Source organism: Anolis carolinensis, unplaced genomic scaffold, assembly GCF_035594765.1.
Source record: "Anolis carolinensis isolate JA03-04 unplaced genomic scaffold, rAnoCar3.1.pri scaffold_9, whole genome shotgun sequence".
Classification (NCBI taxonomy): Eukaryota; Metazoa; Chordata; class Lepidosauria; order Squamata; family Dactyloidae; genus Anolis; species Anolis carolinensis.
In genome coordinates this window covers 3,423,961-3,496,049 of record NW_026943820.1, presented here as the reverse complement: position 1 = coordinate 3,496,049, position 72,089 = coordinate 3,423,961, and the positions used below count along the sequence as shown (strand labels likewise).

The window sequence follows — 72,089 nt, the reverse complement described above, 5'->3', positions numbered from 1 at the left end:
GTGTAGGCTCATGTAATCCAGTTCAATCTGCTTTGATGATAATCTGGATTTTATATGGCAGTGCATAAGGGGCCGTAGTTGCATTTGTGTGCGTTTCCATCAATGTAGTCAAAGCAGCTGATACAACAATCCCACTTTCTGAATTATTTAATATTTGCTCCTCACTATAACAACAACAACAACAACTTTATTCTTGTACTCCATCTCCTCAAAGGGTTTACATAAGAAAAACAGTCCATACATTTAAAACAGAATATTATCAAACAACATAACATGACAATTATTAAAACCAAGATATAAATTGCTACCTTACAACAGGCTGAGGCTGGATCCACACTGCTATATAACCCAGTTTATCTAAGCAGATAATCCACATTATTTACTTTGAACTGGGTTATATGAATCTTCACGGCCATATGATCCATTTCAAAGCAGATAATCTGGATTTTATACGGTGGTGTAGGGGGCCTTAGGGTGCATCTACACTAGAATTAATGCAGTTTGACACCACTTTAACTGCACCGGCTCAGTGCTATGGAGTTTGGTATAGAGACATGAGCAATCTTTGGGCAGAGAAAACTCTAGACCTTGTAACACTACAACTCCCAGGGTTCCAAAGCATTGAGTAAGAAGCTGCAGTAGTGCAATGGGTTGGGTTGCTGACCTGAAACACCTCAGTCTAACTTTGCAAATGTTAACTAAAGTGCCTCTAAAGAGAAAGTTACTGTAACCATTAAGCTTTGTGCTTGAATAAATGTGTTATTGTTTTTTATAACCTCTCAGTCTCTGACACATATATTACCATCAACAGCAAACAAGAAGAAGGAAGAAAAACAAAACTTTAAAAGGTCTCCTCTCTAAGTAGCTAGTGGCTACATATTCCCATAGTGGTGGCAAGCGTTGATAATCCTCTTAACATCTGGTGGCCGCATAGTAAACATCTTTAATATTTGGTTGCAGCGTTTAAATAAAAAGACTTTTTTACACTGGTGGCAGCAGATATAAAATATAATATACAGTGGAGTCTCGCTTATCCAACATTCTGGATTATCCAACGCATTTTTGGAGTCAATGTTTTCAATATATCGTGATATTTTGGTGCTAAATTCATAAATACAGTAATTACTACATAGCATTACTGCGTATTGAACTACTTTTTCTGCCAAATTTGTTGTCTAACATGATGTTTTGGTGCTTCATTTGTAAAATCATAACCTAATTTGATGTTTAATAGGCTTTTCCTTAATGCCTCCTTATTATCCAACATATTCGCTTATCCAACATTCTGCCGGCCCGTTTATGTTGGATGAGTGAGACTCTACTGTAATATAATTAATAAAAATACAACAACATCTCCTCAATCAGTGGCAGCGGTGGGATTGAAAAGGATTCCCCTCTGCCTGACTTCTCTGCACTGTGTTTTATTTATTTTTTTATATATTGTTCAATACATTTATGCTGCTGTTTTTGTAAATTGTGCTAGTTGGGCCTTGCCGCATGTGAGCCACCCCGGGTCCCTGTGGGGAGATGGTGGCGGGGTATAAATAAAGTTTTATTATTATTAAAAATCCCAGAATGATAAGTTGCTAAGGGTGTGCCCATTCTGGAGAGGCACCTTGGACTTAGAAGAGTTGGAGAGGTTGTTTCCAAGTCCTTTGACGCAGAGATAAGACCTTCGGGTGGGGTGACCTGGTGGCCCCCTCTTTTGGGATCCTCACCTGAAGCCCTCCCCTCCCTTTTGCCCACCAAAGGGGCGGGGTCCCAGAGCAGCCCCTCCTCGGACAGCGGTTGGTTGGAAGGGAGAAAAGCCCAGGCTCATAAAGTCGGGCGTTTTATCCCACCTGCTGCTCTCCAGCCACCGGCGAAACTTGGCTTGCTTTACCTCCCTTTGCCTCCCTTTGCCGGGGGTCTCGGCTCCTCCTGCTGCCATGCCAAGGTCCTTCCTGGTCAAGAAGCCCTCCAGCAACAAAGTGCCCAACTATGGGCAGCTGGAGACCCTCCACCGAGGTGAGTCCAGCCTTCTTTTATTCCTTTTTCTTTGCGCGCCTCTCTTCGTGCGCCTTTGCGCCCAGGGCGCACGGTGCGCCTTTGGAGAGGAGCGCGCTCTTCTCCTCTTTGCGCCTTTTTGGGGGACCCCTCCTCTCTTTTCCTGGCCTCTCCTGGTCTCAGGGAGCCCCTCTACAACGCTAAGAGGGTTTCCTACCTAAGGAAGGCTCCAAGGGACCAAGATCTTGACTTATGCGCCTTCAAGTCGCCTTTGAAGTTATGGTGACCCTTGGATTTCAAAGGCAAAGAAGACTCAAAAGATAGCTTTCCAAAACCAACTTCCTCTGAGCTAGAACTTTAGATATCCTTGGCACTGCTTCTGGGCTTGGGGAAGGGTCTTCTTTGTGGACTCCCAGCCACAGAATGGCCCAGGGAAGTATTCTAACTATGTCTATAGTTATAACTATGTCACCTACCTCAGGTTTGAAATTTATATTTATTCATTTATTTATTTATTTCCAACATTTATATCCCGCCCTTCTCACCCGAAGGGACTCAGGGCGACGTACACAATTGGCAACAATTCGATGCCTACACATAATTAAAACATAGCAATGAACATCCAATTAAAACAATTAAAACAAAATAAAAATATAAAACATATGGTTAAAAATCCATTCATCCAAAATCCTCGTGCTGTAGCCGTAAATCAGTGCACTTTATTTAGTCTATTTTTAACTTGTGTTTTCATTATGTTATTAAGTTTGCTATTTTGCCTGTATGTGCAAATGTCTGTTTTATAATTGCATATGTTTCTGTACATCTGATGTGTTTTATATTGTTACTGTTTTTATCTGGGTTCGACCCTTGTAAGCCGCCCCGAGTCCCTTCGGGGAGATGGAGGCGGGGTATAAATAAACCATAATAATAATAATAATAATAATAATAATAATAATAATAATAATAATGTATATTTTAACTGAATTGTTTTGCCTTGTTATGATGTGTTTATTAAGTTTGCTGTATTTCAAGTTGTATGTTGTTTTGAAAAAAAAGTTTTGCATACATGTTGGAAACCGCCCTAAATCCTCTCAAGGAGATATAGTAGTATATAAATAAAGTTATTTATTCTGGGCATGACAGAATATGTATTGTCGAAGGCTTTCATGGCCAGAATCACTGAGTTGTTGTGAGTCTTTCAGGCTATCTGGCCATGTTCCAGAAGCATTCTCTCCTGACATTTCACCCACATCTGTGGCAGGCATCCTCAGAGGTTGTGAGGTACATTGGAGACGTGGCAAGGGAGATTTATATATCTCTGACAGAATATGTCATCTTTGGAGTTTATGGTTACAAGGGTTTCTTAGGCAAGGAAAGCTCAAGGAATAATATAACTTTATTTTTCTATTTCGCCTCCATCCATATCCCTGCAGGGATTCGGGGTAGCTAACACAGGGCCAAACCAAAGTTAAAACAGAATAAAATACAGATAAAACGGCATCTTCAGTCAAATTAAACACATGAAAACCAAACAATTCAATAAAATAACAATGAAACTAATTTACAATGTGGGATGATGACAAGGAAAGCAGACTTTCCAAATCCTTTCCTCTGAAATCCATGGCAATCCTTTCTGCACTTTTTGGATTGTTTGGCTCTGCTGGCTTGGGGAATCTGGGAGTGACAGTCCAAAAAAGGTCCATTCCCCATGCTTTGGAAGTCCTAGCTTGCAGCGTCTGAAAGTAAAAGACTCTTCTTCCTCTTCCTCTACTTCTTCTTTCCTCTTAAAAGAGATTCAAAGGTCAGATCCTGTGTGCTTTCATGTCTCCTGTTGACTTGCGACAAACTGAATTTCAGAGGGTTTTCTTAGGCAAGGAAGGCTCACGAGTGGGTTTCCAAGTCCCTTTTTTCCTAAAGCGAACCTCTGAAATCCTGAGCAGTCCTTCTGCACTTTTCTTTTGGGACTTTTTGCCTCTTTTTGGACTTTTTGGCAGGGCTGGCTGGGGAATCTGGGAGTGACAGTCCAAAAAAGGGCCCATTCCTCCTGTTTTAGAAGTCCTAGCCAACCGCATTTGAGAAGGAAATACACTTCCGTTTTTCCAATATACCTCCCAACCTCTGATGATGCCTGCCATAGATGTGGGCGAAACGTCAGGAGAGAATGCTTCTGGAACATGGCTAGACAGCCTGGAAAACACACAGCAACCCAAAATACACTTCTTTTACTTCTTTCTCCTTTCTTCTTTATTTATTTATTTATTTGCTACATTTATATCCCGCCCTTCTCACCCCGAAGGGGACTCAGAGCGGCTTACAAATAAAGTTTACATACAATATTATATTATTAGCATAGTACAATACTGGTAATAAATTACCATATTGTACTGTATCAATATATTGTAATATTATTAGTAATATTACATGTAAAATATAATATATAATTAATATTATTATATCATATTATTAGTATTATATCGTATTACAATCTAATATTATGAATATTATATGTATATACAATATAATTATTATATATTATTGTAAATTATATTGAGTTTGGATCCACTTTAAATTCATTTTAAATCCACTTTAGGGATAGGCCTTTAAACAGCTGAGTCAGACAGGTCCTTGGCCTCACTGAACTACAAATCCCAGAATTCTGCAGGAGACAGAAATTGTATTTAAAATGGATTTGTGCTCTGTTGCGAAGCAGTAAAAGAGATTCAAAGGTCGGATTTTTTGTGCCTTCATGTCTCCTGTTGACTTGTGACAAACTAAATTTGGGAGTTTTCTTAAGGAAGGCTCAGAGGTGTATTTCCATTAGTTTCTTTTTTCTGCAAGCAAGCCTCTGAAATCCTTGGCAATCTTTCTGAACTTGGAGAAGGGTCTTCTTTCTTCTTTTTTTTTTGCTGCCACTCCCAGCTTGAAAAATAATTCCTATTGTTAAATATAACCAGGTTTGTAATCTAAAATATTAATATTTCCAATTTCTAGTCTGGGATCTCCACATCCCTAACAGTTTACGAGCACCCTGAAGGTTTAATCCTTTCCCGCCCTGGATAAATTGGTCACTCTTTGCTAGATAGTTTCCACGCTTAACCTTTCCCTCTCCATTGGCGAAGAATGTCAAGACAAGAGGCATGGCATGCAGCTATTTTAAAAATGCCAAGTGTCACTTGTATTGCATGGCAGCTTGTTTGAGTTGCATTATTCATCCGGGACAGGTCAGGAATCGTGGGGCAAAAAAGGAATGACAGCTTATCATTTTAAAACAATACTTAGACTTTGTGGCTGTTTTGGACAAACTTTTCCAAAACCTGGGGCAAAGGGATGCAGTCTAGAAGTGCGTTGGCCTTTTTAGTTGTTGTATCGCACTGTTGACTTATATTCAGCTTGTGGTCCACTAAGACTCCTAAATTGCTGTCACGGGAATTGTTTTCAAGCCATCTTATAACTGGGTTGCTGTGAGTTTTTTGGGCTATGAAGTCACATTCCAGCTGCATTCTCTCCTGACATTTTGCCTGCATATGTGGCTGGCATCTTCAGAGGTCTGTTGACAGTGAGGCTTCAAATAGACAATAATAATAATAATAATAATAATAATAATAATAATAATAATAACAACTATTTTTTTTTACCCCGCCTTCATCTCCCTAAAGGGACTCGGGGAGGCTTACATGGGGCCAAGTCCGGAAAGTTACAATAAAACAGAATAAAATACAGTAGAGTCTCACTTATCCAACATTCGCTTATCCAACGTTCTGGATTATCCAACGCATTTTTGTAGTCAATGTTTTCAATACATCATGATATTTTGGTGCTAAATTTGTAAATACAGTAATTACTACATAGCATTACTGCGTATTGAACTACTTTTTCTGTCAAATTTGTTGTAAAACATGATATTTTGGTGCTTAATTTGTAAAATCATCACCTAATTTGATGTGCAATAGGCTTTTCCTTAATCCCTCCTTATTATCCAACATATTGGCTTATCCAATGTTCTGCCGGCCCGTTTATGTTGGATAAGTAAGACTCTACTGTACATGTTTAATACATTTTGTCAGAAGATAAAAAAAAATACATCGAAGTAAAAAGATAATTATACACAATCAGGGTTCTTTCTACCACCCTGGACAGTCCACAGACATATATACACTCCACTTGCCTCATTTCCAACAGACCTCTGAACAAACTTCGGAGGATGCCTGCCACAGATGCAGGTGAAACATTAGGAAAAACTCAGCAACTCAGTGATTGTAATACATCTTACATCTGTCCGTTTTGTTGTTGTAATTGGCATGTGTCTTTTCCGCTCAGGATCTCATGGATCGTCTTTATCTTGGAGGGAGGTGGCATCCCCTTGCCTCACTCAGGACATCTCAATATGTCCGGCGACGGCACCTTGCGAGGCGGAGAGTTTATGGGATCGCAGCTCGGTCATCGCTTGCCTGTCTCCTCCGCAAAGCATGGAGACGAAAAGGGAGCCTGGTTTGGACCCCCAAGTCGGCATCATGGAAGGCACAGAAGGCAAGTTCGTGGCCACCCGTCTCCGGGACCACCAGGACAACCTCGCAGTGTCCCACCGGAGGACTCCCAACGTGGGCAGCCCGGCAGAAGGAGACGGCAGCGTCCGTCTGGGGGAACCTGGCACGGCCGCCGAGCCCCGGGGACCCTTTGAGTGTCCGGACTGTTGCAAGGCCTACGGCACTTTTGGCGGCCTGTCGCGGCACCGGCAGCAGCGCTGCAAGGCCTTGGCATCCGCGGCGTCCAGGAGGTATTTCAGCTGCAAGTCCTGCGACAAGGAGTACGCCAGTTTGGGTGCCCTGAAGATGCACATCCGGACGCACACCCTGCCCTGCGTCTGCAAGATCTGCGGGAAAGCATTCTCCCGGCCTTGGCTGCTGCAAGGACACATCCGGACGCACACAGGTAGGACGCATCCAGGTGAATTCCTGCATCAGTGCCCTTTAGAGTCTTAGAGTACACACCACTCTATGCTATGGCTCCATGCTATGGAGTCCTGGGAGTTGTAGTTTTACAAGGTTACCAGCCTTCTCTGCCAAGCTGCAGTCCTGACTTGTGCATGCATACCAGGCATGGGCCAACTTCAGCCCTCCAGGTGTTTTGGACTGCAACTCCCACAATTCCCAACAGCCTGTTCCATGCTATGGAGTCCTGGGAGTTGTAGTTTTACATGGTTACCAGCCTTCTCTGCCAAGCTACAATCCTGACTTGTGCATGCATACCAGGCATGGGCCAACTTCAGCCCTCCAGGTGTTTTGGACTGCAACTCCCACAATTCCCAACAGCCTGTTCCATGCTATGGAGTCCTGGGAGTTGTAGTTTTACATGGTTACCAGCCTTCTCTGCCAAGCTACAATCCTGACTTGTGCATGCATACCAGGCATGGGCCAACTTCAGCCCTCCAGGTGTTTTGGACTGCAACTCCCACAATTCCCAACAGCCTGTTCCATGCTATGGAGTCCTGGGAGTTGTAGTTTTACATGGTTACCAGCCTTCTCTGCCAAGCTACAATCCTGACTTGTGCATGCATACCAGGCATGGGCCAACTTCAGCCCTCCAGGTGTTTTGGACTGCAACTCCCACAATTCCCAACAGCCTGTTCCATGCTATGGAGTCCTGGGAGTTGTAGTTTTACAAGGTTACCAGCCTTCTCTGCCAAGCTGCAGTCCTGACTTGTGCATGCATACCAGGCATGGGCCAACTTCAGCCTTCCAGGTGTTTTGGACTGCAACTTCCTACCGGCTGTTAAGAATTGTGGGAGTTGCAGTCCAAAACACCTGAAAGGCCAAAGTTGGCCCATGCCCATGAAATGGCAGGCAAAGGTTTGAGGCAATGAGACAAAGAGAGTTCTGGTGGCTGTAGAAAAAATGACGTTTATTCTCAATGGCCAGAGAGAATAAGCAATAAGAAAAAGGAGACCTTCTCCTGTCATCAGGAAAGCGAAGGTACTGGAACAAAGGATCACAAGTTCTTATATACCCTTTTTCCTCCATCTACTGCGTCACACAGGTATTATCAATCACCAATTAATGTCAAAAAAAGTCTTACTGGGCACTTAACTAAAAAGCTATCTTTGCATTTTCCTAAAATATAGACTACTTTCAAGACCCCTGACCCTCCATTAGCCTTATCTCAGGAATTCCTATCTCATCCATTAGGGGTTCTCATTAATTAGGGAGTTCCCCGTTATCTTAGCTGTCAGAGACCCATTAGCACTCCCCTCATGGTGCCAGGTCTTATCTTGACATCCCCAAAAGCCTTAATTTGTCTCTTGTCCATTAGCTTATCTATTCTTGTTGACACTTAACATATGTCTCTGGCACTTGAGTGAACTTTGGTCTTGCTATGGGTAGACAGTTATTTTGCTGAGCAGAGTGTTTTTTTAAGGCTATGCACACAATCTGCTGGTGATTACCTATTTTCCTATTTCTATTTTTTAACAGGATTACATTCAGTATATAGTTTCCAATACAAGTATTATATTTTCCCAATACACCTTCATCACCCAATCTATACTGAAGTTTGGCACCACTTTAACCACCTTGCTATGGAATCCTGCAAGTCGTAGTGGGGTGAGGTAGTACCAGCGCTCTGGCCGATGACCTTGAAAAACTACAACTCTCACGGCCCCATAGCATTGAGCTATGGCAACCTGAGTGGCATCAAACTGCATTAATTTCGCAGTGTAGATGCACTCTTTGGGGTTTGTTATTAAGTTGGAAAAACGACAACCACAAAGCCCATTAGCAGCTCCAGATGAAGTGTGCGCATTCTCCAACCATCTCCAACAGGGCCCATAGTTGTGGATGATGGGGAATGCAGTCCAACTTATGTGAAAGTCCCAACCTTTAGGGCAAATGGTTGAAAAGCTTCCCCCGAGACTAATCAACGTGGCCTTCTTTTGTCTTCCAGGGGAGAAGCCCTACGCCTGTTCGCACTGCAGCCGTGCTTTTGCTGACCGCTCCAACCTGCGTGCCCACCTTCAGACGCACTCCGAGGTCAAGAAGTACCCGTGTCCCTCCTGCCTCAAGACCTTCTCCCGGATGTCGCTGCTCTTGCGGCACGAGGAGGCCGCCTGCTGCCTCGCCGCCACCTGATCCGGCCTCTTGCCATCCTCCGTCCCCATTTCGGAGAAGTTCCGACCTTGGAAATGGAAGATTTCCATTGTAAGACTGTTACCTCCAATGGGTCCTGGCTCAGGAGAGAAATCAGGCAGAAAACCCAGTCTCGTGAGAGATGCAGAAAGCAAAGTTTATTGTTACCACAGCTATGATAAGGCAAACACATCCTAACGGTCTGTCCAAACGGCCTCCGCAAAGCATGTCACAGCAAACAAAGAATATATATCTTGGCTTATCTAAAACTAACCAGTGGCTGAGGGTCTTCCTCACCTTCCACACCTACTTTGGCACAAGTGATACCAGTGACTTAACTTGTTGATTTCAAGCAAAAACAAATAGGCAAAAGTTTACTATTTTCTGGCTTATGGTCCCTTCAGTCCCTAATTTTTATTTTTGCGAGCGAGATTTACAAAAAGCACAAAAAGCAAAACTAAACATATCTCTTTTCTTAAGCCATCTCTCTTCTCCAAGATGCTCTTCTGAGGGGAATAGACACTATGGCAAATTGTCTGGCTTCTGGACTTACGATTGTAGCGTGGTTCTCTATACCACCATGCAAAAGTGGAGATTGCAAACCCTACCTCGGAGACTGTGGGTTCTCGACTTGCTAGCAGATAACACACTCCGCGGCCCAGTTATTTTGTGCAACAGCATTGGGATCTCGAAGGCTTTCATGGCTGGCATCACTGGGTTGCTGTGAGTTTTCCAGGCTGTGTGGCCATGTGGATAGATGTTAGCTGCCTTGAGTCACCAGGATATAAATAAAGACAATAATAATCAATAAATAATGTTCCGGCAGCATTCTCTCCTGACGTTTCGCCTGCGTCTGCGGCCTTGAGCCTTCTCTGCCCAAGAGGGCAAACCAGAACTCCCGGGATCCCGTAGCATTGCTTAGTCCAGTTAAAGAGGTGTCAAACTGCATTCATTCTACAGCGCAGATGAGCCCTGAGTGAAACTACAACTCCCAGGACTCCGTAGCATTGATTATGGTGCCGAAGAGCATCCATTAGAGATGCACCCTTAGTGAAACTACAATTCCCAGGACCCCATAACATTGATTACGGTGCTGAAAGTGTTGCCAAACAGCATTCGTTCTATAGTAGAGGTGCTCCCTTAGTGAAACTACAACTCCCAGGACTCCATAGCATTGATTATGGTGGTGAACATGGTGCCAGACTGTATTCATTTCACAGTATAGACGCACTCTTAGTGAAACTACAACTCCCAGGGACCCGAGATGCGCCCTTGGTGAAACTACAACTCCCAGGGACCCATAGCATTGATTATGGTGGTTAAAGTCATGCCAAAACTGCATTCATTCCATAGTAGAGATGCGCCCTTTTGAAACTACAAATCCCAGGGACCCGAGATGTGTCCTTAGTGAAACTACAACTCCCAGACACCCATAGCATTGATTACGGCAGTGAACGTGGAGCCAAACAGCATTCATTCCACAATGTAGAAATGCGCCCTTAGCGAAACTACAACTCCCAGGGACCCGAGATGTGCCCTTAGGAAAGCTACAACTCCCGGGGACCCGTAGCATTGATTATGGCGGTGAACATGGTGCAAAACAGCATTCATTTTATAGTAGAAATGTGCCCTTAGTGAAACTACAACTCCTAGAAGCTTATAGCATTTATTATGGAGGCAAGAGTGATGCCAAACTACATTCATTCCACAGTGTAGATGCGTCCAGTGTTGCCCGAATGATGCCGGCCCGACGAAAATAACGTTTGGGGTGCCGAGGTGTGTAAATACGCTCCGAAGGAAGCCGCATTGTAAACGGTGTTCTATTTCGAGCCCCGGGGCCGCTAAATCTGGCCACGGCACCTGTCGCCGCGAGGTCCCGGGCAGGAAAAAATGTCCCCGGGTCTAAAATAAGCCCAAATGTTTTCCCTCTTCGTCTTGCGGCCGGTGGAAAAGGGACGATAAATATAACCCCGGGGAGGGGAGCGGAGTCCGAATCCGGCCCTGACCCCTCGCTTGACCTCTGGACCCAAAGAGGCTGCAATGGGAAGGAAGGAAGGGAAGAATGAATGGATGAATGAATGAGTTTTCCCACTCATGTAGGTGAACTACAACTCCCAAACTCAAGATCAATGCCCACCAAACCCTTCTGGTATTTTCTGTTGGTCACGGGAGTTCTGTGTCTCAAGTTTGGTTCCGTTCCATCGTTGTTAGAGTTCTGAATGCTCTTTGAGTGTAGGTGAACTATAAATCCCAACAACTACAACTCCCAAATGTCAAGGTCTGTTTTCCCCAAACTCCACTAGTGTTCATATTTGGGCATATTGCGTATTTGTGCCAAGTTTGGTCCAGATCCATCATTGTTTGGAATCCATAATGCTCTCTGGATGTCGGTGAACTACAACTCCCAAACTGAAGATTAATGCCGAGGTGCAGTATTTTCTGTTGGTCATGGGAATTCTATATGTCAAGTTTGGTTCAATCCCATCGTTGGTGATGTTCTGAATGCTCTTTGATTGTAGGTGAACTATAAATCCCAGCAACTACAACTCCCAAATGACAAAATCAATCCCCCCCCAAACCCCAGCAGTATTAAAATGTGGGCATGTCAAGTACTTGTGCCAGTTTAATACAGTTTGGCATGACTTCAGCAATAAAAGCTCAATGCTAGGGAGTTCTGGGAGTTGTAGTTTTACCAGGACTGCCAAAGAAATGCCAAAGTATAACGATAAACTATAAATCCCACGATTCCATAGCACTGAGCCATGGCAGCTAAAGTAGTGCGAAACTGCATTCATTCTACAGCGTAGATGTACCCAGAGAAAGATATAGACCTTGGAAAACTACAAATCCCAGGATCGCATGACATTTAAAGGAGAGCCAAACTACATTCATTCTGTAGCATAGATGTACCCAGAGAAGGATATAGATCTTCGGAAACTACAAATCCCAGGATCTCATAACATTGAGCCATGGCAGCTAAAGCAGTGTCGAGCTGCATAGTCGCTCCCAGAGAAGGATATAGATCAGGGGTCCCCAAACTAAGGCCCGGGGGTCATTTACCTGGCCCCCGCCCTCAGTTTTATAATATAATATTTTTATATCATTTTAAATAATATATTGTATATACCTATAATATTGATAATAATCTTACGTTATACAATATAACACTAATAATACCATATAATAATATTAATTATATTATATATATTACAGTATAGTGGTATAGTTCAATATAGTAATATATAATGCTAATATTGTGCTATGCTAATAATATAATATATTGTATGTACATACAGCTGCTCTGAGTCCCCTTCGGGGTGAGAAGGGCGGGATATACATGTAGTAAATAAATGTTGTAAATGAATAAATAAATAAATAATTTTAGACTTAGGCTCGCCCAAAGTCTGAAATGACTTGAAGGCACACAACAACAACAACAATCCTAATTAACTGGACTATCTCATTGGCCAGAAGCAGGCCCACACCTTCCATTGAAATCCTGATAGGTTTATGCTGGTTAAAATTGTTTTCATTTTTAAATATTTTATTGTTCTTTCATTGCTGTTGTTATTTTGCTCTACAAATAAGACATATGCAGTGTGCATATGAATTTGTTCGTATTTTTTTCAAATGATAATTCGGCCCCTCAACAGTCTGAAGGATTGTGGACCGGCCCTCTGCTTTAAAAGTTTGGGGACCCCTGATATAGACCTTGGGAAACTACAAATCCCAGGATCTCATAGCATTGAACCATGGAAATCAAAGCAGTGTCAAACTGCATTCCTTCTATAGCATAGATGCACCCAGAGAAGGATCTAGACCTCGGGGAACTATATATCCCAGGATCACATAGCATTGAGCTATGGCAGTCAAAGCAGTGTCAAGCTGTATTCATTCTATAGTATAGATGCACCCAGAAAAGGACATAGGCCTTGGGAAACTACAAATCCCAGAATCACATAGCATTGAGCCATGGCAGCTAAAGCGGTGTCAAGCTGTATTCATTCTATAGCATAGATGTGCCCAGAGATGGATATAGACCTTGGGGAACTACAACTCTCAGGATCTCATAGCATTGAGCCATGGTAGTCAAAGCAGTGCCAAACTACATTTATTCTATAGTATAGATGCACCCAGAGAAGGATGTAGACCTTGGGAAACTACAACTCTCGGGATTCCATAGCACTGAGCCATGGCAGCTAAAGTAGTGCGAAACTGCATTCATTCTACAGCATAGATGTACCCAGAGAAGGATATAGACCTTGGGAAACTACACATCCCAGGATCGCATGGCATTTAAAGTAGAGCCAAACTACATTCCTTTTATAGCACAGATGTACCCAGAGAAAGATATAGATCTTCGGAAACTACAAATCCCAGGATCTCATAGCATTGAGCCATGGCAGCTAAAGCGGTGTCGAGCTGCATAGTCGCTTCCAGAGAAGGATATAGACCTTGGGAAACTATATCTCCCGGGATTCACTAGTATTGAGCCATGGCGGTTCAAATGGTGTGAAACTGCACCCAGGGAAACTACAAATTAGTTTCAAAGCAGTGTGAAACTGCATTCCTTCTATAGCATAGATACACCCAGAGGATATAGACCTTGGGAAACTATATCTCCCGGGATTCACTAGCATTAAGCCATGGTGGTTCAAGTGGTGTGAAACTGCATCCACTCTGCACCCAGAGATACTACAAATTAGTTTCAAAGCAGTATGAAACTGCATTCTTTCTATAGCATAGATGCACCCAGAGAAGGATATAGACCTTGGGGAACTATAAATCCCAGGATTTCACAGCATTGAGCCACGGCAACTAAAGTGGTGTCAAGCTGTATTTATTCTATAGCATAGATGCACCCAGAGAAGGATATAGACCTTGGGAAACTACAAATCCCAGAATCACATGGCATTGAGCTATAGCAGTCAAAGTAGTGCCAAACTACATTCGTTCTATAGTATAAATGCACCCAGAAAAGGATATAGACCTTGGGAAACTATATCTCCCGGGATTCACTAGCATTAAGCCATGGTGGTTCCAGTGGTGTGAAGTTGCATCCATTCTGCACCCAGAGAAACTACAAACTAGTTTCAAAGCAGTATGAAACTACATTCATTCTATAGTATAGATGCACCCAGAGAAGGATATAGACCTTGGGAAACTACAAATCCCAGGATCACATAGCATTGTGCCACGGCAGTCAAAGCAGTGCCAAACTACATTCATTCTATAGTACAGATGCACCCAGAGAAGGATATAGACCTTGGGGAAATACAAATCCCAGGATTGCACAGCATTGAGCCACAGCAGCCAAAGCGGTTTCAAACTGGGTTAACTCCACCGTGTGGATGCACCTTTGGTCTTGGCGGCGATGGCACGGCATGACCTTGTTTTCCGGGCTTTGCAAGGCACGAGGGCCTCTCTCTTTGACGCGTGGAAAAGCCGACCCCTTTCTTGCCCCGTAAATACCACGTCCCTATGAATAGCCCGGCCGGCCGGGGCAGAAAATAGCCCCTGGGTGTCTATCTATACCCCTCCGGCCACCCCGCTGGTTTCTATCTATAACCTCTTGGCAGCCCTTCATGGAACCGAACTGACCGCGGAACTGGCACTCCGTCCACATTCCAGCAGGTGGAAAAATGGGGACATGGTGCGCTAAGGGTGCGTCTGCACTGCGGAATTAATGCACTTTGATACCACTTTAAAAGTATGGGATCATGGGATCATTGTACTTCGGCAAGACCTTTAGACGTTTCTGTCCAAGTCTCAGGATCGCATAGCATTGAACAGTGGCACTTAAAGCAATATCAAACTGGATTTTAAGGGTACATCTACACTGTGGAATTAATGCAGTTTGATACCACTTTAAGTGCCATGGCTTAAGGGTATAAGATCATAGAATCATTGCACTTCGGCAAGACCTTTAGACATCTCTATCCAATTCCAAGTCTCCCATAGCATTGAACTGTGGCACTTAAAGTGATATCAAACAGGATTCTAAGGGTGCATCTGCACTGTGGAGTAAATGCAGTTTGATACCACTTTAAGTGCCATGGCTTAAGGGTATAAGATCACAGAATCATTGTACTTTGGCAAGGCCTTTAGACATCTCTGTCCAAGTCTCAGGATTGCATAGCATTGAACAGTGGCACTTAAAGTGATATCAAACTGGATTCTAAGGATATCTACACTGTGGAATTAATGCAGTTTGATACCACTTTAAGTGCCATAGCTTAAAGGTATGGGCTCATAGGATCATTGTGCTTTGGCAAGGCCTTTAGACGTTTCTGTCCAAATCCCATGATCCCATAGCATTGAAACAAGGCATTTAAAGCGGTATGAAACTGGATTAATTCTATAGTGCAGACACTCACAGATTTTTTCTAAATTATTTATTAATTTATATCTCGCTTTATCTTTCCATACGGAGACTCTCATATACACACACACACACACACTCACAAATATACAAGTAATATATATATAATTACACAAATATACAATAATAAAATGCAGTATCAAACTGGAGTATTTCTATAGTGTAGAGACTCACAGATTTTTCTAAATTATTTATTCATTTATATCTTGCTTTATCTTTCTATACAGAGACTCTCATATATACAGTATATATATTTATACACACACACACGTACACATACAAATCTATTTTATATATATATATATATATATATATATATAAAACACAAATATACAATAATAAAGCAGTATATCATTATATATTATTGTGTATTATCAGTAGTAATTATATTTAATACATTAGCATTACTATATTACAATATTATTATCTTTCCATACGGAGACTCATATATATACACACACACACGCACACAAATATATATATATATATATATATATTACACAAATATACAATAATAAAGCAGTATATCATTATATATTATAGTGTATTATCAGTAGTAATTATATTTAACACATTAGAATTACTATATTACAATATTATTATGTTGCATTATTATTAGTGGTACATTGTATTACATTACAATATTATTATCAATATTATATGTGTATACAATAGATTATATTATCAGCATAGCACAATATTAGTATTCTATATTATTAAATTGTACTATATTACTATACCACTAGTATATTATACTATTAGTATTATATAATGTATTGTGCTATATCATAAGTTGTAGTATATACAATATATAATATATTATATTACAACATTATTAATATTATATATAATATATTCATATTATTTGGGTTTTCATAGCCTTTGGACTCCCTCTAGCGGCCACATTTTTCCATTGATAAATGTGGATGAAAGCATGATTGATGCATGAAAATTATATTTCTTCAATAGTTTGACCTGGAAATGGGAAGGAAAAGGGGTGAGCTACCTCTGTTAGCTCCAGCTTCTGTTAACTTAGCAGTGGAAGTGGCTTTGGCCTGAATTCCATTGCTTAACTCCAACCAGAGGAATAATAATAATAATAATAATAATAATAGCAACATTTTAATTTATTTATTTATTGCATTTATTTTTATCTCACCTTATTCTAATAAAGCAGCTAACAACATATGATACGCACACATACACACAAATATTAATAATAGTATTAATAATATATTTATATATGTATAGTAATCGCATAAATATAATTATTATTATTACTAATAATGATAATATTGTTAATATATATATGCTTAGTATATATATAGTAAGCATTAATTAGCAATCTTATCAGTATCAGAAATGTCAATATATCATTATATCATTATAATTTATTATAATATATTATTATCATCATAAATTATTCATATTGTTAATTCAACTTATTTATATATAACATTAACAGTGTTATTATTAATATCAGAAATGTCAGTATTATAGTATTATATTATATGTTATTATCATATTACATTACTATTAATACTAATAATATTGTTAATTAACCTTGTTATTTATATATAACATTAACAACAACCCAACATTAGCAATGTTATTATCAGAAATGTCAATACTATATTATCATAATTTATTATCATAGCATATTAATGATATTAATAATATTAATTAATGTTGTTATTTATATATTAACATTGACAATGTTATTATTAATATTAGAAATGTCAATAATAAGGTTAACAATAATAATGTTAGTACTAATAATAATATTAATATAGACCTAAATTTCTCCAATCTCTAGCAGCTCTAGAAAGGGAATAGAGATCTGACTCTCCTTTGCCTATAGTGTCATGGCGTCTAAGCCACAGCGCATGCGCCTGGCTGATTGGTTCAGATAGTGAGTACAATAGAAAGACCGTCTGTTTTGGAAACATTTTCTTCCTCGAAGGTTCCGCATCCAATAGAGTCACGGCTCACAAATGAGGCGAGAGAGGGGATCTCTTCTCATTGGTCGAGCCATGCAACAGGAGGAGGCAAGGCCTATGCTGATTGGACAAAGCGGCAGCAGGTGGTGCTCTGGTAGCCAATCCTAAAGCAGGAATCAGTGGGCGGGGCTTTAAATATATATATATATTTTTCCCCTCCAATAACACGTGGGAGGAAGAAGTGCAAGCCTAGGTGTTTCTCTGTTTTTCCCATTATGAGCTGGGATTTAGGGGACTAAACTGGAAATGCAAAGAATTAGTTCTGGGATTATATAGATTTGCACTTTTGCCTTTTTTTTGCAATAGATTGTACATATTTTGCAATATTTTTGCAATATTTTTGCAATATTTTGCAATATTTTTGCAAGGATTATTTTTGCAATTTCTTTTTCAAACTCACCTCCTCTCCTTCCCAGAAATGGCTGAAGATCACCCTCTCTCTATGGTGACTTGCACAGCCCCCATCAACATTGCTGTCATTAAATACTGTGAGTAACCTCTTTTATTTTATTTTCCCTACCTTAACAATAATAGTAATAATAATTGTAATAATAATTTTGTATCCCAGGGGGCATCTACACTGCAGAGTTAGCACACTTTGGTACCACTTCTAACCGCCTTGTCTCTATGCTATTTATGCAATCCTGGGAATTGTTGTTTTATTTCATTTTCCCTACCTTTCATTTTCAAGGAGCATCTACACTGCAGAGTTAGCACACTTTGGTGCCACTTCCAACCGCCTTGTCTCTATGCTATTTATGCAATCCTGGGAATTGTTGTTTTATTTCATTTTCCCTACCTTTCATTTTCAAGGAGCATCTACACTGCAGAGTTAGCACACTTTGGTACCACTTCTAACCGCCTTGTCTCTATGCTATTTATGCAATCCTGGGAATTGTTGTTTTATTTCATTTTCCCTACCTTTCATTTTCAAGGAGCACCTACACTGCAGAGTTAGCACACTTTGGTACCACTTCTAACCGCCTTGTCTCTATGCTATTTATGCAATCCTGGGAATTGTTGTTTTATTTCATTTTCCCTACCTTTCATTTTCAAGGAGCACCTACACTGCAGAGTTAGCACACTTTGGTACCACTTCTAACCGCCTTGTCTCTATGCTATTTATGCAATCCTGGGAATTGTTGTTTTATTTCATTTTCCCAACCTTTCATTTTCAAGGAGCACCTACACTGCAGAGTTAGCACACTTTGGTACCACTTCTAACCGCCTTGTCTCTATGCTATTTATGCAATCCTGGGAATTGTTGTTTTATTTCATTTTCCCTACCTTTCATTTTCAAGGAGCACCTACACTGCAGAGTTAGCACACTTTGGTACCACTTCCAACCGCCTTGTCTCTATGCTATTTATGCAATCCTGGGAATTGTTGTTTTATTTCATTTTCCCTACCTTTCATTTTCAAGGAGCATCTACACTGCAGAGTTAGCACACTTTGGTACCACTTCCAACCGCCTTGTCTCTATGCTATTTATGCAATCCTGGGAATTGTTGTTTTATTTCATTTTCCCTACCTTTCATTTTCAAGGAGCACCTACACTGCAGAGTTAGCACACTTTGGTACCACTTCTAACCGCCTTGTCTCTATGCTATTTATGCAATCCTGGGAATTGTTGTTTTATTTCATTTTCCCTACCTTTCATTTTCAAGGAGCATCTACACTGCAGAGTTAGCACACTTTGGTACCACTTCTAACCGCCTTGTCTCTATGCTATTTATGCAATCCTGGGAATTGTTGTTTTATTTCATTTTCCCTACCTTTCATTTTCAAGGAGCATCTACACTGCAGAGTTAGCACACTTTGGTACCACTTCTAACCGCCTTGTCTCTATGCTATTTATGCAATCCTGGGAATTGTTGTTTTATTTCATTTTCCCAACCTTTCATTTTCAAGGAGCACCTACACTGCAGAGTTAGCACACTTTGGTACCACTTCCAACCGCCTTGTCTCTATGCTATTTATGCAATCCTGGGAATTGTTGTTTTATTTCATTTTCCCAACCTTTCATTTTCAAGGAGCACCTACACTGCAGAGTTAGCACACTTTGGTACCACTTCCAACCGCCTTGTCTCTATGCTATTTATGCAATCCTGGGAATTGTCGTTTTATTTTATTTTCCCTACCTTTCATTTTCAAGGAGTATCTACACTGCAGAGTTAACACACTTTGATACCACTTTCAACCGCCTTGGCTCAATGTTATTTATGCAATCCTGGGTGGTGTTGTTGTTGTTGTTGTTGTTGTTGTTGTTGTTGTTGTTGTTATTATGTTTAATTCCCAGAGTCACCTATCCAGTATGGTTGACAGTGAAGGATTTGTAGCAATAATAATAATAATAATAATAATAATAATAATAATAATAATAATAATAATATTTGTAGAGCTCCTCACCAAAGAGTGACAAGAGTGGGTGGTATTAGTATCATGCAAGCTGATAAATCAACTAATCAGAAGCCCAGATCTGGAGGAAGAATTGAATCACCTAATGATAGGTTTCATTGACAGATGTCATTTGACCCCGTTTACAGGCAACACAAAGAACAGGTTGGGCTAGCTGTGCCGCTCTTGGGAAAGTTATGGGGCCGTTGCATTCGAAACCCATAGAGAAAGCTGATTACAAAAAGGGGTTCTGATGGAGAAACACTTTACATTCTTATCCTGTATAATAATAACAATAATAATAATAATAATAATAATAATTTGGCCTGCCATTTCAACTGAGAAAGATTCTACATTCTTATCCTGCATAATAGTAATTTATTATTATTATTATTATTATTATATGAATAATAATAATAATAATAATTTGGTCTGCCATCTCATTGAGAAATATTCTACCTTCTTATCCTGTATAATAGTAATTTATTATTATTATTATTATACAAATAATAATAATTTGGTCTGCCATCTCATTGAGAAATATTCTGTATTCTTGTCCTGTATAATAGTAATATATTATTATTATTATTATTATACAAATAATAATAATAATTTGGTCTGCCATCTCAGTGAGAAATATTCTACATTCTTATCCTGTGTAATAGTAATATATTATCATTACTATTACTATTATACAAATAATAATAATAATAATACTTTGGTCTGCCATCTCATTGAGAAATATTCTACATTCTTGTCCTGTATAATAGTAATATATTATTATTATTATTATTATTATTATTATTATTATACAAATAATAATAATACTTTGGTCTGCTATCTCATTGAGAAATATTCTACATTCTTATCCTGTATAATAGTAATATATGATTATTATTATTATACAAATAATAATAATAATTTGGTCTGCCATCTCATTGAGAAATATTCTACATTCTTGTCTTGTATAATAGTAATTTATTATTATTATTATTATCATTATCATTATTATTATTATTTGTGCACACCTCTTCTCAAGGATTGACTTCTTGCAGTGAGCCATGGTACTTCAAGTGGTGTCAAACTGTATAAATTCTCCTTGTCTTCCAGATCTGTAAGTAAAAGTTCTAACTGTCTTTTTTTCCTCTCTCAGGGGGAAAACGGGATGAAAAACTCATCCTGCCCATCAATTCCTCCCTCAGTGTCACGCTGCACCAAGATCAGGTCAGTACCAGGGTTTGCAAATGGTCATTTCTGTGCAAAGCAACAAAAGAGAGATTGTTGGCTTGGGACAAAGGTTCGAATGGCGCAGCTGCATCAATGGAGAAGTGAGTGCTCTTGATGCTCTTTGGAAAATTGAGCGGCACCAGCACTTTTTGGCGCTGTTGTTGTTGTTGTATGATTTTTTACCACTCTTCATTGCTATGAGTATCTTTAAGAGAAAAAAATGATATATAATTAATAATAATATATTCCAACATCCAAAACACTTCTGCCCCCAGGTGGTTCCTTGCCAAACTACAACTCCCAGGATTCCATAACAGAGAGTCATAGCACTTAAAGTGGTGCCGAACTGCATTAATTGTCCAGTGCAGATGCACTCTTAGTGAGTGGCCAGTAAGTACTGGCCAACTGTGGACCTTTCTGGCCATTGACTCGGTGCTTCTCTTGCAGCTCAAAACCACCACGACGGCGGCCATCAGCCGGGACTTTACCGAGGATCGCCTTTGGCTCAACGGCAAGGAAAGCGATATTGGGCACCCGCGCCTCCAGTCCTGCCTTCGGGAGAGTAAGTGCAAAGCAAAGCCATGGATAAGTCTAGCTAATGCAGGATCGTAAACTAAATAAACAGATGCAATTCATGATGGGCATGGTGTCGTCCATCGGCACCATATTGCAAACCCTTGAGACCCAAAACCAGACCTCCAAAGTCATACTGGAAGTCCGACAGTCACTTTGGAGAGATGCAAAAATACCCCCAACTCCTTGAAACACCTCAGTTCTCCTCAAAACGGTGACCAGAAGTGATCTATGTCTGGTTGCCATTTTGATGGCAGCAAGGCCTAGTGGTTTGAGCATTGGACCGTGACTCTGGAGAACCTAGATGAGCACTGCTTAGGAAGCCCTGTGCAATTCATGGGTGGATATGAATTCATGGATGAGTTGGTGGCATAAGTGATGTACTGGGCGATTACTGCCTTTACAAATTGTATGATGATTGTTGAAAAGAAAATATGAATGGACGGATGGATGGACGGATGGCGAGAGGAAGGGACAAATGGAAGGATGGAGGAATAGATGGAGGGACAAATGGTTGAAAAGACAAATGGATGGATAGATGGATGGTTGGATGGAGAGATGGTTGGATGGGTAGAGAGACAAATAGTTGGATTAACAGGTGGTTGAATGGGTAGAGGGACAAATGGTTGAATGGACAAATGGATAGAAAGATGGATGGACAAATGGATGGATAGTTGGATGGAGGAATGAATGGATGGATAAGGGAATTGATGGATGGGCAGATGGGAGGCGTGGATGCATGGATAGATCGATGAGACATGAGTCCACCTGTGGCTTGAAGGCATGTAGACTCAGTCATCTGTATCCACAGATCCTGCATCAATGGCTTGAAAATATTCCAAAAGGCAATCCATCATTTTGTCATTTTCCTCGGTCATTGTATGCGATGAGACTTGGGCCTCCACAGGGGGTCCTGGAACTGAGCCCAGTAGGAGATGCATTACATGCATGGGTTTTCTTCTCTGCAGGCCCCTTCTTTGTCCTAACCTTGTCTCTTTCCGCAGTTCGCCGGCTGGCGAGGAAGCGCCGCAGTGGGGACACCAAGGGCCCCAAGGGTGGAGAGCCTTCCCCGCTGAGCCTGACCTACAAGGTCCACATCGCCTCCGAGAACAACTTCCCCACCGCGGCCGGACTGGCCTCTTCCGCCGCTGGGTACGCCTGTTTGGGTGAGTTTTTCTCCTGAACTTCCTGACCGTAAGAGCTGTTCAGCAGAGGAACTCTGTGTGTTTTGATTGTGCTTGGCAGAGAGGAAGGGGGTTGGACTAGATGGCCTTTAGGGGTCCCTTCCAACTCTCTGTTTCTCTGCCCCGCAGTCTATACTTTGGCCAAGCTGTACGGCGTGGAGGGCGACCTCTCCGAAGTGGCGCGCATGGGCTCCGGAAGCGCCTGCCGCAGCATGTTTGGGGGCTTCGTCCAGTGGGTCAAGGGGGAGGATGCCGACGGGAAGGACAGCATCGCCGAGCAGGTGGCGCCCGAGACGCACTGGCCGGAGATGCGCGTCTTGATCTTGGTGGTGAGTCACGGAAGGATCTACTCCTAGGATCTACTTCTACAACATGGACAATCGGTATCGACAGTCAGTGTTGATAATCTTACCCGCCACTCCTCGTGGCCAAAGATGGATTAAAACATGGCTTAAAAACACATAATCATCACAAACATATATATATATCAATATGTATTTCTACAATATATACACACACACACACACATCTACAGAGCAAATATATATATATATATATATATACATACATACAAAATATATAGTCCAATGATTCCCAAAGTGGGGGCTACTGCCCCCTGGTGGGCGCTGCAGCAATCCAGGGGAGCGGTGATGGCCACAGGTACATATATCTTTCTGTTTAATTGCTATTAAAAAATTTTTAAAAAATTAATTTCCAGGGCGCTGAGTAATATTTTTTCTGGAAAGGGGGCGGTAGGCTAAATAAGTTTGGGAACCACTGATATATACACACACATATTCTGTCAGAGACAGAACGCCAGTGAGTAAAGCAAAACTCAGTTTATTGAGATTACAGAACTAAAAATGCCTGTAGGAGACAAAGAACAGGGCAAACACTTGACTTCAGTGTGATAGGTAACAAAAAACAACTCAGATTGAGCTTAAACAACTCAAAGGGAAAAACCGGGTTAAACAGAGGTATAATCCGGATTAAATCAAAAGTGCTTACTTCAGCCTGACAAACAATGCAAACAAAGGAGGATGAACAGGAGTCAGAATGTAAACAACAGACTGGTAGCAGATTCCTCTCTGCTACTCAAAAACAGCAGGAGACTAAACCAGGCTTGTTTATTCCTCCCTGCAGCGAAGGAAAACGTGGTCCTAGTCAGGATTCAATTTAAGGTTCAACAGCCAACGATATCCAGGTCCAGGCTCAGCAGTCAGGGAAACGGCAGTCAGCAGGGTCCCAATCCAGTCCAGAGGTCAATAGCCAAACGTAGCCGTCTAGGAATCCAAAGGTCTCACCGATAAGCAGCAGAAGGGATAATCCAGAATCGAAGTCAGTCAGTCCAGCGTCAATCCAGTGTGAGTAGGTATTGCCCGTCAAAAAGACGACGGAGGTCCAAGCTATTGAGATTAAACACAAGTTGCACAGAGAAAAACCCCGCACAGTTCCTCCCGCCGTCGATGCCCAGTGTCCTTGGTAAACTTACGTATCCAGCAACGAATCACACCCGTCTTCAGGAAGTTCCCCAACAAAAGCCCAAGCGTCCGTCCAGATTACCTTGCCCAACGCAATTAGACATTGATCCCAAACCCCATTTTATCCCAGTTCAAGCTCATCTTCGCTGTCAGCTGCCATCCCAATTCCAGGCGCCCCAAACTCATCATCCTCATCAGAGCTAAAGCACCTTTGACTACGTCCCACAGCATCCCCAGCTGTGGATCCCGCTCCATCCCTCCAGCCAGTCCATGGGTCTGATCCTGCAACCCGCCACTCACCTCCCATGCTTTCATTGCCTGTTTCCCCAACACCCAAATCCTCCCTCACGCGAGTCCATTCCATGTCGTCCTCCTCCGAGCTGGCCATCTCTTCCTCCAAACCCTCAGAAAAACCCTCAAATGAGTCCTCATCTGTCGGGTCTGTAAACAAATCCCGGAGCCGTTTTTGTTCACGCTCCTCGAAAGAGTCTGACTCTCGAGGAGTCTTATGCCCCCTTCTTCTATTATCGGAGCCCGAAGGCTCAACCATAACACTTACAGAGCAAATATATATCTATATCTATATATACACACACTATATATATATTTATATATACACATAATATATACACAATACATATATATATACACACAGAGATACACGTACACACACAGACATCCATATACAGAACAAAGATTAAAATATAGTGGACACAAAACACAAGTTTAACATTCATGATTCAAACTGATTGTATTCCTGCAAGTTGTCTTACACACAGACACAAGAAAGTCAGCCTTAGGGACTCTTCTCCCAAAATCAGGGAACTTTGTTTTCTTTGTTCACTCTTTTCTTCCTGAATTTTTACCTTTTACAACCTTTTACGGAGCATCCTGTATATTTTCTCTCCTGTTTCCTAGCATAAGCACTAGAGACAAAATATTCCTAAGAGCATAACATCTCATTCAATTAGGATTTTAATCTCCTTTGCATTTGGCAGGTGAGTGCGGAGAAGAAACCCATTGGCAGCACAGCTGGGATGCAGACCAGCGTCGAAACGAGTCATCTTCTGAAGGTAGGTCACAATGCTGCCCTTTATATAGAGTTGGAAGAGACCCCCAAAGGCCATCTAGTCCAACCCCTTTCTGCCAGGCCAATCTCTTCCTTGAATTGTTTTGCCCAGAACTGCACAAAGAGGTTATTACTCCAACTGAGGTCTGACTGACATGGAACAAAGCGGGACCGTGACGTCCCTCAATCTTGACACTATCGTCAACTGAATATATTTTAATGGTTTTTAACTGAATTTTGACATGCTGTTTATATTGAATCCTGTTTCAACGTGTGCATATTTGCATCTTAAATGGCATGCTGGTGGTTTTACGTTAAGCTGCTTTGAGTTTCCTTCGGGAGACATAAAGCAGGGTATAAATCTAATAAATGGAAGAATAATAAATGGAATAATAATAAATGGAATAGTAATAAATGGAATAGTAATAAATGGAATAGTAATAAATGGAATAATAATCACACAGTCCTAGACACTTGGGAAGTGTTCGACTTGTGATTTTGTGATACGAAATCTAGCATATCTATCTTGTTTGCTGTGACATAATAAAATTGAATAGAATAGTAATAAATAGAATAGTAATAAATAGAATAGTAATAAATAGAATAGTAATAAATAGAATAGTAATAAATAGAATAGTAATAAATAGAATAGTAATAAATAGAATAGTAATAAATAGAATAGTAATAAATCAGGATTTGCAGATCCTCATTCCTTGTACAGTAGAGTCTCACTTATCCAACACTCGCTTATCCAAGCCTCTGGATAATCCAAGCCATTTTTGTAGTCAATGTTTTCAATATATCATGATATTTTGGTGCTAAATTCGTAAATACAGTAATTACAACATAACATTACTGCGTACTGAACTACTTTTTCTGTCAAATTTGTTGTATAACATGATGTTTTGGTGCTTAATTTGTAAAACCATAACCTAATTTGATGTTTAATAGGCTTTTCCTTAATCCCTCCTTATTATCCAAGATATTCACTTATCCAAGCTTCTGCTGGCCCGTTTAGCTTGGATAAGTGAGACTCTACTGTATATGTATATAAACACACATATATGTGTGTGTGTGTATATATATATATATATATACTAGCTGTGCCCGGCCACGCGTTGCTGTGGCAAAGTGGTGGTGGTATCGGTTAAAACTTGTTGTGGAATTTTTATTTGACGTTATTTGTATTTTTTAAAATTAATTTTATTGTCACTTATCTTTTTTATTTATTATATTTTATTATTTTGTTGTATTATTTTTAGTCATTTTGTTATAGTATTTTATTGTATTAATTATTTTAGTGTTTTTTTTATAATTTTTATTGTATTATTTGTATTTATTTTTTATCATTATTTTATTAACACTGGGCTGAGTGGGTTGCTAGGAGACCAAGTGGGCGGAGCTTAGCCTTCTAACTGGCAGCAATTGGATAAAAACAATTATTCCTCTCCCTCTAATTAGGAATTTATTTTTCTTTTCTTTTTGTTGTATCAACCTAGAGGCATGGATGAGGGGTTGTGATGTCAATTTTCGAGGTTGTGGGGTGTTTACTTTTGTTGTTTTGTCCGCTGCCGTGATGCCATCACTCTTTTATATATATAGATGTATACATATATATAAAACCTAAAACGTTAAGCTGCTTTGAGTCTCCTTTGGGAGAGAGAAAGCAGGGTATAAGTAATAATAATAATAAATATAAATATTTTTTAAAATAATAAACCCTCATATGGTTATGACTCAGCCATTACCACAGTACCTTAGGTATTGCACCATGACATTCATAGTCAATCAATACATCACCTGTTCATCAAACAGTATTTTATTCTACGAGTAGAAATGTTTTACCAATTCTATCTTAACAGTTTCCAAACCAGATGTCGCCCATCCTTAAAACTATATTAATTTCCTTGATAAAGGTATTATAATCCTATGGATATAGCTTAGGATCGCATTAGCCTTTTAAGCTGCCGCATCACACTGTTGGCTCATGTCCAGCTTCTCCCCAACTAAGTCTCCTAGATCCTTTTTATGTTTATTACTTCTGCAACGGAGCTTATATATATATATCCTCGTTTTCCCAGCACCGTGCCGAGAAGCTGGTTCCGGAGTACATGGCGCAAATGACGCGGCACATCCGGCGTCGGGACTTCGAGGCGTTTGGGGAGCTGACCATGAAGGACAGCAACCAGCTCCACGCCACTTGCTTGGACACCTTCCCGCCCATCTTCTACCTCAACGACATCTCCAAGCAAGTGGTGCGCCTGGTGCACCGCTTCAACGACCACTACGGCAAAACCAAGGTCGGGATGCTTCTTAACTCATGGCTGATTCGCCCAGATCACTGGGAAAGTGGATCCGCTTTGGGTTTTGTTGCAAACTCTAAACTCTATGACTCTATATAACCCACGCATGGGCCAACTTCGGCCCTGCCTCCAGGTGTTTTGGACTTCAACTCCCACAATTCCTAACAGCCGGTAGGCTGTTAGGAATTGTGGGAGTTGAAGTCCAAAACACCTGGAGGCAGGGCCGAAGTTGGCCCATGCGTGGGTTATATAGAGTCATAGAGTTGGGAGGAACCCCAAAGGCCATCTAGTCCAACCTCGGGAAAACATGATCAAAGCGTTCCTGACAGATGGCCATCCAGCATCTGCTTAAAATCTTCTAGAGTCTCCTTCAGGAGAGATTAAGCAGGAAATAATAATAATACAGTAGAGTCTCACTTATCCAATACTCGCTTATCCAATGTTCTGGATTATCCAACGCATTTTTGTAGTCAATGTTTTCAATATATCGTGATATTTTGGTGCTAAATTCATAAATACAGTAATTACTACATAGCATTACTGTGTTTAAATAAAAAGACTTTTTTACACTGGTGGCAGCAGATATAAAATATAATATACAGTAGAGTCTCACTTATCCAACACTCGCTTATCCAACATTCTGGATTATCCAACGCATTTTTGTAGTCAATGTTTTCAATATATCGTGATATTTTGGTGCTAAATTCATAAATACAGTAATTACTACATAGCATTACTGCGTATTGAACTACTTTTTCTGCCAAATTTGTTGTCTAACATGATGTTTTGGTGCTTCATTTGTAAAATCATAACCTAATTTGATGTTTAATAGGCTTTTCCTTAATGCCTCCTTATTATCCAACATATTCGCTTATCCAACATTCTGCCGGCCCGTTTATGTTGGATAAGTGAGACTCTACTGTAATAATAATAATTGTTTATTTCTGCCCGTCATTACAACCATGGTACAGACAAAAAAGTGCTTGACTATGGATTGGGATTATTGTCTATGTTTTAAGTTATTTTAACTTTTGTGAGAAGTGTTATTATATTGTGATTTTATTGTGTTACGGTTTTTATTGATGTAATACTGTTTCGGGCTTGTCCCAGTGTATGCTGCCCCGAGTCCTTCGGGAGATGGAGCAGGGTATAAAAAAAGTTTTATTATTATTTATTATTATTTAAAAAAGCATAATAGTAATAATAATAATGTGTCGTCAAAGGCTTTCATGGCTGGAATCACTGGGTGGTTGTGAGTTTTCCAGGCTGTCTGGCCATGTTCCAGAAGCATTCTCTCCTGACGTTTTGCCCACATCTATGGCAGGCACCCTCAGAGGTTGGGGGGTCTGTTGGAAACTAAGTAAGCAGCAATCGTTTTTTTCTTTGCGATTCCCTTCTGGCGACCGAATGCAATGCAATTGATCTTTTGTGTGACCTTCCTTGCAGGTGGCCTATACGTTTGACGCCGGGCCCAACGCCGTGGTCTTCATGATGGAGGAGACGGTGGCCGAATTTGTGGAAGTGGTCAAGCGCAGCTTTCCTCCCGAGAACAACGGAGGACAGTGAGTGAGACACCTTCCTCATTGAGGAAGGAGAATAAACAAACAACCCAAAGCAGGCAGTCTGTATTAGATATTCTTTTTTGTTTGGGATAAAGCACAAATCCTTTGGAGCAGACTTCTCCTTAACGGCAGTAGTTATAGTTTATACCATTTGCTGTGCTAGATATTCTTTCTTCCTTATAGACTAGAGTTGTTTTGTTGTAAAAGGTTGGATGGCCATCTGTTGGAGTGTTTGATTGTGCTTTTGCTGCCTGGCAGAAGGAGGTTGGACTAAATGGCTCCTGTTGTTGTTGTTGTTGTTGTTGTTGTTATGCTAGGTGGCCATCTGTTGGAATGCTTTGATTGTGCTTTTCTTGCATGGCAGAAGTGGGTTGGACCGGATGGTATCTGGGATTGTTCCTATTATTATTATTATTATTATTATTATTATTATTATTATTATTAGGCTGGATGGCCATCTGTCAGGGTGCTTTGATTGTGCTTTTCTTGCATGGCAGAAGTGGGTTGGACCGGATGGTATCTGGGATTGTTCCTATTATTATTATTATTATTATTATTATTATTATTATTAGGCTGGATGGCCATCTGTCAGGGTGCTTTGATTGTGCTTTTCTTGCATGGCAGAAGTGGGTTGGACCGGATGGTATCTGGGATTGTTCCTATTATTATTATTATTATTATTATTATTATTATTAGGCTGGCCATCTGTCAGGGTGCTTTGATTGTGCTTTTCTTGCATGGCAGAAGTGGGTTGGACCGGATGGTATCTGGGATTGTTCCTATTATTATTATTATTATTATTATTATTAGGCTGGCCATCTGTCAGGGTGCTTTGATTGTGCTTTTCTTGCATGGCAGAAGTGGGTTGGACCGGATGGTATCTGGGATTGTTCCTATTATTATTATTATTATTATTATTATTAGGCTGGCCATCTGTCAGGGTGCTTTGATTGTGCTTTTCTTGCATGGCAGAAGTGGGTTGGACCGGATGGTATCTGGGATTGTTCCTATTATTATTATTATTATTATTATTATTATTATTATTATTGTTATTGTTATTATTAGGCTGGATGGCCATCTGTCGGGGGTGCTTTGAACAATTATTTGACTGGATGGCCATCTGTCGAGGGTGCTTTGAACAATCATTTATTGATTTATTTATTATTCAAACTTATATGCCGCCACTCCCCTAGGGCTCGGGGCGGCTTACAAGAACAGGCTAAAATCTAACAATTAAAAAACATATTAAAAACATCTTTTAAAAACATCAATAACAGAATCAAAAGCCTGCCGACACAGGTGACTAGATGGCCATCTGTCAGGGTGCTTTGAACAAGGTTACAACCTTATCCAGTCTACTTTTACAACCTCTCCATTTTAATCCATGTTTTTATTAGCGCTTGTCATTTGTTTTTACTGGCTAATGCTTAAATTTTTATAATTGTGCATATTTTTTGTCTATTGTTGTGTTTTATATTGCTATTGTTTTTATTCGGGCTTGGCCCCATGTAAGCTGCCCTGAGTCCCCTTTGGGGAGATAGAGGCGGGGTATAAAAATAAAATAATAATAATAATAATAATAATAATAATTATTATTATTATTAACAAGGTATGGACGGGTTATTGGGACCTTTTACATTGCAGAAAGCAAGCCTTTCTTGAAGCTACAGCTTTTCCTGCCTGGCAGGAGGTTGGACTAAATGGCCCAGACAGTCTCTTCCAACTCTGTAATTCTTTATCCAACTACTTAGGTCTGTGCAGATATAGGTATTCCAAAACCCAGAAGAAAAATATGAAATCCAAAACATTTATGGTCCCCGATGTTTTGGATAAGGCATGCTACTCAACCTGTATTCATCACTATTGATAGTTTATCCACAATGGGATTCATGGCTGGCGGAGAGTGCTTCTCTCCTCCTGCAATCCTCTTCCTTTGGGGTTTTTGGGGTCCGAAACAGTTCTTTCCTTTCTGCCACTTCCTCTTTGGTGGGGTCAAGGTGGCCGCAGACCTGAAGACCGCTGCTTCTGTGTCCATTTAGGTTCCTGAAAGGCCTTCCGGTGGAGGTGGTGATGCCGCCTGAAGAATTGCTCTCCGCCGTCGTGAAGGATCCGGCACCGGGCGCCATCCAGTATCTGTTGCTCACCAAGGTACGGACAGGCCATTGAGACCTTTTACATTGTAGAAGGCAAGCCTTTCTTGAAGCTACAGCAGAATAATAATAATAATAATACTGAAATCCAGCATGTCTATCTTGTTTGCTGTGCCATACAATAATAATAATAAGTAAAGTAAAGGTTTCCCCTGACATTAAGTTCAGATGTTTCCAACTCTGTGGGTTGGTGCTCATTTCCATTTCTAAGCTGAAGAGCCAGCGTTGTCCATAGACACCTCCAAAGTCATGTGGCTGGCATGAGTGCATGGAGAGCTGTTACCTTCCTGCTGGAGCGGTATCTATTGATCTACTCATATTTGCATGCTTTTGAACTGCTAGGTTGGCAGAAGCTGGAGCTAACAGCAGGTGCTCACTCTGCTCCCCAGATTCGAACCTGCGACCTTTCGGTCTGCAAGTTCAGCAGCTCAGCTTTTTAACACACTGTGCCACCGGGGACTCCTAATAATAATAATAATAATAATAATAATAATAATAATAATTAATACATCACACAGTCCTAGACACTTGGGAAGTGTTCGACTTGTGATTTTGTGATATGAAATCCAGCATGTCTATCTTGTTTGCTGTACCGTACAATAATAATAATAATAAGTAAAGTAAAGGTTTCCCCTGACGTTAAGTCCAGCTGTTTCCAACTCTGTGGGTTGGTGCTCATTTCCATTTCTAAGTTGAAGAGCCGGCGTTGTCCATAGACACCTCCAAAGTCATGTGGCCGGCATGACTGCATGGAGCGCCGTTACCTTCCTGCCGGAGCGGTACCTATTGATCTACTCATATTGCTTTGTTACTGTTTTGTTTGTTTTATCGGGCCTGGCCCCATGTAAGCCGCCCCGAGTCCCTTCGGGGAGATGGGGTGGGGTATAAAAATAAAGTTATTATTATTATTATATTATTATTTTTGCATGTTTTCAAACTGCTAGGTTGGCAGAAGCTGGAGCTAACAGCGGGTGCTCACTCTGCTCCCCAGATTCGAACCTGCGACCTTTCGGTCTGCAAGTTCAGCAGCTCAGCTTTTTAACACACTGTGCCACCGGGGACTCCTAATAATAATAATTAATAATAATAATAATAATAATAATAATAATTAATACATCACACAGTCCTAGACACTTGGGAAGTGTTCGACTTGTGATTTTGTGATATGAAATCCAGCATGTCTATCTTGTTTGCTGTGTCATACAATAATAATAATAATAATAAAGTCCTAGACACTTGGGAAGTGTTTGACTTGTGATTTTGTGATACGAAATCCAGCATATCTATCTTGTTTGCTGTGTCATACAATAAAATAATAATAATAATAATAATATAATAATAATAATACATCACAGTCCTAGACACTTGGGAAGTGTTTGACTTGTGATTTTGTGATACGAAATCCAGCATATCTATCTTGTTTGCTGTGTCATACAATAAAATAATAATAATAATAATTTAATAATAATAATACATCACAGTCCTAGACACTTGGGAAGTGTTTGACTTGTGATTTTGTGATACGAAATCCAGCATATCTATCTTGTTTGCTATGTCATACAATAATGATAATAATAATAAATAAATAAAGTTCTAGACACTTGGGAAGTGTTTGACTTGTGATTTTGTGATACGAAATCCAGCATATCTATCTTGTTTGCTGTGTCATGCAATAAAATAATAATAATATAATAATAATAATACATCACAGTCCTAGACACTTGGGAAGTGTTTGACTTGTGATTTTGTGATATGAAATCCAGCATATCTATCTTGTTTGCTATGTCATACAATAATGATAATAATAATAAATAAATAAAGTTCTAGACACTTGGGAAGTGTCCGATGTGTGATCCAATACAACAGCCAGCAGAGTGTCTGCTGTGGACTCACCTTGTTGTGTTTCAAATAATAATAATAATAATAATAATAATAATAATAATAACAATAATAATAAAACTTTATTTATACCCAGCCACCATCTCCCCAAAGGGACTCGGGGCGGCTTACATGGGGCAGCATAATCAGATAAAAACAACATACATACAATTCACAATATAACAAGATAAAAACAAAATACAATATAATACCAAGTTATTATAATAGTTAATATCAGTCAACCATCAAATACAATTCTGTTGTCTACATAGGTGGACGAATTGAAACATCTATGCAAGAATACAATGATGAGATAAAATGCGTAGATAATAAAATAGGGATCTAATAAATACCGGATAATAATATCCTACTTTCCTCTCTTAAAAAGGACATCAGCGTGGCCACTTTTCTTCAGACTTTGAGTTAACCCTGTTGCATTTGTTCTTCTTTCAGCCCGGACCGGGGCCGACAATAGTGAATGATGGGAGCTGTCATCTCTTGGGGCCTGACGGACAGCCCCGAAACAGCAGTGGCTGAATCAATGCTGGACTTGGGTTGGACTTGTTGCCATTCAAGAATGAGATAAATGAGGAACAAAAGCTGCCTTTTCATGGGAAATTACTGATATGATGGATATGGGATGATTATATGTTGATCGCGTGGATTTTCAGAACACTTTCAGCTGAAGAATGATGGGTATTGTAGTCTAACAATATCTGCAAGGAAGGCATTGGCGTGCCTTTGACTTAACTGGGCTCTCGTAATTCTTCCTTATATATATCCGTATATATTTTTATGGCCATTGCAGAGGTTGGTATCGTTTTCCAGCACATCCCAGCATCCCTTCTGCAAAGGATGATGGAAGTTGTCATCCAGCAGCACCTGGATGGCTGTAGTTTTCTCTGTCCTTTTTTCTCAACTTTGGTTTCATTTTTACTGGGTCGCTTTTTTGAAAGTGAAGTGAAAGTCGATTAATTCTCATCCGAATGGTGGTGTTTTCTTTTGGCTGTTTGTTTCTCTTAAACAGACGCAAAATTATCACTCATACAGTCACCCAAATGCAAAGGTATGGGATGAGGGAAACCAGGCTTGGAAACAACGCAAGCAAAAGGGAGCGAAACATAAAGAGTCAAGAGTGTGATGCAGCAGCAAAAAAGGCCAATGCGATTCTAGGGATGGGATAGATGGCCTTTGGGGTTCCTTCAAATGCCAGCGGAATATATGCCTGGGAGTCCAGTGGAGTCTTCTCCTCTGGAGGTTTTCAAGCAGAGGCTGGATGGCCATCTGTCGGGAGGGCTTGGGTGGTGTCTTCCTTTATAGGAGAAGCGGGTTGGGATAGATGGCCTTTTTGGGAACCTTTCCGAATACGCGATTGTATACATTTTCAAGATGGAAACATTCACAATGGCATGGCTAGTGATGGAGTCTCCATATTTGGAGATGATGAAGTTGGGGCTGGATGGCCATCTGCCAGGAGGGCTTGGATGGTGTCTTTATGGTAGAAGGGTGTTGGACTGGATGGCCTTTGGATGGATTCTTCTGAATATAAGATTCTGTGAAATGGATGGGAAAATCCACAATGGAGTGGCTGGGGCTCCATCTTTGGAGGTCATGAAGTTGGGGCTGGATGGCCATCTGTCAGGAGGGCTTGAATGGTGTCTTTATGGTAGAAGGGCGTCCGAATAGATGGCCTTTGGGGGAACCCTTCTGGATACATGAGGCTATACATGTTCAGGATAGGAAGAATCTATGATTGTATACATTTTGGAGATGGAAACATTCACAATAGGATGGCTAGTGATAGAGTGAGTCTCCATATTTGGAGATGATGAAGTTGGGGCTGGATGGCCATCTGTCGGGAGGGCTTAGATGGTGTCTTTATGGTAGAAGGGGGTTGGAATAGATGGCCTTTGGGAGAACCCTTCCAGATACATAACTGAATACATTTTCGAGATGGAAACATTCACAATGAAATGGCTAGTGATGGAGTTTTCATATCTGGAGATGATGAAGTTGGGGCTGGATGGCCATTTGTCGGGAGGGCTTAGATGGTGTCTTTATGGTAGAAGGGTGTTGGACTGGATGGCCTTTGGATGAACTCTTCTGAATATAAGATTCTGTGAAATGGATGGGAGAATTCACAATGGAGGGGCTGGTGCTTTTTCTTTGGAGGTTATTAAATAGAGGCTGGATGGCCATCTGTTGGGAAGGCTTGGATGGTGTCTTTATGGTAGAAGGGGGTTCGAATAGATGGCCTTTGGGGGAACCCTTCCAGATACATGATTGAATACATTATCGAGATGAAAACATTCACAATGGAATGGCTAGTGATGGAGTCTCCATATTTGGAGATGATGAAGTTGGGGCTGGATGGCCATCTGTCGGGAGGGCTTAGATGGTGTCTATGGACAGAAGGGGGTCGGACTGGATGGCTTTTGGATGAACTCATCTGAATATAAGATTCTGTGAAATGGATGGGAAAATTCACAATGGGGTGGCTGGTGCTCCTTCTTTGGAGATTATTAAATAGAGGCTGGATGGCCATCTGTCGGGAGGGCTTAGATGGTGTATTGTAGAAGAGGGTCCGAATAGATGGCCTTTGGGGGAACACTTCTGGATACATGAGGCTATAAATGTTCAGGATAGAAAGAACCTATGATTGGATACATTTTGGAGATGGAAATATTCACAATGGAATGGCTAGTGATGGAATCTCCATATTTTAAGGGCATTAATTTGGGGCTGGATGGCCATCTGTCGGGAGGGCTTAGATGGTGTCTTTATGGTAGAAGGGGGTTGGAATAGCTGGCCTTTGGGGGAACCCTTCCAGATACATAAGTGAATACATTGTGGAGATGGAAACATTCAAAATGGAATGGCTAGTGATGGAGTGAGTCTCCGTATTTGGAGATGATGAAGTTGGGGCTGGATGGCCATCTGCCGGGAGGGCTTGGGTGGTGTCTTTATGGTAGAAGAGGGTCTGAATAGATGGCCTTTGGGGGAACCCTTCCAGATACATAATTGAATACATTTTCAAGATGAAAACATTCACAATGGAATGGCTAGTGATGGAGTCTCTGTATTTGGAGATGATGAAGTTGGGCCTGGATGGCCATTTGTCGGGAAGGCTTGGATGGTGTCTTTATGGGAGAAGGGGGTCGGACTGGATGGCCTTTGGGGGTCCCTCCCAACCCTGGGATTCCCCTCTCCTCCTGCAAACTTTGCCAAAGTTTGATGCGCCTTGTGGGAGGAGGCAGAGCAAAGGGGAACTTGCCCAAGTAGTTGCGCCTCGGGCGTCTCTGCGTCCTGGAAGCCGGGGAGGAAGGAGGGGCAGGAAGGGACGTAGCGGGCGGACAGAGCTGGCCCTGCCCCGCCGCTGGGAGCCCTTCCCGGCCGGATCCCTGCCCTTGAACCCCTTCTCTCCCTCCTTCTCCTTCTCTCCCTCCGGAGCCGCCATGGGGCGCATCGAGTGGGCCATGTGGGCCAACGAGCAGGCGCTGGCTTCGGGGCTGAGTAAGTCTTGGCAAACGTTGGGGTCTTTCCTTCTTGTTGTGGGAGGAGAGAGAGAAATAAATAAGAGGGGAGGGCTCTTAGGACACTTCTTGCCTTGGCCATTCAAAGCCAACCCCTTTCCATCCGCACTGGAGAAGGAATGCAGTTTGGCACCACTTTTGGGGCGCAAAGCGATGGCTCTCCAAATCTTTGCAGTTGCAGTTTGGAAAACCTTCTTTGTGGCTGGATTTGTGACCCATTAAGCCACATCTCCCCCACAGCATCCCATAGCACAAAGCCATAGTAGTCCAAGGGGTGCCAAACTGCATTAATTCTGCAGTGTGGATGCACACAAAATGCCCAGATCTTCCTTTCTGTGCGTTTTGTCTCCAAACCCAAACATGCAACTTTGGGCATCGCTCTTTGAAGTTCTCCATGATATGAAGTTATAGTTTTACGAGGCATTTGAGTCTTCTCTGCCCCAAAGAGTGATGAGGCCTCACCAAACACTGGTGATGCTAAACTGCATTAAATTTACAGTGTAGATGCGCACAAAATGTGCATCAGTTCAGGTCTTCCTTTCTGTGCGTTTGTCTCCAAACATGCAATTTTGGGCATGTTGTGAAGTTGTAGTTTAACAAGATTTTTTGAGCCTTTTCTGCCCCAAAATGTGATGAGGCCTCACCAAACACTAGTGGTGCTAAACTGCATTAATTCTGCAGTGTAGATGTGCACAAACTGCATTAATTTCGCAGTGTGGATCTGCACAAAATGCCCATCTTTCAGGTCTTCCTTTCTATGCATTTTGTCTCCAAACATGCAATTTTGGGCATCTCTCCATGCTGCAAAGTTGTAGTTTAACAAGATATTTTGAGCCTTTTCTGCCCCAAAACGTGATGAGGCCTCACCAAACACTGGTGATGCTAAACTGCATTAAATTTACAGTGTAGATGTGCACAAAATGTGCATCAGTTCAGGTCTTCCTTTCTGTGCGTTTGTCTCCAAACATGCAATTTTGGGCATCACTCCATGTTGTGAAGTTGTAGTTTAACAAGGTATTTTTGAGCCTTTTCTGCCCCAAAATGTGATGAGGCCTCACCAAACACTAGTGGTGCTAAACTGCATTAATTCTGCAGTGTAGATGTGCACAAACTGCATTAATTTCGCAGTGTGGATCTGCACAAAATGCCCATCTTTCAGGTCTTCCTTTCTATGCATTTTGTCTCCAAACATGCAATTTTGGGCATCTCTCCATGCTGCAAAGTTGTAGTTTAACAAGATTTTTTGAGCCTTCTCTGCCCCAGAGAGTGATGAGTCCTCACCAAACACTGGTGATACTAAACTGCATTAAATTTACAGTGTAGATGCTCACAGAATGCCCATAATTCCAGATCTTCTTTTCTGTGCGTTTTCTCTCCAAACATGCAATTTTGGGTATCACTCCATACTGTGAAGTTGTAGTTTAATAAGGTTTTCTGAGCCTTCTCTTTCCCAAAGAGTGATGAGTCCTCACCAAACACTGGTGATACTAAACTGCATTAAATTTACAGTGTAGATGTGCACAAACTGCAATAATTTCGCAGTGTGGATGCTCACAAAATGCATATCATTTCAGATCTTCCTTTCTGTGCTTTTTGTCTCCAAACATGCAATTTTGGGCATCACTCCATGTTGTGAAGTTGTAGTTTAACAAGGTATTTTTGAGCCTTCCCTGCCCCAAAGAGTGATGAGTCCTCACCAAACACTAGTGGTGCTAAACTGCATTAATTCTGCAGTGTAGATGCCCTCAAAATGCATATCATTTCAAATCTTCATTTCTGTGCATTTCGTCTCCAAACAGCAATTTTGGGCATCATTCCATGCTGTGAAGTTGTAGTTTAACAAGGTTTATTGAGCCTTCTCTTTCCCAAATGTGATGAGGCCTCACCAAACACCAAGCACTAAACTGCATTAATTCTACAGTGTAGATGCGCACAAAATGCCCATCATTTCAGATCTTCCTTTCTGTGCGTTTTGTCTCCGAACCAAAACAGCAATTGTGGGCTTTGCTCCATGCTGCGAAGTTTTAGTTTGACAAGTTATAATACAACAAAAACATAAACATTGTATACACACAGCTTAAACATTGTGATAATTTTGTGCATCAGAAAGCAAAGGGGCCACTCTCTCAGCCACACATAGGGACCATTTTGGATTCTGGAATATTTTTGGATTCTGGATAAGGGATGCTCCATGGGTACGTGATCTTCTTCTCAATGTCGATGTGCCTAGATATAAAATAAGAGAGATTTCTGACCCATGAAACCCCATTGGATTTCCCCTTGCAGCTTTAGCTTATTCTGAGTTGGTTTATGCAAAAAAAAGTGAGTTGTTTTCTGCCACGAAACAACAAAGATTGCAGCTGTAAGTTGAGAGTTTAATTAGTGTTTTGAGTCATATAGGTTGGTTAGTATTTTCAATGCAAAGTGAGGTTTGTGCTACAGAACATTTACAAATTTACAAAGTTGGGAAAAGGGTTGTTGTGTGTTTTCCGGGCTGTATGGCCATGTTCCAGAAGCATTCTCTCCTGATGTTTCGCCCACATCTATGGCAGGCATACCTCACAACCTCTGAGGATGCCTGCCATAGATGTGGGCAAAACGTCAGGAGAGAATGCTTCTGGAAAATGGCCATACAACCTGGAAAACACACAACAACCCTTTGACAACACAAGAAGTTGGGAAAAGTTCCTGTTTATGGATTGCCATGCCCAGAATCCCCTAAGAGTAAACAAACTCCAATGTTTGAGTTTCTATGTGTTCGACTCTCTTCATCTTCCATCGCAGAGAAAGAAAAGGGCTTGGGAGTGTTCAAACTACAACTCCCCAAAAAAGTGGCAAACTACAACTCCTAAAAATCCGACAAATGCATTGCCCAAGGAAAGGGAGATTTTTAAGGGTTGTTTTGAAACCTTAGAGCAGGGGTCCCCAAACTTTTTAAGCAGAGGGCCGGTCCACAATTCTTCAGACTATTGAGGGGCCGAATTATCATTTGGAAAAAAAAATACAAACGAATCCTATGCATACTGCACATGTCTTATTTGTAGTGCAACAACAACAACAACAACAACGAAAGAACAATACAATATTTAAAAATGAAAACAATTTTAACCAACATAAACCTATTAGGATTTCAATGGAAAGTGTGGGCCTGCTACTGGCCAATGAGATAGTCAAGATTGTTGTTGTTGTTGTGTGCCTTCAAGTCATGTCAGACTTTGGCCGAGCCTAAGTCTAAAATTAATTATTTATTTACTACATTTATATCCCACCCTTCTCACCCTGAAGGGGACTCAGAGCAGTTGTATGTACATATTATATTATATTACTAGCTGTGCCCAGCCACGCGTTGCTGTGGCATTTTCTGGTGGTGTTGGTGAGAAATTGTTGAGTTAGTGGTGGTATTGAATGTCTGTTGTATGGTAGTCTTTATGTTTCGTATGCACACTGAAGTGGATTATATGGCAGTGTGGAGTCAAGATAATCCAGTTCAAAGCAGATAATATAAGATTCTAAATGGATTATATAGCTGTGTGGAAGGGCCTTGAGTCTACACTGCCATATAATCCAGTTCAAATCTGATAATCTGTGAAAAAGGCCTAAGTGAGGCCTAACTGTGCCTGTCCCCTGGGCTGAGTAGGTTGCTAGGAGACCAAGTGGGCGGAGCTTAGCCTTCAAACTGGCAGCAATTGGATGAAAACTATTATTCCTCTCCCTGTAATTAGGACTTTATTTTTCTTTTCTTTTTGTTGTATCAACCTAGAGCCGTGAATGATGGGTTGTGTTGTCAAATTTCGAGGTTGGGGGGCCTGTAGTTTTGTTGTTTTGTCCGCTGCCCTGATGCCATCACTCTTTTATATATATAGATTAGCATAACACAATATTAGCATTATATATTACTATATTGAACTATACCACTATACTATTATATAATATGTAATACAGTAGAGTCTCACTTATCCAACGTAAACGGGCCGGCAGAACGTTGGATAAGCGAATATGTTGGATAATAAGGAGAGATTAAGGAAAAGCCTATTAAACATCAAATTAGGTTATGATTTTACAAATAAAGCACCAAAACATCATGTTATACAACAAATTTGACAGAAAAAGTAGTTCAATACGCAGTAATGCTATGTAGTAATTACTGTATTTACGAATTTAGCACCAAAATATCACGATATATTGAAAACATTGACCACAAAAATGCGTTGGATAATCCAGAACGTTGGATAAGCGAGTGTTGGATAAGTGAGACTCTACTGTATATAACATATAATTAATATTATTATATGGTATTACTATTAGTATTATATTGTATAACATAAGATTATTATCAATATTATATGTATATACAATATATTATATTATTAAAACTTATATAAAAATATTATATTATAAAACTGAGGGCAGGGGCCAGGTAAATGATCTTGGAGGGCCGCATCCGGCCCCCGGGCCTTAGTTTGGGGACCCCTGCCTTAGAGCTTCACTTTTTTTGAAACTGTCTTTCGAGTCAGTTCAGGTTTTCCGTTTTATAAATAGCCCCAGTTTTGGGACTCCTGGTTTTTTTGCAACCTCTCAAAGAGGAAGAAGTGGCTTCACAACGGTAAGATTTGAGGAAGTAAAAGAGAGAAATAGAGAAGGAAGCGGCAGGAGAAACAAAAAGGCACAGATAGGTTGGGGGAGGATAGCACCCCATTGAATAGGGCATTGGTCTGTGCCAAAAACAAGGGCCTTGATTGAAAAGAGGGGGGGAAAGGCACACCCGTTCGGCAAATGTGAATCTCCATGAACATGTGGAGGCCACCTTTTGAAAACCACTAGTCCAGGAAAGCATTTTAGAAGTCAACTCTTTGAACAACAACAACAACAATAAGTAAAGGAAAGTGAAGAACCTGCTTTGATTGAAGTCAAAAATCAGAAACTCCTCAAAGCACAGCAGACAAAAAACCAGTACAAGAAAGCCGCACTACAAACTAGAGCTGACAGCTGGCACAACAAAACATTGCATGGAAAGTTCCTTGGCAAAATTGAAGGAAAAGCTGATAAGGAGAAGACCTGGCTCTGGCTCACGAATGGGACCCTGAAGAAGGAGACAGAAGGCCTGATCCTTGCAGCCCAGGAGCAAGACATCAGGACAAAGGCCATTAATAATAATAATAATAATAATAATAATAATAATAGAAGACCTGGCTCTGGCTCACGAATGGGACCCTGAAGAAGGAGACAGAAGGCCTGATCCTTGCAGCCCAGGAGCAAGACATCAGGACAAAGGCAATTAATAATAATAATAATAATAATAATAATAGAAGACCTGGCTCTGGCTCACGAATGGGACCCTGAAGAAGGAGACAGAAGGCCTGATCCTTGCAACTCCAGTTGCTCCTGACATGAATTTTTTAAAAAAAAAATCCTTGCAGCCCAGGAGCAAGCCATCAGAACAAATGCAATTCAGGCCAAGATCGAAAAATCAGCTGATGACCCAAAATGCAGACTGTGCAAGGAAACCGACGAAACCATGGATCATCTCCTCAGCTGCTGTAAGAAAACTGCACAGACAGACTACAGACAGAGGCACAACTTTGTGGCGCAAATGATTCATTGGAACTTATGCCTCAAGTACCACCTCCCAGCAGCAAAGAACTGGTGGGATCACAAACCTGCAAAAGTATTGGAAAATGAGCACGCAAAGTTACTATGGGACTTCTGAATCCAGACTGACAAAGTTCTGGAACACAACACACCAGACATCACAGTTGTGGAAAAGAACAAGGTTTGGATAATTGATGTTGCCATCCCAGGTGACAGTCGCATAGATGAAAAACAACAGGAAAAACTCAGCCGCTATCAGGACCTCAAGATCGAACTTCAAAGACTCTGGCAGAAACCAGTGCAGGTGGTCCCAGTGGTGATGGGCACATTGGGTGCCGTGCCAAAAGATCTCAGCCGGCATTTGGAAACAATAGACATGACAAAATCACGATCCGCCAACTGCAAAAGGCCACCCGACTGGGATCTGTGCATCATCTGAAAATACATCACACAGTCCTAGACACTTGGGAAGTGTTCGACTTGTGATTTTGTGAAACAAAATCCAGCATATCTGTCTTGTTTGCTGTGTCATATAATAATAATAATAATAATAATAATAATAATAATAATAATAATAATTTTATACCCCGCCCCATCTCCCCGAAGGGACTCGGGGCAGCTTACCTGGGGCCAAGCCCAGGCAGAAGACAATATAAAACACTATCAACAATAAAACAAGTCATAAACAAATGAGGTTACATACAATAAATATACTATGATAAAATCCTGGGTGGCTCCAAAAAAGAACTGGGCCCAAGAAAGTGCAAGTAGTGACAGTTACAATCACAAGTGATATTCATAAGCATTCGTGTAATGGCACACAGGTGCCTCGGTGGTTAGACTGAAGAACCGTGTCTTTGGATTGCCAAGGACGAAGACATATATTTGGTTAGCAGAGGGTGGTTGTTTCTTTGAAGTTGAAATTGGAGTTGTAATTAAAACTGCCCAAAAGGTATACACTCCCTTGAAAGGTCTTAGTTTAAAATATGCACTCAGATAAAAAACAAAACAAAACCAAAGTCTTCTTTGAAAAATCGCATATCTTGTTTACTCACAGACATCTTGTATTTTGCAACGGTTGTAATTTCCGAATTCTCGGTTTCGCTGCCACATGCCACAGGTGCGAATCACGCCCCATTTCTCTCTTCTTTTGGCCAGCCGGCCTCGTCTTAAGAGGAAGTGGCTAAGTCGGCCTTTTCCCTTTTCACCAAAGGCCTTTTTAATCCTTGTTTGGATTTGGCTTTGTGATTGTAGTCTGTTCCTCCGGAAGGGATTTTCATTTCCAAGGGCCTCTCAGCTTCAAACGCCTCCGTCAGTCCGTTTCAATGACAACACCAAAGTAATATTTTAAAATTTTACGTATTAGAAAATAACATTAATATAAAAACTGGCCTCAAATGACAACAAAAAGTAATATTTTTATTTATATGTAATAGAAAATATCATTAAGATAAAAAAGACTGATCTATTTTCTAGCTTTTGTCAGTGCAGATTTTTCAATAATGTCAGTCAAACTTACTTAGCGAAACCAGTGCAGGTGGTCCTGGTGGTGATGGGCACATTGGGTGCCGTGGCAAAAGATCTCAGCCGGCATTTGGAAACAATAGACATTGACAAAATCACGATCTGCCAACTGCAAAAGGCCACCCTACTGGGATCCGCACACATCATCTGAAAATACATCACACAGTCCTAGACACTTGGGAAGTGTTCGACTTGTGATTTTGTGATACAAAATCCAGCATATCGATCTTGTTTGCTGTGTCATAATAAAATAATAACAACAATAATAATAATAATAGTCAGGATTTCCAAGCAGTATGTCATCATTTGGTTAACAGAGAGATATAGAAGAATAATATAACGTGCATTTATGATAAATCTATATTTCATTAAGGCTAGTAATGAAGTTGTTAATATTGCAAGATTGTATTAAAAAGTGGGCAAAAGCATCAAAATGACTTGATTTTCCCCCCTTTTCTCCATTCAGTTCTAGTGGCCGGCGGCATCGTGGCCGTTTCGGGCCAGTTTAAACGTTGGGAATTTGCAGCATATGCCATGTATCCTTTCGGTGAGAACCATCCTCTTGCTTCCGGCTCGATCCTACGGTTCTATATTTCCATCAACATATTCCTATATCATCCTTTTGCTTTAAATTTCCTTGGAAGCGAAGAAAAACCCACCGTGGTTTGCAATTCTGGTGCAATTTCCAGGCAACTGGGCCTCTCCTCCGCTTTGCATCAGGAAGTTTCCAAATGGTTCAACTACAGAAACTCCAAATTTTGCAATCAAATTTTGCAAGAATTTCCCCAATTTAGATATATTGTAAAAACTGGAAGCCAAGCAAAGAAGGGATGGCAAAGGCATGATTAAAGGACCCAAAGCTGTCCTTGGTTGATCCGTGCTAGCATGACAAAGCACAGAAAAGTTGCTTTTGGGGAACTTGATGTTGCTGGTCGAGATGGCGAAAGGTATGAGAAAATATAAAGCGAGGAGAGACAGCAAGGGTTTGCTTTTTCCTGACTCTGGGCGCATCTGCACTGTAGAGTTTGGCTTCACTTGAACTCAGTGCTATGGAATACTGGGAGTTGTGGTTTCACAAGGTCTTTCTTTTGCCTTGCCTAAACTACAAATCCTGGGATCCCAAGTCATTGAGCCATGGCAGTTCAAGTGGTGCCAAACTGCATGAATCCAATAATCATAATAATAATAATAATAATAATAATAACAACAACAACAACAACAACTATTAACATTGGGTGCCGTACTAAAAGATCTCAGCTAGCATTTGTCAATAGACATTGACAAAATTACGATCTGCCAACTGCAAAAGGCACGCATCATCCGAAAATACATCGCACAGTCCTAGACACTTGGGAAGTGTTCGACTTGTGATTTTGTGATACGAAATCCAGCATATCTGTCTTGTTTGCTGTGTCATACAATAAAATAATAATAATAATAATAATGTCCTAGACACTTGGGAAGTGTTTGACTTGTGATTTTGTGATACGAAATCCAGCATATCTGTCTTGTTTGCTGTGACATACAATAAAATAATAATAATAATAATAATAATAATGTCCTAGACACTTGGGAAGTGTTTGACTTGTGATTTTGTGATACAAAATCCAGCATATCTGTCTTGTTTGCTGTGACATACAATAAAATAATAATAATAATAATAATAATAATAATAATGTCCTAGACACTTGGGAAGTGTTTGACTTGTGATTTTGTGATACAAAATCCAGCATATCTGTCTTGTTTGCTGTGACATACAATAAAATAATAATAATAATAATAATAATAATAATAATGTCCTAGACACTTGGGAAGTGTTTGACTTGTGATTTTGTGATACAAAATCCAGCATATCTGTCTTGTTTGCTGTGACATACAATAATAATAATAATAATAATAATAATAATAATGTCCTAGACACTTGGGAAGTGTTTGACTTGTGATTTTGTGATACGAAATCCAGCATATCTGTCTTGTTTGCTGTGTCATACAATAAAATAATAATAATAATAATGTCCTAGACACTTGGGAAGTGTTTGACTTGTGATTTTGTGATACAAAATCCAGCATATCTGTCTTGTTTGCTGTGACATACAATAAAATAATAATAATAATAATAATAATAATAATAATAATAATAATGTCCTAGACACTTGGGAAGTGTTCGACTTGTGATTTTGTGATACAAAATCCAGCATATCTGTCTTGTTTGCTGTGACATACAATAAAATAATAATAATAATAATAATAATAATAATAATAATAATAATAATAATGTCCTAGACACTTGGGAAGTGTTCGACTTGTGATTTTGTGATACAAAATCCAGCATATCTGTCTTGTTTCCTGTGACATACAATAAAATAATAATAATAATAATAATAATAATAATAATAATGTCCTAGACACTTGGGAAGTGTTTGACTTGTGATTTTGTGATACGAAATCCAGCATATCTGTCTTGTTTGCTGTGACATACAATAATAATAATAATAATAATAATAATAATAATAATAATGTCCTAGACACTTGGGAAGTGTTTGACTTGTGATTTTGTGATACGAAATCCAGCATATCTGTCTTGTTTGCTGTGACATACAATAAAATAATAATAATAATAATAATAATAATAATGTCCTAGACACTTGGGAAGTGTTCGACTTGTGATTTTGTGATACAAAATCCAGCATATCTGTCTTGTTTGCTGTGACATACAATAATAATAATAATAATAATAATAATACATCACACAGTCCTAGACATGTGGGAAGTGTTCGACTTGTGATTTTGTGATACAAAATCCAGCATATCTATCTTGTTTGCTGTGACATACAATAATAATAATAATAATAATAATAATAATAATAATAATAAGCTTACGTGTTGCCAGAAAGAAAAAAATTCTGTAGGATTCTTTTTGGACTAATCCTGTTCAAAAGTGTCTTTTTCCTCCCTTGTTTTTTTTCTCCTTAACTGTTCTCCCCAAAGAGCAGCCGGGGTTTTTATTTGCCTGCTGGAATATCCGAGAGGGAAGCGGAAAAAGGGATCCACGATGCAGAGATGGTAAGGCAGCCTTTCTCAAAACGGTGCATATCTTTACTCTGATCTTATTATTAATAATAATAATAATACATTTATTATTTTACTGCATTAATAATAATAATAATAATAATAATAATAATAATAATAATAACAACAACAACTTTATTTTTATACCCCGCCCCATCTCCCCGAAGGGACTCAGCTTATACTTGAGTATATATGGTAATTTTATTGGTATCTCGGCTTATACTGGAGTCAATGTTTCCCAGTTTTTTTGTGGTAAAATTAGGTGCCTCGGCTTATATTCGGGTCGGCTTATACTCGAGTATATACAGTATATAACCCAGGAAAAATTATTGTGTTACATAGTGTTGTTGTTGTTCTTGGTGTCTCATGGCTCTCTCGTTTCACTTTGGTTTCCCGACAGCGGCCAGCAGTATTTCACTCCCGTCGTGAAGGTGTTTGGACCCCTGACCCGGAATTACTATGTCCGGTCCATCTTACATGCATGGTAAGGATATTGCCTTTTGTAGTTTACTAGCTGTGCCCGGCCACGCGTTGCTGTGGCAAAGTGGTGGTGGTATTGGTTAAAAATTGTTGTGTAATTTTTATTTGACTTTATTTGCAATTTTTTATTAATTTTATTGTAAGTTATATTTTTATTTATTATATTTTATTATTTTCTTGTATTATTTTTCTGTTATTCTAGTATTTTATTGTATTAATTTTTAGTGTTTTTTATTATTTTTTCTTGGGTTGCTAGGAGACCAAGTTGGAGGAGCTTAGCCTTCTAACTGGCAGCAATTGGATAAAAGCAATTATTCCTCTCTCTCTAATTAGGACTTTATTTTTCTTTTCTTTTGGTTGTATCAACCTAGATGATGGGTTGTGTTGTCAAATTTCGAGGTTGGGGGGCATGTAGTTTTGTTGTTTTGTGGGTCGCCGTGATGCCATCACTCTTTTATATACAGTAGAGTCTCACTTATCCAACACTCGCTTATCCAACGTTCTGGATTATCCAACGCATTTTTGTAGTCAATGATTTCAATATATCGTGATATTTTGGTGCTAAATTCGTAAATACAGTAATTACAACATAACATTACTGCATATTGAACTACTTTTTCTGTCAAATTTGGTGTATAACATGATGTTTTGGTGCTGAATTTGTAAAATCATAACCTAATTTGATGTTTAATAGACTTTTCCTTAATGCCTCCTTATTATCCAACATATTTGCTTATCCAACGTTCTGCCGGCCTGTTTATGTTGGATAAGTGAGACTCTACTGTATATAGATTGGAAGTAAAAGGAAAAAAATAGTTCTTAAAAGGCAAAAGTTCAGTTCCAAAAGATACTTACAAAACAAGGCTGTAAGAAATAATCCAAAGGAACCTTTGTCATGAAACAAAGTCCTTTCAGTACGTGACAAAGTCCCATAAGCGAGAATACATCAAGGCGACAAATAATCCAGAAAAGCAGGACTTGCTTCTTGATTCAAAGAGAAATTGCTTTGACAAAGATTTATCTCACAGCAGACTGTTTTTAATAGCATAACATGAAGGCATTTCTTTGCCCTCTGACCTCTCTCTTATTTGCTATTCTGAGACTTCTACGAACCCTCCTAAATTCCAAACGGTATCCCAAAATCCTCATCAGAGTCACTCTGAGGATGAGTCACAACAGATGCAATTGTTTCTTGCTCACCCGTTAAACTTCTTCTGCTTATTTCCCTTTTTTGCAGCCTGGCCGTGCCAGCAGGATTCCTCTTGGCCACGATCCTGGGGACGGTTTGCCTTGCCATCGCGAGCGGCATCTACTTACTGGTAAGACACTATTGACTCCTGGAAAGAGAGGAAGAAATAGTCCTCGGGTGCATCTACACTGTGGAATTAATGCAGATTGATACTACTTTAATTGCCGTGGAATCCTGGAAGTTCTAGTTCTACAAGGCCACACGAATTCTCTCTCAAAGAGGGCTTGTGCCTCAGCAAACTACAATTTTTGCTATGTGTTGACCATAGAATTACACTGGAGGAAGTAAAGATGTTTATCGAGAACATTTTAATTACCGTATATACTCAAGTATAAGCCGAGATTTTCAGTCCTTTTTTAAGGGCTGAAAAATCCCCCCTCAGCTTATACTTGAGTGAGTGTCCTGGCCGGCGCATATTCAGGTCAGCTTATACTCAAGTATATACGCAAGTTATTTTTTTCTCTATTATTATTGTTATTACAGTAGCGTCTCACTTATCCAATATAAACGGGCCGGCAGAACGTTGGATAAGTGAATATGTTGGATAATGAGGGATTAAGGAAAAGCCTATTAAACATCAAATTAGGTTATGATTTTACAAATTAAGCACCAAAACATCATGTTTAACAACAAATTTGACAGAAAAAGTAATTCAATACGCACTAATGCTATGTAGTAATTACTTTATTTACGAATTTAGCATCAAAATATCACGATGTATTGAAAACATTGACTAAAAAAATGCATTGGATAATCCAGAACGTTGGATAAGCGAATGTTCGATAAGTGAGACTCTACTGTATTACATTTATTATTTTACTGTATGTATTATTATTATTACATTTATTATTTTACTCTATTGTTACTATTACATTTATTATTTTTCTCTATTATCATTATTACATTCATTATTTTACACTATTATTATTGTTGTTATTATTACATTTATTATTTTACTATATTTATTATTATTATTGTTACATTTATTATTTTACTTTATTATTATTGTTACTATTACATTTATTATTTTTCTCTATTATCATCATTACATTCATTATTTTACACTATTATTATTATTATTACATGTATTATTTTAGTGTATTATTATTGGATGGATATATAATCACATTTACAATGAAGAAGGTTAGAATCATGATTTAATCAGAGTTGGACAGTCTTATCTTAAATTACAATTTTATGTAAATATTCATAAACTTTTAACCTACTGATGCCTCAATTAATGTAATTTTATTGTTATCTATTTTTATTTTTATTTTAGAAATTTGACCAGTAGCTACTGCATTTCCCACCCTCGGCTTATACTCGAGTCAATACGTTTTCCTAGTTTGTTTTTTTTTTTTTTTTTTTTTTTTTTTTTTTTTTTATTATTATACAATTATTGGTTCTATTACATTTTATACAGCATACTCTTTTATAGTTTTCCTAGTTTGAAGTGGCAAAATTAGGTGCCTCGGCTTATATTCGGGTCGGCTTATAGTCGAGTATATATGAGGCCTCAATTAATGTAATTTTATTGTCATCTATTTTTATTTTTATTTTTGAAATTGACCCGTAGCTGCTGCATTTCCCACCCTCGGCTTATACTCGAGTAAATAAGTTTTCCCAGTTTTAAGTGGCAAAATTAGGTGCTTCGGGTTGGCTTATACATTGCATTGATTATTGATGCGCTTCCAGATGTTGCCTCTAGGTGGAGCCCACGATGCATTCCCAAATCTGTCATTCAACCAACCAAAGCTCGAAAATATTTGGGAAATAAAACATTGGCAACGCTGCAATGCAAAAATAAAACGTTGGCGATGCAATATGGAACGACAATACACACTGTGTTGGGTTGGTTGACCGTTTCTCCTCCTCCTCCTTCCAGGCGGCCACCCGCGGCGAAGAGTGGCAACCCATTGAGTCCAAGCCCAAGGAGCGGCCCCAAGTCGGGGGCACCATCAAGCACCCCCCAACCAACCCCCCGCCTCGGCCCCCGCCGGACGCCCGCAAGAAGCCCCCCGAGGACGGTGCCGGCGGTCAAGAAAACCCCATCGCGGTCGAAGTGGAAGCGGAGTGACGGGGCGGCCACAGAAGGGCCGACGGAGGATGCAGCGGTCAAGAGGAAACGTTGCGGGTCCAAAATACGGCCCCCCATCAGCCCCACACTCTGTCTCATGAAGACAAACATTCCCCAGTCTTTCCTGTTGCGTCATTCTTGACCACTTGCTTGACCAATGGCAACCATATTCCTTGACCCATGGCTGCCATGTTGCTTGACCAGCAGTGGCCATACGACTTGATAGTTTTTCATCACCAGGCCAAACACTCCCCAGTCTTTCCTGTTGTGTCAATAAGGGCCACAATAGTTCTTGACCAATGATGGCCAGAATTGCTTGGTGGTTTTTCATCACCAGGCTCCCCAGTCTTTCTTGTTGCCTTGATAATAGTGGCCATATTGCTCGACAAACAGTGGCCATATTGCTCAACCAATGAAGGACATATTGCTTGACCAATGGTGGCCTTATTGCTCGACCAACAGTGGCCCTATTGCTCGATCAAAGGCAGCCATATTGCTCAACCAATGGTGGTCATATTGCTCAAACAAGGGTGACAATATTGCTTGACCAACAGTGGCCGTATTGCTTGACTAAGGGTGGCCTTATTGCTCGAACAATGGGGGCTATATTGCTGAACCAATGGCAGCCATATTGCTCAACCAAGGCTGGCCACATTACGTGACCAATGGTGGCTGTATTGCTCGACCAATGGTAGTCATATTGCTCAACCAACGCAGGCCGTGTTGCTTGGCCAATGGTGGCTGTATTGTTCGATCAACGGCAGCCATATTGCTTGCTCAAGGGTGGCCTTATTGCTTGATCAATGGCAGCCATATTGCTCAAACAACAGTGGCCATATTGCTCAACCAGTGGTAGACATATTGCTCAACCAACAGTGGCCATATTGCTTGACCAGTGGTAGACATATTGCTCGAACAATGGTGGCCATATTGCTTGACCAGTGGTAGACATATTGCTCGAACAATGGTGGCCATATTGCTTGACCAGTGGTAGACATATTGCTCGAACAATGGTGGCCATATTGCTTGACCAGTGGTAGACATATTGCTCGAACAATGGTGGCCATATTGCTTGACCAGTGGTAGACATATTGCTCGAACAATGGTGGCCATATTGCTTGACCAGTGGTAGACATATTGCTCGAACAATGGTGGCCATATCGCTTGACCAGTGGTAGACATATTGCTCGAACAATGGTGGCCATATTGCTTGACCAGTGGTAGACATATTGCTCGAACAATGGTGGCCATATTGCTTGACCAGTGGTAGACATATTGCTCGAACAATGGTGGCCATATCGCTTGACCAGTGGTAGACATATTGCTCGAACAATGGTAGACATATTGCTCGACCAGTGGTAGACATATTGCTTGAACAATGGTGGCCATATTGCTTGACCAGTGGTAGACATATTGCTCGAACAACGGTGGCCATATTGCTCAACCAAGGGTGGCCATATTGCTTGACCAGTGGTAGACATATTGTTCAAACAATGGTGGCCATATTGCTCAACCAACAGTGGCCATATTGCTCGAACAATGGTGGCCATATTGCCCAACCAAGGGTGGCCATATTGCTTGATCAGTGGTAGACATATTGCTTGAACAATGGTGGCCATATTGCTCAACCAAGGGTGGCCATATTGCTCGACCAGTGGTAGACATATTGCTCGAACAATGGTGGCCATATTGCTCAACCAAGGGTGGCCATGTTGCTTGATCAGTGGTAGACATATTGCTCAACCAACGGAGGCCATATTGCTTGATCAGTGGTAGACATATTGCTCAACCAACGGAGGCCATATTGCTTGATCAGTGGTAGACATATTGCTCAACCAAGGGTGGCCATGTTGCTTGATCAGTGGTAGACATATTGCTCAACCAACGGAGGCCATATTGCTTGACAAATGGTGGCTGTATTTTTCGATCAACAGCGGCCATATTGCTCGACCATTAATGGCCATGTTGCTTGACCAAGGGCGGTCATATTGCTTGACTAATGGTGCAATTATTGCTCGACTAATAGTGTCCATATTGCTCGACCAACAGTGGCCATACCAAGACAGGATATTGTTCCTAAATTTGCCAAAATTCCCTTTTCCATATCTCTTCCTATTCTCCGTAGAGTTTCTCGTGTTTTTACATTGTAATAAAATGACTTCAACGGTCATCCATTTCGTCGTCGTATTTTGCTGGCCGATGGCATGAGATCCAGGGGTCCGTTTTTCTCCCCAGATCCTCTCCACTTTTTTTGTGTGTATTTTACACAAACTCTCTCACACTCAATTACTTTGCCTTGAGAAATAAAAACGTTTATTTACCAAAGAAGTCAACACATTGCTTTACATAATACACAAATACATAAATAATTGTGTTCACTTTTCATAAATAAGTTAATAATTTAAGCAGGAAAAAATAGGGTCTCTTTTAATAATTTAATACACTGGGAAATCTAATATATACACAATAACATTGAATAATAATCATAATTTAATGCACCGGGAAATCTCACATATATTAGAAATATTTAATACACTGGGAATACTTATATATCATTTAAATAACTTTAAAATATAAATTAATATAAATATACAAATAATAATAAATTTATGTCAAAAGCAAGAAAAGGGAAGGACACGAGAGGATGCTTTTAAAAAAAATACATTCAGCTATGCTTTTTTTTTGGTGGGAAGTCAACCCATAAATACTGTAATAAATAAATAAATACGTAAATAATAAAAGTGTCTTTAAATAAAAGGGAGGGGGGAAATCAGTATAATTTAACTTGCTCTATATCTGAATCCGGAAAGGTTTGCATTGTTTTTTGAGATCTTTTATGACTCGATGCCATAAAAAGCAGCTATTGAAAAGATGCAACAACTACTGAGATTGTAGCTTAATTAATTAAGTATACAAGTTAGTTAAATAGACTTAATCAAGTGGTATCCCTTGGCAATCTTGCCTTATAGGGCAGCAGCTGATGCAAGCGACGGAGCTCTGTTCTCCTTTGGATTGAGATGCATCAGAATGATGTTTATTCCCCAATTTTATCCACAATCTCTAGTCCAACAATTAGAAGAAGCATCTCTGTCCCACTGGCGATTACAATAGAAATGTCAATTTACTTTATCCTAGGAGAACAGATCTCTGCCACTTGCTGCAAATGCTTCCCAATAAGACAAGATTGCACAATATACAAGCAAACATTAGAAAACTAAAACGTCTAGACTTTTGAGATCTTTTCGTTTCCTGTACTAAAGTTTTCCCCATGCATGACTGTTCTGATCCCTGAATTATTAAAAACTCTGAGGGAATACTCCAAATTAAACAATGGCTGAGATTGTAGTTACCAAGTTATGTCTCAATTCGCTGGACCTCTGCCATCTGTTTTCATTGGGCAGCAGCTGCTGCAAATGACAGGGCTCTGTTCTCCTATTGATTTAAATGAATTAGAATGATGATTCCACCCCAAATCCTATCCATGATAGAAGAAGGATCCCTGTATTATTGGGACTCGCTTATGGAAGAGGAATGGAAATGTCCACTGCATCCTGATTGACAGGAGAAGAGATCTCCATCACTCACAGCAGCAGCTGCCCAGCAAAATGGGCTAACTCTAGTCTAGAAAACCAGTGTCCAGATTTTTGAAATCTTTTGTTTCTGAACTAAAGTTTTCCCACAATCCCTACGTATTTCTACATATGGCTGGATGCTCTAAAAAGTAGTTATTGCTAATTAATACCTCTGGATTAAATAATGGCCGAGATGGTAGATTAGCCATTTAATTAAGCCATTCAACTGGGGTCTATTGGCACAATCAGTGGTGATTCTGATTGACAGGTAGCAGTGCTGCAAGCATCAAGGTTCTGTTCTCCTATTGCTTGAGAAGCATCAGACGGATGTCAAGCTCCATAATATATGGTCCAATGATCAGAAGCAGGATCTATACCACACTGGCTATCATCCATGGGGAGGAAAGAGAAAATTTCCATTGCATTCCGATCAGTAGAAGAACAGATCTCAGTCGCTCGCGGCAGCTGCTATCTAGCAAAAATAGATTGTGTAGTGTTAGACAAACTAGAAAAAAGTGTCTAAAACGTTTGAGATGCTCATTTTCTGGATTAGAGGTTGCCCATACATAGGTTTTATGATCCACGTGTACCCTTTGGATACATACATAGGGATCATGGATACGAATCAGTTACGGATATATAACTCCAGGTTATGCATTCATAACCATGATGATGAAACCCAGGCGGTATTTTTAATAGTTGTTGAAGGCATCTGAGCCCTGCTTTGAGGACTTTCAATTTTTGAGAACTATTGGCATCTTTGTCGTTGCCTTTTGGAATTCGGATGGGACCCTCTTTTCAACTCCAATCAAATTAGGAGAGAAAATGCAGACCTTCCTAGTGATAAAGAGCAAGGACACACAGGGATGGGGCAACAGGGAAACAAGCAAGTGCTTTAAAACAAACACAACGGTCAAGACTAACACTTCAAGTCTTGGTTGGGTCTCGGTCGGGTCTGCCGCCGACTCCATGGGAGCGCGGGAGGCGTAGACCTAAATTGGGCTCAGCTGCGGGCAAGGGCACAAGCGCAGGCCACCGGGACTTTGATGGAGGTGGTCTCGAACACAAAGCCTTCCGCGTCGTCCTCGGGGTGCCGGCAGGGCTTGCGCTTCAGCACCATCATGTTCTGCTCCACCAGCACCGAATTGAGCTCGGTGGTCTCCTGCCCAGTCTTGCCGTCGATGCAGCCATTGCAAAGGCACTCGGCGAAGGCCAGTTGGCGCGGGATGCGGTTGGCGTCCTCCTTGATGCTGGAGAGAAAGAGAAGGTTCAGTTGCAGACTCAACAGCCATGCATCGATGCCCAAACTTTGGTCTTCCAGGTGTATTGGACTCTGGCTTCCAAAAGGCCCAACAGTCAAGGATTCTGGGAGGTGAATTCCAAAAGAATCGGAGAACCAACATTTTTGGGAATCACTATTTTGGACACCTTCACCTTTCTCCTCCTAGTTTCCTAAATAATTTGGAGAAGTGCCATCTGTCCAGATTCAAACTTCATTGCAAATCTCAACTTGAACTAAAATAGTCAAGTTCCAGATCTCAATTCTTTGGCGACACTGGGCTTTAGTCTCAACTTGAACTGAAATAGTCAAGTTCCAGATCTCAAATCTTTGGTGACACTGGGTTTTGGTCTCAACTTGAACTAAAATAGTCAAGTTCCAGATCTCAAATCTTTGGTGACACTGGGTTTTGGTCTCAACTTGAACTAAAATAGTCAAGTTCCAGATCTCAAATCTTTGGTGACACTGGGTTTTGGTCTCAACTTGAACTAAAATAGTCAAGTTCCAGATCTCAAATCTTTGGTGACACTGGGTTTTGGTCTCAACTTGAACTAAAATAGTCAAGTTCCAGATCTCAAATCTTTGGTGACACTGGGTTTTGGTCTCAACTTGAACTAAAATAGTCAAGTTCCAGATCTCAAATCTTTGGTGACACTGGGTTTTGGTCTCAACTTGAACTAAAATAGTCAAGTTCCAGATCTCAAATCTTTGGTGACACTGGGTTTTGGTCTCAACTTGAACTAAAATAGTCAAGTTCCAGATCTCAAATCTTTGGTGACACTGGGTTTTGGTCTCAACTTGAACTGAAATAGTCAAGTTCCAGATCTCAAATCTTTGGTGACACTGGGTTTTGGTCTCAACTTGAACTGAAATAGTCAAGTTCCAGATCTCAAATCTTTGGTGACACTGGGTTTTGGTCTCAACTTGAACTGAAATAGTCAAGTTCCAGATCTCAAATCTTTGGTGACACTGGGTTTTGGTCTCAACTTGAACTAAAATAGTCAAGTTCCAGATCTCAAATCTTTGGTGACACTGGGTTTTGGTCTCAACTTGAACGGAAATAGTCAAGTTCCAGATCTCAAATCTTTGGTGACACTGGGTTTTGGTCTCAACTTGAACTAAAATAGTCATGTTCCAGACCTCAAATCTTTGGTGACACTGGGTTTTGGTCTCAACTTGAACTGAAATAGTCAAGTTCCAGATCTCAAATCTTTGGTGACACTGGGTTTTGGTCTCAACTTGAACTAAAATAGTCAAGTTCCAGATCTCAAATCTTTGGTGACACTGGGTTTTGGTCTCAACTTGAACTGAAATAGTCAAGTTCCAGATCTCAAATCTTTGGTGACACTGGGTTTTGGTCTCAACTTGAACTGAAATAGTCAAGTTCCAGATCTCAAATCTTTGGTGACACTGGGTTTTGGTCTCAACTTGAACTGAAATAGTCAAGTTCCAGATCTCAAATCTTTGGTGACACTGGGTTTTGGTCTCAACTTGAACTGAAATAGTCAAGTTCCAGATCTCAAATCTTTGGTGACACTGGGTTTTGGTCTCAACTTGAACTAAAATAGTCAAGTTCCAGATCTCAAATCTTTGGTGACACTGGGTTTTGGTCTCAACTTGAACTGAAATAGTCAAGTTCCAGATCTCAAATCTTTGGTGACACTGGGTTTTGGTCTCAACTTGAACTAAAATAGTCATGTTCCAGACCTCAAATCTTTGGTGACACTGGGTTTTGGTCTCAACTTGAACTGAAATAGTCAAGTTCCAGATCTCAAATCTTTGGTGACACTGGGTTTTGGTCTCAACTTGAACTAAAATAGTCAAGTTCCAGATCTCAAATCTTTGGTGACACTGGGTTTTGGTCTCCACTTGAACTGAAATAGTCAACTTCCAGATCTCAAAGATATTTGGGTGGTCCAAAACCACAACTCCCATCATCCCAGGCTATCCCTATTGGTGCTGTAGTCCAACCCAACCTCAAGTCCTCCAAAATTCAGAGAATGCATCTAAACTGGAATGAATGCAGTTTGACACCACTTTGACTGTTACAGCTCAATGCTATGGAATCTTAGAACCTGTAGTTTTGCAGAGAAGGGTAAAGACCTTGCAAAACAACAAATCCAAGGCTTCCACAGATAAAGTGATATCTAGTTGTGAGCTGGTAGTTAGGTAGAGAAGATCTTGCAAAACTACAAATCCAAGGCTTCCACAGATAACGTGATATCTTGTTGTGAGCTAGTAGTTGGGCAGAGAAGACCTTGCAAAACTACAAATCCAAGGCTTCCACAGATAAAGTGATATCTCGTAGTGACTTGGTAGTTGGGCAGAGAAGACCTTGCAAAACTACAAATCCAAGGCTTCCACAGATAACGTGATATCTTGTTGTGAGCTAGTAGTTGGGCAGAGAAGACCTTGCAAAACTACAAATCCAAGGCTTCCACAGATAGTGATATCTCGTTGTGACTTGGTAGTTGGGCAGAGAAGACCTTGCAAAACTACGAATCCAAGGTTTCCACAGATAAAGTGATATCTCGTAGTGACTTGGTAGTTGGGCAGAGAAGACCTTGCAAAACTACAAATCCAAGGCTTCCACAGATAAAGTGATATCTCGTTGTGACTTGGTAGTTGGGTAGAGAAGACCTTGCAAAACTACAAATCCAAGGCTTCCACAGATAAAGTGATATCTCGTTGTGACTTGGTAGTTGGGTAGAGAAGACCTTGCAAAACTACGAATCCAAGGTTTCCACAGATAAAGTGATATCTCGTAGTGACTTGGTAGTTGGGCAGAGAAGACCTTGCAAAACTACGAATCCAAGGTTTCCACAGATAAAGTGATATCTCGTTGTGACTTGGTAGTTGGGCAGAGAAGACCTTGCAAAACTACAAATCCAAGGCTTCCACAGATAAAGTGATATCTCGTTGTGACTTGGTAGTTGGGCAGAGAAGACCTTGCAAAACTACGAATCCAAGGCTTCCACAGATAAAGTGATATCTCGTTGTGACTTGGTAGTTGGGCAGAGAAGACCTTGCAAAACTACAAATCCAAGGCTTCCACAGATAAAGTGATATCTCGTTGTGACTTGGTAGTTGGGCAGAGAAGACCTTGCAAAACTACGAATCCAAGGTTTCCACAGATAAAGTGATATCTCGTAGTGACTTGGTAGTTGGGCAGAGAAGACCTTGCAAAACTACAAATCCAAGGCTTCCACAGATAACGTGATATCTCGTAGTGACTTGGTAGTTGGGCAGAGAAGACCTTGCAAAACTACAAATCCAAGGCTTCCACAGATAAAGTGATATCTCGTTGTGACTTGGTAGTTGGGTAGAGAAGACCTTGCAAAACTACGAATCCAAGGTTTCCACAGATAAAGTGATATCTCGTAGTGACTTGGTAGTTGGGCAGAGAAGACCTTGCAAAACTACAAATCCAAGGCTTCCACAGATAAAGTGATATCTCGTAGTGACTTGGTAGTTGGGCAGAGAAGACCTTGCAAAACTACAAATCCAAGGCTTCCACAGATAACGTGATATCTTGTTGTGAGCTAGTAGTTGGGCAGAGAAGACCTTGCAAAACTACAAATCCAAGGCATACAAGGTATGATGGCATTGGCCTGGATCTTTACGGCAAATGATGGTACTCACGTGTATTTCCAAGGCGAGATGGACCTCTCGTTGACGTCGGCGGTGAGCGTGTTCACCAGCTTGAGGTTTGGGCATCCGGCCTTGTGGTGGTGCCGCCGGTGCCGCCGACGTCCACTCTGCTCGCTCTCCAGGACGGGCACCAGCTGGACGGCCGGATGGTCAGCCCACCGGGCGGTCCGGCTCCGGAAGACCGTGGGCACCTCTCCGTCCTGGAGATCGTCCGCCCGGATACAGTGGCTGTGATGGCGGTGCTGACCGCCGGACAACCGCCGGGCTTCGGTCCAGCCCAGAAGGACGAAGAGAAGCAACAAGGACCGCTGCATGAGAAGGAAAAAAGAAGGGACATTAAGGACCATCGGTGACAATCGTAGACTCATAGAGTTGGAGGAGATCCCCAAGGATCACTCACTCCAACCCTCTTCTATCAGGCGAGAAGGCACAATCAAAGCCCTCCCAACAGATGGCCATCCAGCTGCTCTTAAACTCCAGATGAGGAGACAGATAGAATCCTAGAATTGGAAGGGACTTCATAAGCATCCAATTTCAACCCCTTTCTGCTAGGCAGAAAAGCACAATGAAAGCACTCCCAACATCCAGCCCCTGCTTTAAAAACTCCTGAGAAGTAGATAGATAGATATAATAATATATTAATAATAATAGATAGATATATTATTTAATAATAATAATAATATAAATATAATAATTCAAAATAAAAGATAATCAGAATCCTAGAGTTGGAAGGGACTTCAAGGGCATCCAATCCAACCTATTTCTACCAGGCAGGAAGACACAATTCAAGCCCTCCCAAATGATGGCCATCCAGCCCCTGCTTTAAAAACTAAAGAAGGAGATAGGTAGATATAATAATATCATATAATAATAATATAATACAGTAAACATAATAATAACAAATAACAGATAGAGAGATAGTCCTAGAGTTGGAAGGGACTTCAAGGGCATCCAATCCAACCCCTTTCTGCTAGGCAGAAAAGCACAATCAAAGCACTCCCAACAGATGGCCGTCCTGCTGCTGCTTAAGAAAACTCCAGAAAAGGGATCGATAGATGATAGATTAATAGAATCCAAGAGTTTGAAGGGTTTCTCAAGGGTCAATCAATTCAACTCTCTTCTACCAGATAGGAAGGCACAATTCAAGCCTTCCCAACAGATGGCCATCCAGCCTCTGCTTAAAAAGCCTCCAGAGAAAAAGGCTCCACCAGACTCCAAGTCCTAGAGTTGCAAAGGTTGCCCAAGGGTCATCTAGTCCAGCCACATTTCTGCCATGTAGAAAGACACAATCAAAGCCTTCCTGACAGATGACCTTCTGGCCATCTCCACCACGATATGTTCTTGGCCTACACCTCCCAGCATCCAGGGATAATGGGAACTGGAGTCAAGCTGCACCTTAGAGAGTTTACGGTTTGCCAATGAGTCCACTCTCATTGGAATAAAGGAAAGGTTTTACAACCGCTTGTCAAACTTTTTATTTTTTGAAGCATGGCTGCATTTGATTCCTAAGCAAGCACCAAACTTTACGACCGTTCTTTGGTTTGAAATGGATCCTTAGAGCAAACCCAGTAAATTGGAAGCATGCAGATACTATTACGGATGAATCACAGCCATCCAGTTAGCAAACGGATGTTAACTGCCCTTCCATAAAAATGTGAGAAGGAAGAAATAATACATTCTTCAGCACGTAGATTCGCAATTACAAATGACAAATTCCTCATCCCAAGCATTGGTTGGAAAGCAAACAACAGGGAGTCACCCTGGTTTGATGCTTGGAAGGTGGACTCCAGAGGCTTGGGTTCGAATCCATATGGAAATCCATTGGGTCGCCTTGGACGAGTCACATAGTCTCAGCCCCAGATGACCCCATACACTAAAAGTTGGAGCAGATCTCCATTGCTGACAGGATTAGAACCCGGGACTCTTAAGATCACATCTTGAGAAACCGAGAGAGAAGTATTCTGAGCTCCAAATCATCTCACATTAGGGTCAACATAAGCGAGAAAATTCTCAACAAAGTTAGAACAAACTTTTGGGAAGTTGCCATTGGCACATTCAGCATGCAAGGCTAGAACTCATCTTCTGAGAGAGCATAAAGAAAATAATAGAGAAAAAATACTTAGAAGTGCCACTACAAAAATGTGCTCTCGTACCCCGAATAACCCCCTGTGTTGGGGTCTCCATAAGTTGGAAACAGACCTTTGGGAACATGCCATTGGCATATTCAGCTTGCAAGGCAAGAACTCACGGTCCAAGATCACATCTTTCGGAGAGACAGAGATGCCCTTTCAGCCCCAGATGACTTCGAATTAGGGTCAGTGTTAAGTCAGAAACTCACAACCAGGTTGGAATAGACTTTCATGAATATGCTATTGGAAAGGTTAGAACTCCAAAGCCTAAACTTTTGGAGAGACAGAAAGAGATGCACTCTGAACCCCATCACACCCCATCTTAGCATCACTGTAAGTCCGAGACACACAACAAAGTTGAAACAAACAGACCTCCAGGTTGGCTCTTTGGGGCCAAATGATGCTCTAAACCCTAGTTTTTCAGAAGGACAGTGAACGAAATGCTTTCCATAAGCATCTCCAAAAATCAGAACGACACCACAGAGTTGGAACGGACCTCCAGGTTGACTCTTTAGGGCCAAACCATGCTCCAAACCCTAATCTTTCAGAGAGATAGAGAAAGAAGTGCTTTCCAAAACCATCTCCAAAAGTCAGAAACTCACAACCAAGTTGGAACAGACTTTCATGAATATGCTATTGGCAAGGTTAGAACCCAAAGCTAACCCCATCACCATAAGTCCAAAACACACAACAAAGTTAAAACAAACAGACCCCCAAGTTGACTCTTTGGGGACAAACCATGCACCAAATCTTTGTCTTTCAGAGGATCGAGAAGGAAATGCTTTCCATAAGCATCTCCAAAAGTCAGAAACACAAAACAAAGTTGGAATAAACTTCCAGGTTGACTCTTTGGGGCCAAATAATGCTCCAAACCCTAATCTTTTAGAGAGATAGAGAAAGAAGTGCTTTCCATAAGCTTCTCCAAAAGTCAGAAACACACAACCAAGTTGGAACAGACCTCCAAGTTGACTCTTTGCGGCCAAACCATGCTCCAAACACTAGTCTTTCAAAGGAAGGAGAAAGAAATGCTTTTCATAGGCATCTCCAAAAGCCAGAAACACGCAAACAAGTTAGAACAGACTTTTATGGATATGCTACTGGCAAGGTTAGAACTCCAAACCCTAAACTTTTGGAGAGACAGAAAGAGATGCACTCTGAACCCCATCAAACCCCATGTTGGCATCACCATAGTCTTTCACGGGGACAGAGAAAAAAGTGCTTTCCATAACCATCTCCAAAAATCAGAAACACACCACAGAGTTGGAACAGACTTACAAGTTGACTCTTTGGGGCCGAACCATGCACCAAACTCTAGTCTTTCAGAGGATAGAGAAAGAAGTGATTTCCGTAAGCATCTACAAAAGTCAGAAACACACAACAAAGTTGGAATAAATTTCCAGGCTGACTCTTTGGGGCCAAATAATGCTCCAAACCCTAATCTTTGAGAGGATAGAAAAATAAGTGCTTTCCATAAGCATCTCCAAGTCAGAAACACACAACAAAGTTGGAATAAACTTCCAGGTTGACTCTTTGGGGCCAAATAATGCTCCAAATCCCAATCTTTCAGAGAGACAGAGAAAGAAGTGCTTTCCATAAGCATCTCCAAAAGTCAGAAACTCACAACCAAGTTGGAATAAACTTCCAGGTTGACTCTTTGGGGCCAAACCATGCTCCAAACCCTAATCTTTCAAAGGGATAGAGAAAGAATTGCTTTCCATAAACATCTCCAAAAGTCAGAAACACACAACCAAGTTGGAACAGACCTCCAAGTTGACTCTTTGGGGCCAAATAATGCTCCAAACCCTTGTCTTTCAGAGGATAGAGAAAAAAATGCTTTCAATAAGCGTCTCCAAAAATCAGAAACACACAACCCAGTCGGAGCAGACCTCCAAGTTGACTCTTTGGGGCCAAATAATGCTTCAAACTCTAGTCTTTCAGAGAATAGAAAAAGAAGTGCTTTCTATAAGCATCTCCAAGACTCAGAAAGACACCACCAAGTTGGAACAGACCTCCAAGTTGGCCAGGTGAGACCCAAGGCTCTTTGGGGCCAAATGATGTTCCAAGCCCTAGCCTTTCAGAGAGACAGGTGTGCTTTCAGACCCCAAATCCCCTCCATGAGTCGGAAACACACCGCAAGGTGAGAACAGACCTCGGAGTCCGAGCCCTATCCTTGTTCAGAGACACATAGCGGCACACTCGGCCTGGCCAAACCTGTCCAGGTGAGACAGGTCCCGCCCGGCCCGGCCTGCTCGCACTTCTCGGAGGCACCTGGAGGTGGCAGAGGACGCCCAGGTCTTACCATTTTGGCTCAGGTGAGATGAGAGAGCAGGAGCAACAGCCCGGCAGGTGAGGCAGGTGAGGTGAGGATGCTGGCTGGGGAAAAAAAGCCTCTGGCCCTTGCTTTGCTTTGCTTTGCTCTGCTCTCCCTTTTAGCCTCGGTCCCCTCCACCAAGGCCAGGTGATCTGAGCCGCCCTTGCACCTGTCCCCATTTATATAGTGTGCCAAGGACAGGGATGTCACACACCTGGAAACTCCAGGTAGCACTCCCTCCTCCCCTTTGGGGAAATCAAGCGTCTACTCATTTCCTCCTCCTCTCTGCTCCTAATCACACGCTTGCTTTCTTCTGCAATCCTTTCTTCTTCTTCTTCTTCTTTTTCCCTCCCCTTCTCTTTGGCCTTTGCCCAAATCACACCTGTCCAGGTCGGAATCCGGCTTAGGCTGCATCCACACTGTGAATTAATGCAGTTTGACACCCCTTGAACTGCCAAGGCCATGGGACCCCGGGAGCTGTAGTTTTACATCTTCCTGAATGATATCACCTGGAGCATTGCAGCTCCCAACTTCTGCTTCCAAACCTTCAAGCGCAAACTCTTGAGGAGCAGATAGGAAAGTAAGCACATTTATCGCTGTTATTCCTCTATTCTAGTGTTTCTCAACCTGGGGGTCGGGACCCCTGGGGGGTCGCGAGGGGGGTTTCAGAGGGGTTGCCAAAAACACACCTATTTCTGATGGTCTTAGGAAACCAAATCCCTTTTCTGTTGGCCATTGGGGTTCTGTGTGCCGAGTTTAGTCCAATTGCATCATTGGTGGAGTTCACAATGCTCCTTGATTGTAGGTGAACTAGACATCCCAGCAACTACAACTCCCAAATGTCAAGGTCTATCTTCCCCAAACTCCACCAGTGTTCGCATTTGGGCATGTTACGTATTCGTGCCAAGTTTGGTCCAGATCCATCATTGTTTGAATCCATAGTGCTGTGTGGATGTGGGTGAACTACAACTCCCAAACTCAAGCTCAATGCCCATCAAACCCTTCCAGTATTTTCCCTTGGAGTTCTGTGTGCCAAGTTTGGTTCAATTCCATCATTAGTGGAGTTCAGAGTATACTTTGATTGTAGGTGAACTATAAATCCCAGCAACTACAACTCCCAAATGTCAAGGTCTATTTCCCCCAAACTCCACCAGTGTTCCCATTTGGGCATATTAGGTATTCATGCCAAGTTTGGTCCAGATCTATCATTGTTTGAGTCCACAGTGCTCTTTGGATGTAGGTGAACTACAACTCCCAAACTCAAGGTTAATGCCCACCAAACCCTTCTAGTGTTTTCTGTTGATCTTGGGGGTTGAGTATTCATTCTCAATATTCAATATGCTCAAATGATGGTCCAGATCCACCATTGTTTGGAGTCCACAGTGCTCTTTAGATATAGGTGAACTACAACTCCCAAACTCAAGGTTAATGCCCACCAAACCCTTCCAGTATTTCCTGTTGGAATACTGTGTGCCAAGTTTGGTTCAATTCCATCATTGGTGGAGTTCACAATGCTCTTTGATTGTAGGTGAACTATAAATCCCAGCAACTACATCTCCCAAATGTCAAGGTCTATTTCCCCCAAATGTCAAGGTCTCTCTTCCCCAAACTCCACCACTGTTCACATTTGGGTATACTAGGTATTCATGCCAAGTTTGGTCCAGATCCATCGTTGTTTGAGTTCACAGTACTCTCTGGATGTAGGTGAACTACAACTCCCAAACTCAAGATCGATGCCCACCAAACTCGTCCATATTTTCTGTTGGAGTTCTGTGTGCCAAGTTTGGTTCAATTCTACCGTTGGTGGAGTTCACAATGCTCTTTGATTGTAAGTGAACTATACATCCCAGCAACTACAACTCCCAAATGTCAAGGTCTATTTTCCCAAATGTCAAGGTCTCTCTTCCCCAAACTCCACCAGTGTTTGCATTTGGGCATATTGAACATTCATGCCAAGTTTGGTCCAGATCCATTGTTGTTTGGAGTCCACAGTGCTCTCGGGATGTAGGTGAACTACAACTCCCAAACTCAATTTCGATGCCCACCAAACCCTTCCAATATTTTCTGTTGGAGTTCTGTGTGTCGAGTTTGGTTCAATTCCATCGTTGGTGGAGTTCACAATGCTCCTTGATTGTAGGCGAACTAGACATCCCAGCAACTACAACTCCCAAATGACAAACTCAATCCCACCAGTATTCAATTTTGGGCCAAATTTGTGCCAAATTTGGTCCAGTGAAGGAAAATACATCCTGCATATCAGATATTTACATTACGAAATCTTGGGAAAACAAACAAATCCAAGAAAGTTGCATTATACCTTTCGGTCTTTTAAAACAGTTGAGTTTTATTTAATTGGTCTGAATTGATTTTATTGCACGCTGCCCTAATATGGGGCAACAATTCAATCAATCTGTCAATCAACTCATAATAATAATTTCCAAGAAAATTGCCTTGTAGGCTTTCCGTCTTTTTAAATAGCTGTTTATTCCAAACTGGTTTTCTTATCCCAGGAGATTGGGCAGGAGATAAATGCTTCTAATCCATCAATCAATCAATCAATCAATATCGGCTCATAAGCCTCATATCTCGTCTCATAGCCAGAAAATATTGGCGACAGCAAAACATAGCTGGCATTTTCCGGGTTATGGGTCTGATTAGCAGCAACCAGCAGGCATGGGCAAGCTTGGGCCCTCCAGGTGTTTTGGACTACAACTCCCACAATTCCCAACAGCCATGAAGTCACTGAACAAAGATAGATGATAGATCGATCGATCGATAGATAGATGATAGATAGATCAATAGATGATAGATAGATAGATGATAGATAGATGATAACTAGATGGATGATAGATAGATCGATCGATAGATAGATAGATAGATAGATACATGATAGATAGACAGATGATAGATAGATAGATGATAGATAGATCAATAGATGATAGATAGATAGATACATCGATAGATGATAGATAGATAGATAGATGATAGATTGATAGATGATAGATCAATAGATTATAGACAGATGATAGATAGATGATAGATAGATAGAAGCTAGATAGATGATTGATTGATTAATTGATCGATAGATGATAGATAGATAGATAGATAGATGATAGATTGATAGATGATAGATAGATAGATGATAGATCAATAGATTATAGACAGATGATAGATAGATGATTGATAGATAGATAGATAGAAGCTAGATAGATGATTGATTGATTAATTGATCGATAGATGATAGATAGATAGATAGATGATAGATTGATAGATGATAGATAGATAGATGATAGATCAATAGATTATAGACAGATGATAGATAGATGATAGATAGATAGATAGAAGCTAGATAGATGATTGATTGATTAATTGATCGATAGATGATAGATAGATAGATAGATAGATAGATAGATGATAGATTGATAGATGATAGATAGATAGATGATAGATCAATAGATTATAGACAGATGATAGATAGATGATAGATAGATAGATAGAAGCTAGATAGATGATTGATTGATTAATTGATCGATAGATGATAGATAGATAGATGATAGATAGAAAGATAGATAGATAGATAGATGATAGATCAATAGATTATAGACAGATGATAGATAGATGATAGATAGATAGATAGAAGCTAGATAGATGATTGATTGATTAATTGATCGATAGCTAATAGATAGATAGATAGATAGATAGATGATAGATAGATAGATAGATGATAGATCAATAGATGATAGACAGATAGATGGTAGATAGATAGATAGAAGCTAGATAGATAGAAGCTAGATAGATGATTGATTGATAAATTGATCGATAGATGATAGATAGATAGATGATAGATAGATAGATAGATAGATAGATAGATAGATAGATAGATGATAGATCGATAGATGATAGATTGATTGATCGATAGATGGTAGCTAGATAGATGATAGATTGATAGATGATAGATTGATTGATCGATAGATGATAGCTAGATAGATGATAGATTGATAGATGATAGATTGATAAATGATGGCTAGATAGAAGCTAGATAGATGATTGACTGATTGATTAATTGATCGATAGATGATAGATAGATAAATGTTAATGCCATGAAGTCATTGAACAAAGATAGATGATAGATAGAAGATAGATGATTGATTAATTAATTGATCGATAGATGATAGATAGATAGATAAATGTTAATGCCATGAAGTCACTGAACAAAGATGATAGATAGATGATTGATTGATTGATTGATCGATAGAAGATAGATAGATAGATAGATAGATAGATGATAGATAGTTGCATGAAGTCACTGAACAAAGATAGATGATAGATAGATGATTGATTGATCAATAGATGATAGATAGATAGATAGATAGATAGTGGCATGACGTCACTGAACAAAGATAGATGATAGATAGATGATTGATTGATTGATTAATCGATAGATGATAGATAGATAGTGGCATGAAGTCATTGAACAAAGATAGATGATAGATAGAAGACCGACAGGTAGATGATTGATTGATTGGTTGATTGACTGACGATAGATAGCTGGATAGATAGCTTGATAGTAGTGCCAATATATATATATATATATACACACACACACACACACACACACACACACACACACACACACAAACACACACACAGACACACAGTAGAGTCTCATTTATCCAACACTAACTTATCCAACGTTCTGGATTATCCAACGCATTTTTGTAGTCAATGTTTTCAATACATCGTGATATTTTGGTGCTAAATTCGTAAATACAGTAAATACTACGTAGCATTACTGCGTATTGAACTAATTTTTCTGTCAAATTTGTTGTCTAACATGATGTTTTGGTGCTTAATTTGTAAAATCATAACCTAATTTGATGTTGAATAGGCTTTTCCTTGATCAGTCCTTATAATCCAAGATATTCGCTTATCTGGCCCGTTTATGTTGGATAAGTGAGACTCTACTATATATATATATATACTAGCTGTGCCCAGCCACGCGTTGCTGTGGCGAAGCATGGTGGTATGGGAAATAAAGTATTGAGGAATTGGTGGTAGTTAAGGTAAAGGGTCCCCTGGGCTGATTGGGTTGCTAGGAGACCAAGTGAGTGGAGCTTAGCCTTCTAACTGGCAGCAATTGGATAAAAACAATTACTCCTCTCCCTCTAATTAGGACTTTATTTTTCTTTTCTTTTTGTTGTATCAACCTAGAGGCATGGATGAGGGGTTGTGATGTCAATTTTCAAGGTTGTGGGGTGTTTACTGTTGTTGTTTTGTGCGCTGCCGTGATGCCATCACTCTTTTATATATATAGATATACACACACACACACACATATTAGATAGAGAATAGATATAGATAGATAGATGATAGTCTGATAGATGATTGATAGATATATAAATATGAGTGCCATGTAGTCATTGAACCGAGATAGATGATAGATAGATAGATAGATAGATAGATAGATAGATAGATAGATAGATAGACAGACCACGAAATCATAGTCTGCATTCATTCTTGATGTCCGCTGCCGTGATGCCATCACTCTTTTATATATATAGATATACACACACACACATATTAGATAGATAATAGATATAGATAGATAGATGATAGTCTGATAGATGATTGATAGATATATAAATATCAGTGCCATGTAGTCATTGAACCAAGATAGATGATAGATAGATAGATAGATAGATAGATAGATAGATAGATAGATAGACAGACCACGAAATCATAGTCTGCATTCATTCTTGATGTCCGCTGCCGTGATGCCATCACTCTTTTATATATATAGATATACACACACACACATATTAGATAGATAATAGATATAGATAGATAGATGATAGTCTGATAGATGATTGATAGATATATAAATATCAGTGCCATGTAGTCATTGAACCAAGATAGATGATAGATAGATAGATAGATAGATAGATAGATAGATAGATAGATAGATAGATAGACAGACCACGAAATCATAGTCTGCATTCATTCTTGATGTCCGCTGCCGTGATGCCATCACTCTTTTATATATATAGATATACACACACACACATATTAGATAGATAATAGATATAGATAGATAGATGATAGTCTGATAGATGATTGATAGATATATAAATATCAGTGCCATGTAGTCATTGAACCAAGATAGATGATAGATAGATAGATAGATAGATAGATAGATAGATAGATAGATAGATAGATAGATAGACCACGAAATCATAGTCTGCATTCATTCTTGAGCAGGCCTGGGCCAACTTGGGCCCTCCAGGTGTTTTGGACTACAACTCCCACAATTCCTAACAGCCTACCGGCTGTTAGGAATTGTGGGAGTTGTAGTCCAAAACACCTGGAGGGCCCAAGTTGGCCCAGGCCTGCTCTAAAGCAACGATGTGCCAGGAGGCTTAAGGCGCATTGAAGTTTTGGGGTTGTGAAAGTAGGTGAAAAGTTGTCCGGGTTCAGCGCATGGGTCATGGGATGCTCATAAACCAGCCCGGCAAGAAGGAGCGGGAGGCCTCCGCCATGGCTTTTGTTTGCTCCTTCTTGCCTTTTGCTGTTGATGTGTGTCACTGGCTTGTCCAGCGCATGACATGCTCCCGCCCGCAGGGAAAATCCCTCCACGTGGACGGCCGGGTGGCGTCACTCATCCACGGCAGCCTTCCTTCTCACCGTGAGCATGTGATCGAGGTGACCACCCTCCCCCCCAGGACTTTGTAAAAGATAGTTCAAAAATCAAGACTTTATGTTCTATATTCCATATATTTATAGTAGAAGGTGATTGAGACTTTTTACTGGAGTTTACTGTGACTCTGCACAAAAGGTGTTTGACCTTTTAGCCTGAGGCAAGAGATAACAACTTCATGAATTGTAAAATCATGCTGCTAAAACTCCACTTTTATGAATTTCCATGCTGGGTTCTCCAGATGTTATGAACTTCGTTCTTATCAAATATTTTCAATTGTTTATATCATTCATGATTCCCCTTTATGCAATGTAACTCACTTTTATGGATTCTCCCTTATTTCCATGAAATCTATCTATCTGCCTATATGTATTTGTACTCTTTGGGATCCCCGGAAAATATGTATTTTTCCCAGCATGGTTTATATTCCAACTTTATTTTATTTTTTCATTTTATTTCATATAATTGTCAAGTCATGAAATCAAATAGGAAATATTTTGAACTCAACCTGAACCCCAGAACCTATCCCATTTCCTATGACCCAGGCTTACCTTCCCAAAAACAAAAGGATAAACTGCCATCGCTTAACCCAATCAAATTCAGATTGCATGGACAATATAGGGCTTAAGTCGCCGAATTCGATCAGATGGGCGGGGGAGCAGGGCGGGAAATTCAAAGGGCTGTCAGACTGAAATTTTGTATAAATATGGCTTTATTTTGATTATATGGGACCCTAGTAGACTGAATGATCGCTACTAGAGTCCTCTTCAGCTGAATTGCTCAATAAAGACTCCTTGGCGGATTTTCCTTCAACTTTGGCGGACCTTCTTCATTTCGGCTTCAGGTTGTATTGCGGCTCATATTTTCCTATTGGCTCCGCCAAGGTCCGTTCTCTCAGGACCGGATCGGGTCTCTCCTTAAGGGCCCGATCCCCTAAAACGCGGTCGACAACAAGCAGGAAGCTTTTGCAAAACCAAAAAAAATCAAACAGGGCTTTCGCGCCACTCTCTCCTTCCCTCTCAAACCACCCCAGCCATGTGCTCCCATGCGCCGCGCATGACGACGTTTGGATGCCGTCTGCACTGCAGAATTGATGCGGTTTGGCACCACTTGAATTCCTCGTCGCAATGGTCTTATCAATAGCTACACATCGCTTTGCTATGTGCTATGGCGCATTCGGCACTGTGGAACTAATGCAGATTGACGCCACTTTCCTTGCCTTGCGGACAAGGCTTAAGGCCCCATCTACACTTCCATAGGATCCGGTTTCTGATGCTCAGATTTGAACTGGATTATGTAGCATTATTATTATTATCATTATTATCATCATCATTATTATTATTATATAATTATAACACAACATTATTATTATATATCATTGTGGCATTATTAATATTATTATATATCATTGTAACGCATTATTATTATTATTATTATTATATATCATTATAAGACATTATTATTATTATTATATATCATTGTAACACATTATTATTATATATCATTATAACATATTATTGTTATTATATATCATAACACATTATTGTTATTATATATCATTGTAACACATTATTATTATTATTATTATTATATATCATTATGGCATTATTATATATCATTGT

General features: G+C 40.4%; 4 protein-coding genes across 4 annotated transcripts; 3 read left to right on the top strand and 1 right to left on the bottom strand.

The window, feature by feature from the left end:
* The first annotated feature begins 1,925 nt into the window (after positions 1-1,925).
* On the top strand, positions 1,926-9,909 carry snai3 (snail family transcriptional repressor 3). The gene is made up of 3 exons (XM_003228558.4): positions 1,926-2,007; positions 6,304-6,915; positions 8,923-9,909. Exons 1-3 carry the CDS (start codon positions 1,929-1,931, stop codon positions 9,105-9,107), a joined length of 876 nt encoding a protein of 291 aa, XP_003228606.2. The 5' UTR covers positions 1,926-1,928; the 3' UTR covers positions 9,108-9,909.
* Positions 9,910-17,639: 7,730 nt separating this feature from the next.
* mvd (mevalonate diphosphate decarboxylase) lies at positions 17,640-34,291 on the top strand. The gene is made up of 10 exons (XM_003228557.4): positions 17,640-17,974; positions 21,037-21,107; positions 21,558-21,672; positions 22,688-22,849; positions 22,997-23,196; positions 25,347-25,421; positions 27,499-27,717; positions 29,167-29,282; positions 31,322-31,430; positions 33,764-34,291. Exons 1-10 carry the CDS (start codon positions 17,905-17,907, stop codon positions 33,845-33,847), a joined length of 1,221 nt encoding a protein of 406 aa, XP_003228605.2. The 5' UTR covers positions 17,640-17,904; the 3' UTR covers positions 33,848-34,291.
* A 2,271-nt stretch (positions 34,292-36,562) lies between these two features.
* Positions 36,563-53,001, top strand: LOC100555174 (cytochrome b-245 light chain). The gene is made up of 6 exons (XM_016998062.2): positions 36,563-36,823; positions 44,423-44,492; positions 46,945-47,019; positions 47,426-47,509; positions 48,743-48,824; positions 50,640-53,001. The coding sequence occupies exons 1-6, from the start codon at positions 36,766-36,768 to the stop codon at positions 50,829-50,831; spliced, it is 561 nt and encodes a 186-aa protein (XP_016853551.1). The 5' UTR covers positions 36,563-36,765; the 3' UTR covers positions 50,832-53,001.
* A 209-nt stretch (positions 53,002-53,210) lies between these two features.
* il17c (interleukin 17C) lies at positions 53,211-59,680 on the bottom strand. The gene is made up of 2 exons (XM_008122263.3): positions 59,325-59,680; positions 53,211-55,653 (listed from the first exon to the last, which is right to left on the bottom strand). The coding sequence occupies exons 1-2, from the start codon at positions 59,678-59,680 to the stop codon at positions 55,407-55,409; spliced, it is 603 nt and encodes a 200-aa protein (XP_008120470.2). The 3' UTR covers positions 53,211-55,406.
* Between the last annotated feature and the right edge of the window lie 12,409 nt (positions 59,681-72,089).

Excerpts from the sequence above, each read along its gene's own strand:
- snai3 (XM_003228558.4), top strand. The coding sequence starts at position 1,929 with ATGCCAAGGTCCTTCCTGGTCAAGAAGCCCTCCAGCAACAAAGTGCCC. Across the intron at positions 2,008-6,303 it reads GCTGGAGACCCTCCACCGAG|GATCTCATGGATCGTCTTTA; the intron begins GTGAGTCCAGCC and ends TTTTCCGCTCAG. Across the intron at positions 6,916-8,922 it reads ACACATCCGGACGCACACAG|GGGAGAAGCCCTACGCCTGT; the intron begins GTAGGACGCATC and ends TTTGTCTTCCAG.
- mvd (XM_003228557.4), top strand. The coding sequence starts at position 17,905 with ATGGCTGAAGATCACCCTCTCTCTATGGTGACTTGCACAGCCCCCATC. Across the intron at positions 21,108-21,557 it reads TCACGCTGCACCAAGATCAG|CTCAAAACCACCACGACGGC; the intron begins GTCAGTACCAGG and ends CTTCTCTTGCAG. Across the intron at positions 27,718-29,166 it reads ACCACTACGGCAAAACCAAG|GTGGCCTATACGTTTGACGC; the intron begins GTCGGGATGCTT and ends CCTTCCTTGCAG.
- LOC100555174 (XM_016998062.2), top strand. The coding sequence starts at position 36,766 with ATGGGGCGCATCGAGTGGGCCATGTGGGCCAACGAGCAGGCGCTGGCT. Across the intron at positions 44,493-46,944 it reads GAATTTGCAGCATATGCCAT|AGCAGCCGGGGTTTTTATTT; the intron begins GTATCCTTTCGG and ends TTCTCCCCAAAG. Across the intron at positions 47,510-48,742 it reads CGGTCCATCTTACATGCATG|CCTGGCCGTGCCAGCAGGAT; the intron begins GTAAGGATATTG and ends CCTTTTTTGCAG.
- il17c (XM_008122263.3), bottom strand. The coding sequence starts at position 59,680 with ATGGTCCTTAATGTCCCTTCTTTTTTCCTTCTCATGCAGCGGTCCTTG. Across the intron at positions 55,654-59,324 it reads ATCTCGCCTTGGAAATACAC|CATCAAGGAGGACGCCAACC; the intron begins GTGAGTACCATC and ends CTTTCTCTCCAG.